Consider the following 60,909-nt stretch of genomic DNA (forward strand, 5'->3'; position numbering starts at 1 on the left):
GATCTGAATGTTCACCTTGATGATATCTAGGTCATTTTCGAAACTGGGTCACGTGCGGTCAAAAACTAGGTCAGGAGGTAACGTGGGTCACGTGCTATCAAAAACTAGGTCAGTAGGTCAAATTATAGGAAAACCTTGTGACCTCTCTAAAGGCCATATTTTTCATGGGATCTGTATGAAAATTGGTCTGAATGTTTATCTTGATGATATCTAGGTCATTTTCGAAACTGGGTCACGTGCGGTCAAAAACTAGGCCAGTAGGTATAAAAATAGAAAAACCTTGTGACCTCTCTAGAGGCCATTTTTTTCATGAGATCTTCATGAAAATTAGTGAGAATGTTCACCTTGATGATATCTAGGTAAAGTTCAAAACAGGATCACGTACCTTTGAAAACTAGGTCAATAGGTCAAATAATAGAAAAACCTTGTGACCTCTCTAGAGACCATATTTTTCAATGGATCTTCATGAAAATTGGTCAGAATTTTTATCTTGAAAATATCTAGGTCAAGTTCAAAACTGGGTCACATGAGCTCAAAAACTAGGTCACTATGTCAAATAATAGAAAAAACGATGTCATACTCAAAACTGGGTCATGTGGGAAGAGGTGAGCGATTCAGGACCATCATGGTCCTCTTGTTGTACATACGATTTGGCATGCCTATTTAAAAGTAATTCAATACACGCGCGTTCATTTTTTTTTTTGGCTACGCACTGGACACCAAAACTTAGTTCAAACGAGAGATTTGTGTAATTTTGAACTTTTATACAGGACATGGTAAGAGATATGTCGGCTCGCGTGCTGTCTGCTGTGCAGATGCGTAGCCCAGCGCCTGTGATTCAGCATGGTCGTTCAGTTTTATTCCTTGTTCGTATATTATAACATCAATCTCCTATCTTTTTCAAGTTATACCAGCAGGTTACGGGCCAAAGATAATTTTTAGATTTTAGTTCTTAACCTTTACCTCGCTAAATTTCTATAATGGGCTGGTCTATCATTCAATTTGGGCAGTACCATTTATTATTTGAAGGGGTCTTCAATGAAAATTTACTGACTGAATAGCGAACAGTTCAGACCAAGATGAGCATGCACTGGTCGCAAAGGCAGAATCAGTTGTCGCCAGCAGGCTAAAGGTTGATTAATATATCTGCTGGCGATTTGAAAGACATACATGATTTGCATACTTGTGAAGGTGTAATATTGGCTCGTCTGATTTTTAAAAAAATCTATGTCACTTGATCGTCGTGTTGATTTAGACTTTTTAGCTCACCTGAGCATGAAGTGCTCAAAGGTGAGCTTTTGTGAGCGCCCTGTGTCCGTTGTCGTCCGTCCATCCGTCGTCGGCGTCAACAATTTGACTGTTAACGTACACTCTAGAGGTCACAATTTTGGCCCAATCTTAATGAAACTTGTTCAGAATGTTACTCTTAATAAAATCTTGGATAAGTTCGATATTGGGTCATCTGGGGTCAAGAACTAGGTCACCAGGTCAAATCAAAGGAAAAGCTTGTTAACACTCTAGATGTCACAATTTTGGCTCAATCTTAATGAAACTTGGTCAGAATGTTACCCTCAATACCATCTTGGAAAATTTTGATACTGGGTCATCTGGGGTCAAAAACTAGGTCACTAGGTCAAATCAAAGGAAAAGCTTGTTAACACTCTAGAGGTCACAATTTTGGTCAGAATGTTACCCTCAATAAAATCTTGGACGCGTTCGATATTGGGTTATCTGGGATCAAAAACCAGTTACCAGGTCAAATTTAAGGAAAAGCTTGTTAACACTCTAGAGATTACAATTTTAGCCTAATCCTAATGAAACTTGATCAGAATGTTACTCTCTATAAAATTTTGGACGAGTTCGATATTGGATCATCTGGGGTCAAAAACTAGGTCACTAGGTCAAATCAAAGGAAAAGCTTCTTAACACTGAAGAGGCCACATTTTTTACTGTTTCTTCATGAAACTTGGTCAGAATGTTAATCTTGATGATCTCAAGGTCCAGCTTGAATCTGGGTCATGTAGGATCAAAAGCTAATCTTGAGTATCTTTAGGTCAAAAATAAATCTGGGTCAGGTGTAGTCAAAAACTAGGTCACCAAATCAAATCAAAGGAAAAGCTTGTTAACACCATATAGGCCACATTTAAGACTGTATCTTAAAGAAACTTAATCAGAATGTGAACGTTGATCATCTTTAGGTCAAGTTCTAATTCAGATCATGTTGGGTCAAAAACTAGGTCACCAAGTCAAATCAAAGGAAAAAAGCTAGTTAACACTCTAGAGGCCACAATTATGGTTATATCTTAATGACACTTGGTCAGGATGTTAATCTTGAGGATTTTTAGGCTAAAAGTAAATCTGGTTCAGGTGGAGTCCAAAACTAGGTCACCAAATCAAATCAAACGAAAAGCTTGTTAACACCATAGAGGCCACATTTAAGACTATATCTTAATGAAACTTAGTCAGAATGTTAAAGTTGATCATCTTTAGATTAAATTCGAACCTGGGTCATGTGGGGTCAAAAACTAGGTCACCAAATCAAATCAAAGGAAAAGCTTGTTAACACCATAGAGGCCATATTTAAGACTGTATCTTAATGAAACTTAATCAGAATGTGAACGTTGATCATCTTTAGGTCAAGTTCTAATCCGGGTAATGTTGGATCAAAAACTAGGTCACTAAGTCAGATCAAAGGAAAAAAGCTAGTTAACACATTAGATGCCACAATTATGATTATATCTTAATGAAACTTAGTCAGATTGCTAATCTTGAGGATCTTTAGGCCAAAAATAAATCTGGGTCAGGTGGAGTCAAAAACTAGGTCACCAAATCAAATCAAACGAAAAGATGGTTAACACCATAGAGGCCACATTTAAGACTGTATTTTAATGAAACTTAATCAGAATGTGAACGTTGATCATCTTTAGGTCAAGTTCTAATCCGGGTCATGTGGGGTCAAAAACTAGGTCACCAAGTCAAATCAAAAGAAAAAATCTAGTTAACACTGTAGATGCCACAATTATGATCATATCTTAACGAAACTTGGTCAGAATGTTAAACTTGATGATTTATAGGTCACATTTAAATCTGGGTCATGTGGGGTCAAAAACTAGGTCACTAGGTGAAATCAAAGGAAAAGCTTGTTAACACTCTTGAGGCCACATTTATGATATATCATGAAACTTAGTCAGATTGTTAATCTTGTTGATCTTTAGGTCATGTTTGAATCTTGGTCATGTGGGGTCAAAAACTAGGTCACCGAGTCAATTCAAAGGAAAAGATTCTTAATACTGTAGAGACTACATTTTTGACTGTAATTTCATGACACTTGGGAAGAATGTTAATCTTGTTGATCTTTAGGTCAAGTTTGAATCTTGGTCATGTGGGGTCAAAAACTAGGTCACCAGGTCAAATCAAAGGAAAAAAGGAAAAAGCTAGTTAACACTGTTGATGCCACAATTGTGATCGTATCTTAACAAAACTTGGTCAGAATGTTAAACTTGATGATTTATAGGTCACATTCAAACCTGGGTCAAATAGGGTCAAAAACTAGGTCACTAGGTGAAATCAAAGGAAAAGCTTGTTAACACTCTTGAGGCCACATTTATGATATATCTTTATGAAACTTAGTCTGATTGTTAATCTTGATGATCATAAGGTCAAGTTTGAATCTTGGTCATGTAGGCTCAAAAACTAGGTCACCAGGTCAAATCAAAAGAAAAGCTAGTTAACACTGTAGAGGCCACATTTATGATCATATCTCATTGAAACTTGGTCAGAATGTTAATCTTGAGTACCTTTAGGATAAAAATAAATCTGGATCAGTTGGAGTTATAAAATAGGTCACCAAGTTAAATCAAAGCAAAAGCTTGTTAACACCACAGAGGCCACATTTATGACTGTATCTTAATGAAACTTAATCAGAATGTGAACGTTGATCATCTTTAGATCAACTTCTAATCCGGGTTATATGGGGTCAAAAACTAGGTCATCAGGTTTAATCAATGGAAAAGCTAGTTAACACTGTAGAGGTCACATTTATGATCATATCTTAATGAAACTCAGTCAGAATGGTAATCTTGATGATCTTTAGGTCAAGTTCAAAATCTGGGTCATGTTGGGTCTAAAACTAGGTCACCAGGTCAAATCAAGGGAAAAGCTATTAACACTTTAGAGGCCACATTTATGACTATATCTTCATGAAACTTAGTCAGAATGTTAATCTTGATAATCTTTAGGTAAAGTTTAAATGTGGGTCATGTGAGATTAAAAACTAGGTCACAAGATTAAATCAAAGGAAAAGCTAGTAAACATTCTAGAGACCTCATTTATGACCATATCTTAATGAAACTTAATCAGAATGTTAATCTTGATAATTTTTAGATGATCAAGTTTAAATCTAGATCAGGTGGGGTAAAAACTAGGTCACCGGGTCAAATCAAAGGAAAAGCTTGTTTACACTCAAGACAAACATTCTGACCAAGTTTCATAAAGATAGGATTACAAATGTGGCATCTAGAGTGCTAACAAAGTAAATGTTGACGGACGACGGACGCCGACGGACGCCGGACAATGACCGGCCACAATAGTTCACCTTAAGCACTTCGTGCTCCGGTGAGCTAAAAAGATAAAATGTTTGTTTGTTTTTGCACAGAGAATGGAGACTCAACTAAAGATCAGCAAGGTGCATCTATTTCTCCTAGGTCTACAGAGGTTGTCATAGCAACGGAGAAAGTTTGCCTTGAAATGTCATCTGGGATTGCGTCTGCTCAAAACGTAAGCTGTCACGTGAATTATTATCGTTTAATGGTCATAATGACCTTGCGTATAACCTGGTTGCAACATTTTTATTATGCACTTGAAATATATCAGTTTTTTGCTATTTTCTATTTTCGGTAATTGTTATCTCAGAAATTTGACAAAGGGTTTGAATATTTGATTAACTTAACAGAAATTAATTTTTCAAACTCTATATTATTAAAATTCTTACACAGAGATAGTGAAAATCACAATCTTGGCAGACACAGTACTTAACATAAATTTCATTTTCTACTGTGTAACATCCATTGATTTGGAGAATGATCAGTAAGTATGGTCTAGTAATTATGTTTCTCACATGTAGGGGGGAAGACATATTGATTTAGTGCTGTCCGTCTGTTGGTCTGTCTATCACAAAGTTTGTCCACGCAACTTCTCTGAAACCACCAGGCAGATTTACAAATGATCATTGCCAAGCCTAGTTGTGCATATCATCAGCATGTTCCGGTTCGGTGATTTTCAGTGGAGTTATAGCCCTTGATTCGTAAAACTTTATGATGTTTTGGCCACTTCTGTTATATTATTGGGCGGATTTCACCAAACCGTACAGGAGTGATCAGTGCCAAACGTTATTATGCATATTGTTAACATGTTCCGGTTCAGTAATTTTCAGTGGAGTTATGGCCGTTGATTTGTTGTAGTTTACCTTGTCCGTGCAACTGCTGTATTGCCAAGCTATAGGCATATTCCGGTTCAGTGATTTTCAGTGAAGTTATGACCCTTGATTTGTCGTATTATACAGTGTTTACACTACTTGCTGTATACCACTGGGGTGAATTTCGTCAAACTTCACAAGACAATAGTGTGAAGCGTAGTTGTGCTTATCATTGGCATGTTCCGGTTAAATGTTTTTCAGTGGAGTTATGAACCTTGATTTGTCAATTTATGATGTCTGTGCTACTTCTCCAGTAAATTTCACCAAACTTCACAGGAGCGATAACTGCCAAGTCTAGTTGTGTATATCGTTGGAATATTGCGATACAGTGATTTTCACTGGAGTTATGGCCCTTAATTTATGGCATTTACAATGTCTGCGTGTAAAGTGGTGGGAGACATATGTTTTTATTTGTGAAAAACAATATCTGGTTTTATTAGCTCACCTGAGCACAAAGTGCTCAGTGTGAGCTATTGTGATCGCTCACCGTCCGGCATCCGTCCGTCCGTCTGTCCACACTTTCCTTTAAACAACATCTCCTCCTAAACCACCAGGCCAATTTTGATGAAACTTCACAGGGATGTTCCATGGATGGTCCCCTTTGAAAATTGTTCAAAGAATTGAATTCCATACTGAACTCTGGTTGCCATGGCAACCGAAAGGAAAAACTTTAAAAATCTTCTTTTCAAAAACCAGAAGCTTAGAGCATAGATATTTGGTGTGAAGCATTGCCTAATGGACCTCTACCAAGATTGTTCAAATCATGACCCCGGGGTCAAAATTGAGCCCACCCCAGGGGTCACTTGATTTTACATAGGAAAATCTTAAAAAATCTTCTTTTCAAAAACCAGAAGCCTAGAGCTTAGATATTTGACATGTAGCATTGCCTAGTGGACCTCTACTAAAGTTGTTCAAATCATGACCTCCGGTTCAAAATTGATCCCGCCCCAGGGGTCGCTTGATTTTACTTATGAAAATCTTCAAAAATTTCTAAAAATAAACCAGAAGGCGTAGAGCTTAGATATTTGACATGTAGCATTGCCTAGTTGACCTCTACAAAATTTGTTTAAATCAGACCCCCAGAGTCAAAATTGACCCCGCCCCAGGGGTCACTTGATTTTACATAGGAAAATCTTAAAAAATCTTTTTCTCAAAAACAAAAAGCCCTAGAGTTTATATATATGGTGTGAAGTATTGCTTAATGGACCTCTACCAAGTTTGTTCAAATCATGACCCCGGGGTTAAAACTGACCCCGCTCCAGGGGTTACTTGATTGTACATAGGAAAATCTTAAAAAATCTTCTTCTCAAAAAGTATAAGCCCTGGAGCTTTGATATTTGACCTGTGGCATTGCCTAGTGGACCTCTACTAAAGTTGTTCAAATCATGACCCCGGGGTCAAAATTGACCCCGCCCCAGGGGTCACTTGATTTTACATATGAAAATCTTCAAAAAAATTTCTAAAAATAAACCAGAAGGCCTAGAGCTTAGTTGTTTGACATGTAGCATTGCCTAGTAGATCTCTACTAAATTTGTTCAAATCATGACCCCGGGGTCAAAATTGACCCCGCACTAGGGGCCACTTGATTTTACATATGAAAATCTTCAAAAAATTTCTAAAAATAAACCAGAAGGCCTAGAGCTTAGATATTTCACATGTAGCATGGCCTAGTGGACCTCTACAACATTTGTTCAAATAATGACCCCCGTGGTTAAAATTGACCCCGCCCCAGGGGTCACTTGATTTTACATATGAAAATCTTCAAAACTTTTCTAAAAATAAACCAGAAGGCCTAGATCTTAGATATTTGACAAGTAGCATTGCCTAGTAGACTTCTACAAAAAAATTTCAAATCATGACCCCTGGGGTTAAATTGGCTCCGCCCCATGGGGTTACTTTATTGTACATACAAAAATCTTTAAAATTTTCTAAAAAAAATACAGAAGGCCTAGAGCTTAGATATTTGACATGTAGCATTGCCTAGTGGACCACTACAAAAATTGTTCAAATCTTGACCCCCCCCCAGGGTCAAATTGACCCAGCCCCAGGGTTACTTGATTGTGCATGGGGTTGCGCACCGGGAATGGAGTTGCTCGTATACATCATAATGTATACACACGCGCAACTCCATTCCCGGGGCGCAACCCCATTCCCGATTATTTTTTTGCCAATCTTTCCCCCAAAAGCAACATTTCATTCAAGTATATGTAATATTCATGACTGTTTTACACGTGTTTGATCGTTAGAAGCGTCACATTCAAGAAAGAAGGCACAAGAGTTAGAAAATTTGCATTGTTCATGATTCCATACTTTTTTTGACAGTTCGAGCCAGCAGAGTTTTCGTGATAACAGAGCTGATTCTTAAATTAATAAGTTGGTATTTCACGCGTATGATCTTTATTCATTTTTGTGTCGAATAGCATTTTGCTTTTTTTGAAAACACTCGTAAATGTGTCAGTATTTACAAAAACAAAAACCCACCTACCTCGATTTTGTATATATTGATGCGCAACACCAGCACCGGACGTCACGCAACCCATTTTAAGTGTATACCCAGTGGGAATTGGAATGCGCGTTTACCATCCGTGTTAACGTGACATATTATGTATATTACTAACTTGAAATCATATCTTTGAATATTTAGAAACAGACTGAAAACATTTTAGAAGGTGAGAAGGAGCAGGAAAAGTCTGGAGAGAATGTATTAAATACAAGCACAAATCTGGAACTAGGTTTCCCTGAGGATGATGAGGAAACAAATAATCCTGAAGGTATCCACAATAGTAAACAACTTACGTCTTGGGCAATGACTACAAAATATAACACTAATTGAAAAAAAATTGCATTACTTGAGATGCGTAATGGCAAGTTTGAACATTTTAAAAGCCTTAAAAACTATTCTCTAGAATAAGCAACTCTTAAGATTGAGTGAACCTGTAAAGATCTATTCATGTGCAGAGAACGCAATATTCTGAATATTTTTAAGTGTGTATGAATGCATTTTCAGTGCATTGAAAATAAAAAATAACAACATGTATTCTTTGTTTGCAGTTGTGTGACATCTGAATAGAATATTGTTTAGATTTAATTTGTAGATAATAAGGATACATGCTATTACAGAATGTCATGATTATTTATTTTCCATAATATGTCGATTTTCAGTTCTTTCTCCGTCACAGCCTAGTGCCAGTGCACAGGCTGCTAGTGGAGGTTATGAAATTCCGGCACGATTATGCACTCTACATAATCTAGTCATACAATATGCCTCACAGGGTCGTTATGAGGTCGCAGTACCTTTATGTAAGCAGGCTTTGGAGGAACTAGAAAAAACAACAGGCCATGATCATCCAGATGTGGCCACTATGGTAAACATTCTTGCTCTTGCGTACAGGTAAGAATGATTTGTAAAAGCAACAGCCAATAAGTGCCCAGTCAGTTTAGAGTTAAAGGAAGCCACATTTCACTATCTATTATTTATAGGTCTTTATCTTGGTTATGCATACTTGTATCCTTATTGTATTGGTCCATAGTTGATGGACTGTTTTGAACTATTTGTGTTCATAGATATTTATCTAGAATTTAAGGAAGTAAAAGGGAATATGTAAACTGATTCACCCAGTTTGGTATGTAAGCATCAATACATTCCTAAGTTTTAAGCATGTGGAAACTGTGTCGGCGTTGGTTAAAGTTTTTATGAAATGGTAGTATCTTGTTTACCGTCAAAGATATTTACTTCAAACTTGAGACACTTTTTTATTATAACAGTCTCTACCTGTAGGCAAGAGTGCATAACTCTGTCAAGTATTTTGGGTGAATTATGGCCATTTTTGGACTTGGAAATTGGTTCAGATTTCGTAGAAGTCCATATTTCGTAAAAACTATTTGACATGTTGCATTGAAACTTTGAACACTTGTTTATTATATTAGTCTCCACCTCTAGGCAACTCTGTTCAGTATTTTGGCTGAATTATGGCCCTTTTTGGACTAAAAAATCAGTTAAATTTTTCATACCAGTCCATATTTTGCCTAACCTGTCATATAGCTTTGAAATTTTGACCATCATGGTCTACATATGTAGGCAAGACTACATAGCTAGGGCAATGACTTTAGCTCAGTTATGGCCCTTAGAATTTAGTTAAATTTCGCATACCATTTCATATTTTGTCTAAACTATGTCTTTGAAATTTTGAACACTTGCTTGCCATCTTGGTCACACATTGTCAGATAGTGCAAGGCTTATCCAAATCCACAAATACATGTACATTGATTGTCTTATCTATTCTTCTCATTTTTTCTGAAAATTCTGGTAATATTTTGACCCTGTACTTCCATTAATTCTTCGAATAGTTGGGCGTGTGTCAACAGCCAATCTTGTTGTTTTAGACACTTACCTGCCATTTGGTTGAGTGAAAATAATTATTCTGGAATGATTTCTCATTATTTTTAATCAACCACTTATCATTTTTGCTTTAATAGTTAAGGCCTAAAAATTCGTTGTTTCCGATAACATGCTCAAAAAATTAGGGTAGGTAGGTCGGAATATCGGAACATTTTAAAAAAAAAAATTATTAGGTGAGACTTTTCGGAAATTATTTTTGTGTAAACGAATACAAATAAGGTGGTTATGCCTTTAGAGCATCAGTAAGTTTATTTTTAACATCACTGACCTTGTTTAAAGTATGACAAGTGCAGTTTAGCAACTTTTTGTTAAAAAGTTCTGCAAGGCCATAAAACATATAGGGTCGGGCCAAAAATTTAGGGTTGATCGGGATACCGGAAACAAACAATTCTTTATGCCTAAAGCAGAAAATATCGTTCAGCATAAAACAATAGAACAGCTTTAGATAGCAAATATTGAAAAGTTTGGATCTCATAAAACGTTTCTTTTGTCAGTATTATCCAGAAAATTTTATTTAGAATTAAAAAACAAGAGGGCCAAGATGGCCCTAGGTCGCTCACTAGAGTAACACACCATAACAGTGTACATGTTTGTCGTAGTGACTCAGATTTTGATACTACATGACCCAGTTTCAAACTCGTCCGAGCTTCCGAGGAGATAAACATTCTGATCAAGTTTCATGAAGATTAGAGCAAAATGTGGCCGCTAGTGTGTAAACAAGATTTTTCTTCGATTTGGCCTAGTGGCCTAGTTTTTTACCCAACCGGACCCAATTTTTTAACCCGTTTGAAATTTCATGGAGACAAATATTCTGACCAATTTTTATTAAGATTGGACCAAAATGTGGTCTAAGTGTAAACAAGCATTTTCTTTGATTTGACCTAGTGACCTAGTTTTTGACCCTACATGACCCAGATTAGAACCCGTCCATGATGTCATGAAAACAAACATTATTTCACAGTTTCGTGAAGATTGGAGCATAAAAGCGGCCTCTAGAGTGTAAACTAGCTTTTTTTACCACATGACCTAGTTTTTGAACTTATATGACGCAGATTCGTCATCAGATACTTCTGACCAAGCTTTATTAAATTTGAATAAAAATTTGTCCCATAGGGTGCCACTAAGCTTTTCTTTGATTTGAACTGGTGACCTAGCTTTTGACCCCACGTAACCCAGATAAAAACTTATCTGAGATTTAATGGAGACAAACATTCTGACCAAGTTTCATGCACATCCGGTGAGAAATGCATCCTCTATTGCACACACACATAGTTTTACTTTGATTTGACTAGATGATCTAGTTTTTGACCCCAGATGACCCATATTCGAACTTTACCTAGATTTTATCAAAACAAACATTCTGATAAATTCTCATGAGTTTCAAGCTTAAATTTTGATTCCATACCTCATGTTTTTTTCGATGTAAATAGGATGTGAAACCAAAATTTGCAGTCCTGTTTGGCGCCATATAACCTATATTGTGTTGGTGCGCCGTAAAACCCAAATAAATAAATAAATCAAACTTAAAATGTTGTCTCTAGAGTGTTAACAAATGGTCCTAGGTCGCTCATCTGATAACAGCTTGATCAAATTTAATGAAAATTCTCTTTCTGCTTAAAATGCGACCCCTTTTGCATAGGCGAGGTTTTCCTTTGATCTGGCCTAGTGACCTAGTTTTTGACCCCAAATAACCCAGATTCAAACTTGCCCTAAATATCATCAAGATAAACATTCTGACCACGTTTCATGTAGATAGGATCATAAGTGTGGCCTCTAGCATGTTAACAAGCTTTTCCTTTGATTTGACCGGGAGACCTTGTTTTTGACCTCACATAACTCAGATTCAAACTTGGCCTAAAGATCATTAAGAAAAACATTCTGACAAAGTTTCATGAGGATAGAATCATAAATTTTGCATCTAGAATGTTAACAAGATTTTCCTTTTATCTGGCCTACTGACCTAGTATTTGAACCTACATGACCCAGTTTCGAACTTTACCTAGAGATCATCAAGACAAATATTCTGACCAAGTTTCATAAAGATTGGGTCATAACTGTGGCCTTTAAACTGTTAACAAGGCAACTGTTAACGCACGACAGACGACGGACGCCGGACAGTGACCGGTCTAAATAGCTCACCTTGAGCACTTAGTGCTCTGGTGAGCTAAAAACATCATGATATAATGCTCTTAGGAATTTCTGGTTTGACTGAAGGGGAGATCAAAGCTCTGGTTTGACTGAAAGGAAGATCAAAGGTCTGGTTTAACTAAGGGGAAGGTCAAAGCTCTGGTTTTATTGAAGGGAAGATCAGAGCTCTGGCTTGACTGAAGGGAAGGTCAAAACTTTGGTTTTAATTTAATCATATTTTATTGCATATGATTTTTATTTCTACATATATACATAACATACATAATAAATAATCATATATTGAAATGAAAAGAACAGCAAATGGGTTGGACTTAAAGTTATGCCAGCATTATAAACAGTTCTCCCCACTTCGTCATTATTACGTAGATTAAACCGATGATAGAAATATTTCCATGATATCTTCAAGTGAAAGATAGATAAAAAGAAACAAAAAGGGAAAACAATATTTAGTAATAGATGAAAAGGAAAAAATTTTATGTGCTGCTCTGTTCCAAACAAAGTTCGACCAATCGACCCCAGTCAACCACACAACCTCAAATGCGTTTTCTCTTTAATAGGAGGACTCCACAGGGAAAAAATGAAATAAATAAATATTAGGTTGGTTTAAATCGACCAGTATTCTTTATATATGTTTATACTTCAATAAATATGGTTGGATTTTCTGCGTCGTTCAAGCTAGTTACACCAAAAAGCAGTATTTCAGAACTTAATGGATGGACGGTGTGAGTGTTACGAAACAGCTGAAGCCTTTCATTTCTGAATATGTTGCATTTAAAAAAGAAGTGCTCTGCATCATCTATTCCTTTGCCACACTGGCAGTTGGGATCTTCTCTTAAATTATTCGAAAAATGGTCGTTATTCAAATTGCTACACATATTTCTCATTCTGGCATGACGAATTGTAAAAAAATCTATCACCGTGTAAGAAAAATGATGGTACCTCGGGTGGTTTAAACAGTTTTATTAGATTTGATTTAAATGACGACAGAGTTGGTGAATCGCGAATATTAATCTCAAGTTCATTCCATAGCGCAAGAGATGACGGAGAATATTTCTGTTCGTCTAGACAGTTACAAAATTGGTATCGTTTCTAAATTTATATCGGGTTGTCTCTCCGACTGAACTTGGAAATAGATCGTTTAAGAACTCCGGCAATAGACCGTGCTTTTACTTATAAATTAATGTCAACTTTTGCATTTTTCTGCGATCTGAAAGTGACGCCCAGCCGATTTCATTTAATAACCCTTCAATTGATACGGAACGCGTGAGACCTGTAACTAGTCTAGCGGCTTCATATTTAAATTTATCTAACGAGTCTTTTTCGTATACAATTGACGCATATTCTGTTAGGGGTTTGACTCTGGTTTGACTGAAGGGCAGATCAAAGCTCTAGTTTTGTGGAAGGAAAGATCAAAGCAGAGAGATCAAAGCTCTGGTTTGACTAAAGGAGGATCAAAGCTCTGGTTTAACTGAAGAGGGGATCGAAAGTCTGGTTTGACTGAAGGGGGTGAGGATCAAAAGTTGGGTTTGACTGAAGGGGGAATCAAAGCTTTAGTTGGACTGAAGGGAGATCAAAGCTTGGTTTGACTGAGGGGAAGATCAAAACTCTGTTAAACGGAAGAGAGGATCAAAGCTCTGGTTTGACTGAATATAAGATCACATTTTATAAACTAATTGTTATTGTTACTTTTCTGTGTTTGTATGAAACTTGCAGAGATCAAAGGAAATATAAAGAAGCGGGTAATCTTTTCAACGATGCTCTCAAAATACGAGGAAAAAACCTCGGACGGGATCACTCGGCAGCGAGCGTTGTGTTACAATTTGTGTCAGTATTTGAGGATTAAGGGCTGTAAAACTGCATTAAGAGTAATACTTGATCATATTTAGCTTCACTACTGCAATGTTTTTGGAAATTTGAAAAACGTTTGTACGTTGGAATTTTCGTTTACAAGCATTGCAAAGGTTAAATAATGTCCTTACTGTTTGTTTTAGTTTCGGAAGGTTTCAAGTATGAATGTAAACAAATTTAATCAAACAATGAAAGGAAAGTTAAATTGATTATAGTGAAGCTTTTTGCTTTTAGGATGCCTGTTGTGGAGCCCATAATTCGCAAATACTTGTCACTCTATAATTATCTTGGGAACTGACCATTTATAGGCGTTTTAGTCCACCACATACGTTTTCCAAGAACTATTTGTTTTCATGAAAAAGAAATAGAAATTTTTCGAATTTCGTTCATTGTTACTGTACAGCAGAATTGCTATACTTGAAAGGTTTTACTGACACCTGTCACTGCCTTTGTAAATACTATTGGTTAGCTTGGAGTGTAGAATTCTTTATGGAAGGCCGGTGGTTTTACCCAGGTCTTGCCCTATGCCTGAAGCAATGCCTGGAGAGGCATCTGCGGTCAGAGTTCCTCGATATCAAAAGCTGAAAAAGTTGCCATATTACCTGCATTTGTGTCAGTTTGACTCTAACCTAACTAGAGGAAGAAAAACATAAAATTTATCAGTTCACAGTAATACGTTATAACGGTATATTGCTACCTAGTTTCATGGAAAATGTGTACTGTAATGGACATCACCTATAAATGTTCTTGTTCTGAACAAACCAACTAAAATATTTCTTTTGGCTTATCTTGATATTACACTATTTCAGAGAACAAGGCAAATATAAGGAAGTGGCCAATTTATTATATGATGCCCTAGGCATACGTGAGAAAACATTAGGACCAGATCATCCGGCTGTGAGTTATATGTCATAAAGTCTATGCGAGAAAGTCTATTTTATGTGATGTGAATAAACATATTTGGCCATACTGATGTGTAATGTAATTTTAGAATAATGCTACACAGCTTGGCATTGACCCTTGTATATTTTGTACTGTTGTAATATCTGTCCCTTGTATGACTCCTGTATAAAGACTGTAAAACCGTTGTCAGATTGTATCAGTAAAGTTTAATACCGACAGACACATAAATTAAAGAAGGTTGCATGCATGTACAATGCGGATATATTTCTGTAGATTTCGATTGATTGATACCTGTTTCGGTTTTGAATCAACCAGGTTCATGATGCCCTCCTTAAATAAGAGAGAATATAATGTTTTGCCCATATCCGTTGGTCTTTGGTTTCCAATCAGCTAGAAAATGATTTGGGCTTCAATAGTCAAACTTCATTTTTGTTTCTTAGCTCCTAAATGCCTTGAAGCATATTTAGTCTTAACATTGTTGCCAACAAGGGACGAACACTAACAAAGTTTGATACTGGTAGGGGACTTCTGTATTGTCACTGCAATACTTGGTCATTTGTTTTGTGACCTACATAATACTACTATTGTTGCAGCAAAAAGAAAATACGTCCATCAACCAACAAAGATGTACCGATACCCATGTTTCTACTTTAAATATGCAGATTGTAAATCTGATGTTTTCCTATGTGTGTTAGGTAGAAGCAGCATTGGAATTATATGTGTGTATAGATAATTGCATCAGTAACTTGCAGTAGTTAATCTGTTTGCTAATACTATTGTTTGCTAATAATATTGTATATATATTTGATCAATTTCAGGTAGCTGCCACATTAAATCATTTAGCCGTGTTTTATGGTAAACGTGGAAAATACAAGGAGGCTGAACCACTTTGTAAACGTGCATTAGAAATTAGAGAAAAGGTGTGTTGTTAGCATTTTAAGGGACTTCTGTGTAAAGTTTTCAGTTGTAGAAACATGTAAATAAGCAGTTACCAAATGTTGTTTTACGTTTGTCATATTAATGGTTTGATAAAAGGAAATTCAAGAAGCCATTCTTCTTTGTATAGTTTTAAGAGTAAATAGATATATACTTGAAAAGATAGGAACCAACAAAGTTTACTTGTTGTCATGGTAACTGAAGTATGTGTCCTTGGCTTTTCAGGTGTTAGGGGAGGATCATCCAGATGTTGCTAAGCAGCTAAACAATTTAGCTCTTCTTTGTCAAAATCAAGGCAAATATGAGGAGGTAAGTGCAATTGTACACTAAGAAAAATATATAATTTTTTATACACAACTACAATATAGTACTGTTGACATTTTCGTAAACGTAAACATTACAAGTGCATTACATTGTCTTATTTTAGTTATTTTGGATGCTGTGTATATTTTATTGAAGCGCAGTTACAAATCCTAGGATTAGTCTTATACGGCTAAGTTAAATTTATTACAAACACTGTCTGGCTAGTTGAATACAGATTTGGATCATCAATCAATGGATCACATATTTTGATCTCTGTGACAGTTTGACTGGATACATAAGTACACAAGTTATTTGATTTTCACCTCTTTACATGTGGATAAATGTTCCTGTCAAAGAAAAGAAAATAATGCTGTTCTCAAATATAAAAAGGACCACATTGATATCACTGGAATAGATTGGAGAACAGTTTCAAACCTGATACATTCAATACTAGATGTATCATTTAGTTGTCAGAAAGCTGGTGTCTCTGAAAATTTGTTGCTAGTTGTAATGTTGTTTAATTATTCGCTGTTGATTGATAATTTCATTTATTTTAATGCCGACATACAGGCTGAGCAGTTCTACCAAAGGGCTTTAGAGATTTATGAATCTAAACTAGGACCCGATGACCCTAAAATAGCTAAAACTAAAAACAACTTGGTAAGAAACAGCTATTGTATGATGTATATATTGCTTTAAATCCACATATATTTACGCATATTTTTACTCTCAAAAGGTAAAGAAAATACAAAACTGATTACAGAATGTTTACCTTGAAACTGGCTCATGATACACTTAGTGCACCAAACGGAAATCTTAACAGCTTAAGTAAGGACTTGAGCAGTGATAGCTACAATTTTAAAAGGTTAAAACTAAAGAAAATGTATAGTTCGAAGAACTTCAGTTTCCTGTATCGACAAAGTGGTGAATATATGTGGTTTAAAAGTGTTAAGTTGTGGTGTGAACTGGCTGAAACTACTCTTTTAGCAGTCTTCTGTTGCCAGACGTTTAGGTTTTTTCTTTTAGCTCACCTGAGCAATGCTTAGGTGAGTTATTGTGATCGCTCAATGTCCGGCGTTTGTCGTCTGTCAACATTTAGCTTGTGTATGCGATAGAGGCTGTATTTTTCAATTGATCTTCATGACGTGTGGTCAGAATGGCAATACTTGATGTAATCTAGGTCAAGGTTGAAAATGGGTCATCTGGGGTCAAAAACTAGGTCACTAGGTCAAATCAAAGAAAACATTATACACCGGATCGTCATGAAATTTGATCACAATGTTTGTCTGGATAAAATCTATGTCAATTTTAAATAGGGGTCATCTGGGGTCAAAAACTAGGTCACCTGGCCAAATCAAAGAAAAACCTTGTGTTCGCAATAGGGGCTGCATTTTAAACTGGATATTCATAAAATTTAGTCAGAATGGTTGCCTTGATGAAATCTAGGTCAAGTTCGAATATGGATCATGTTGGGTCAAAAACTAGGTCACTAGGTCAAATTAGGGAAACACCTTGTGTATGCATTTTACACTAGATCTTCATTAAATTTGATCACAGTGTTCGTCTGGATAAAATCTAGGTCAAGTTTGAATATGGGTTATCTGGATTCAAAAACAAGGTCACCCTGTCAAATAAAAAAAAGCCTTGCATATGTGATAGAGGCTGTATTTTTCAATTGATCTTCATGAAATTTGGTCAGAATAATTGCCTTGATGAAATCTAGGTCAAGTTTGAATATAGGTCATCTTGATTCAAAAACTAGGTCACTCTGTTAAATCAAAGAAAAACCTTGCATATGCGATAGTGGCTGCATTTTTCAATTGATCTTCATGAAATTCAAACAGAATAATTGCCTTGATGAAATCTAGGTCATGTCATTTTACACCGGATCTTGGTGAAATTTGATCACAATGTTTGTCTAGATGAAATCTAGGTCAAGTTCAGACATAGATTATCTGGGGTCAAAAACTAGGTCACCCGGTCAAATCAAACAAAAACCTTGTGTACACGATATGGACTGCATTTTACACTGGATATTCATAAAATTTAGTCAGGATGGTTGCCTTGATGAAATCTAGGTCAAGTTCTAATATGGGTCATGTTGGTTAAAAAAACTAGTTCGCTAGGTTAAATCAAAGAAAATCTTGTATATGCAAAGGGACTGCATTTTACACTGGATCTTCATGAAATTCGATCACAATGTTTGTCCGGAAGAAATCTAGGTCAAGTTAGAATATGGGTCATTTGGGGTTAAAAACTAGGTCACTCAGTCAAATCAAATAAAAACCTTGTGTATGCAATAGTGGCTGCATTTTACACTGGGTATTCATGAAATTTGAAAAACATTTTGAATGCAATAGGGGCTGCATTTTACACTGGATATTCATAAAATTTAGTCAAAATAGTTGCCTTAATGAAATCTAGGTCAAATCTGAATATGTGTAATCTGGGGTCAAAAACTAGGTTGCTAGGTCAAATTAGGGAAAAGCCTTGTGTATGCAACAGGGACTGCATCTTTACACTGGGTCATCTGGAGTCAAAAACTAGATCACCCGGTCAAATAAAAGAAAAAACCCTGCATAGGCGGTAGAGTCTGTATTTTTCAACTGATATTCATGAAATTTGGTCAGAATGATTGCTTTGATAAAATCTAGGTCAGGATTTAATATGGGTTATTTGGGGTTAAAAACTAGGTCACTAGGTCAAATAAAAGAAAAAGCTTATGTATGTAATAGGGACTGCATTTTACACCGGATCTTAATGAAATTTAGTCAGGATGGTTGCCTTGATCAAATCTAGGTCAAGTTCGAATATGGATTATCTGGAGTCAAAAACATGGTCATTCGGTCAAAAAAAAAAAAAAAAAACCTTGTGTACGCAATAGGGGATGCATTTTACAGTGGATATTCATGAAATTTAGTCAGGATGGTTGCCTTGATAAAGTCTTGGTCAAGTTTGAATATGGGTCATCTGAAATCAAAAACTAGGTCGCTAGGTCAAATAAAAAAAAACTTGTGTATGCAATTGGGACTGCATTTTACACTGGATCTTCATGAAATTTGATCACAATGTTTGCCTTGGTGAAATCTAGGTTAAGTTAGAATATGGGTCATTTAGGGTTAAAAACTAGGTCGCTCAGTCAATTCAAATAAAAACCTTGTGTATGCAATAGTGGCTGTATTTTACACTGGATATTCATGAAATTTGATCAGAATGTTTGATCTAGGTCGTGTTCAGATAGGGGTCATCTGGGATAAAAAAAACTAGGTCACCCAGTAAAATCAAAGAAAAACTTTGTGAATGCAATAGGGACTACATTTTAGGCAGTATGTTCATGAAATTTGATTACAATGTTTGCTTTGACGAAATCTAGTTCAAGTTCAGATATGGATTATGTTGGGTCAAAAACTAGGTCGCTAGGTCAAATCAAAGAATAACCTTTTGTATGCAATATTTGCTGCATTTTTCACTGGACCTTCATAAAATTTGGTTTGTTTTGATGAAATCTAGGTCAAGTTCAAATAGTCACCCAGTAAAATCAAAGAAAAACTTTGTGAATGCAAGAGGGGCTACATTTTAGGCATGATGTTAATGAAATTTGATGAAAATGTTTGCTTTGATGAAGTTTAAGTCAAGTTCAAATATGGGTTATGTTGGATCAAAAACTAGGTCACCTGGTCAATTCAAAGAATAACCTTGTGTTTGCAATAGGGGCTGAATTTTTCAGTGGATCTTCATGAAATTTGATCGAAATGTTTGTCTTGACGAAAGTTAGGTTCAGTTTAAATATGGGTCATGTTCGATCAAAAACTAGGTCACCTGGTCAAAGCAAAGAAATACCTTGCCTATGCAAAAGGGGTCGCATTTTAAGCAGAAAGAGGATATTCATTTAATTTGATCAAGCTGTTCTCAGGTGAGCGACCTAGGACCATTTGGTCCTCTGGTTTTGTGTTTCCATTTTGCAGTCACAAATTATGCTAACATGTTGTTTGTTGTACAGTATGTGATCAGGGCTTCTTACCAATTATCGGTAGTAAAGAAAGAGAGAGGCAAATTGCCTTGTGTCATTTTTATATTTTCATTGTTTTTAGCCACAGTTTCTTTATTTGTAAAGGTCACTCTATTTTCTTCGTTTCTAGGTTGCATGATATTATTTACTAGGAAGAAATTTGGAAGAAGTTTTGCCATGCTGTTAGCTTTATATGAACTCTGCTTATGTTATGCTTTTGCTGCAAGAAATGGAGTTAACTGTGAAAATAACCCTAGAAATACTTTTAATTCCAGTAGATTTTGTCACCTCGACCTAGCTGAAATGTAATGTAGTATTTTGTAATTTCTTTTTTCGTTTTCTCCAATTGTATATGCAGGAAGGGATGTAATCCTTTGCATTAAAGAGAATTGTGAAATCACAGTTAGCTCCCTTTGCAGGAAATGAAATGAGCCAGGCTTCCCTGTACATTTTCATGTATATTATGTACATACATATACAGTCAAACCTGTCTATAAATACCACCCTTGGGAGAGCCAAAATGTAGTCTTTATTGGGAGGTGTTTTTTTTCACAGGTTAAAATACACTGTAAATGTTAAAATGGGAAATAAAACATGTGGTCTTTAGAGCAAAATGGTCTCTGTTCAGAGGTGGTCTTTAACACGGGTTTGCCTGTATTTATTCCTATAGGTGTTGTGTAGCTTGTATACCCTCTGATTTATTATACACGAGCATTTAAAATTTACCTGAAACAATTAGAGCCAGATAATTGAAATGTTGCAAAAACTAAAAAAAATTGGTAAGGTGCATCTTTGTTTTGCTTTTTCACTTTGAACTGTTAGGAATGAATTGCTAAATTCACATTGGTTGCATGTCACTTATGGGATTCTGAAACAGATCACGGGTTAAGTTGGGTTTTATCGATGGTTAGAATTTAGCAATTTGTTTGTTTTAGATAATGTTGTTTTCTGCATTTTTAAAAAATGCGAATTTGTGATTGTTTCAGCTTGAGTTGATTTAAATTGATTGGCTAGTATATTGCTAAATGTATAATATAGATCTAGGTACATGAAGTTTTGTAAAAATATAAGAGCTGATTATTACCTCGACTAATTGAACAATAAGGAGGGCTATTGTACTGGCGTACTGGTATTGGCGTCACTGTTGCATTCAGCATAAAGTTTTATGGCAAGCTTTTCAATTTCACTATAAGTTATTAACATCTGTTTTAGCTCACAAGGTGAGCTTTTGCGATCGTCCGTCGTCCGTCCGTTCGTCCACAATTTCTTGTGAACACGATAGAGACCACATTTTGCAATTCATTTTGTCCAAACTTGCACACAACTTGAATTGGCATAAACTCTCGGATCTTTTTAAAAACTGGCTAGATCCCATCATGGATTCAAGAGTAATGTCCCCTTAAAGGGCCAATTTAAAGAGCTAAAATTTGCTATTTTTGGATTGTGAACACGATAGAGACCACATTTTGCAATTGATTTTATTCAGACTTGCACAAAACTTGTATTGACATACTATCTCAGTCCCTTTAAAAAAACTGGCCAGATTTCATCATGGATTCAAGAGTAATGTCCCCTTAAAGGGCCAAAATTGGCTATTTTGGCTTTTGCAGCCATATAGAGACTTCATTTATGGTTTGATTTGATACAGACTTCCAAACTATCTTAACAACAATAGATTTTGGATTCCATGATGAATCCGACAGATCCAGTTATATGTTTCGGAGTTACGGCCCCTGATTGATCCCTGAAAGAGCCGAAATTTATTATTTTTACCTTGTGATCACGATAGAAGTGACATTTTACATTCAAGTTTAACCACATTTACACACAAAAAAGTCACAATAATATCTCGGTTCCTTTTGAAAACTGGCTTGATTTGGTCATTGGCTCTAGAGTTATTGCCTGATTTTCTATATTGGCTCTTTCAGCCAAAATGGAGGTTTCATTTATGCTCTGATTTAATACAAACTTGCACAGAATGTTTATCTTTTGATCTCTAGGCCAAGTTTGAAACTTGGTTATGTGGGGCCATGTTTAAAACTGAGTCACGAGGGGTCAAAAACTAGGTCACCCGGTCAAATGAAAATAAAAGCTTATTAACATTCTTGAGGCCATACTTTTGACCCTATGTTCATGAAATTGGGTCAGAATGATTATTTTGATGATTCCTATGCCAAGTTCAAAACTGGGTCATATGAGGTCAAAATCTAGGTCACCCGCCAAATGAAAGGAAAAGCTTGTTAACACTCTTGAGGCCACAATTATGACCCTATCTTCATGAAACTTGGTCAGGATATTTAATTTGGTGAATCCAAGGCCAAGTTTATCAGGTGAGCGATATAGGGTCATCATGGCCCGCTTGTTATATTGTTTAGAAAGATATAGTATTGATTATCCGTTTTGTTTACTTGGTGGATACTATTAGAGCTAGAATCACACTGCCCCGGATGGGCTTGCAGATGAGTTCCTGATTCACATCCCCGGGTGGCTCCGGATGTGTAAGAAAAAAGGAGGTTTTTTCCAAATAATACAATCGTAACAGAACCTTAATAAACCTTATTAGAACCGTAATATAACCGTAATAGCTCGTATTTTTTTTACCGCAGTGATTGTCGTCCGGTCTGTTTCGATCTTTTAAGAACTGTTACGATCTTTTCAGAACTGTTACGGATTTATTATGGATTCCTTACAAATATATTATCCGTGGCAAAATTTTGAGCATGTTCAAAACTTTGCTCCCTTGCCCTCATACACCAGATGACTTACGAATGAGTTAGGAGTTCTACGGATGCGTTATGGATGATATCCGAAACTCATCCGCAGACCCATCCGGGGCAGTGTGATTCTAGCTTTAAAAGTAAAACTACGATACCAGGGGGTCGAACGCGTTTGGGTACGTTGATATTTTAAGTGGGAGCAAAAGGCAGATATAGGCGAAAGTGAAAGCAGGTTAGTACATACTTTACCTATTTTATGTCAAGTTTGCTAATTTAAAGAATATCATGTAACGACTACATTGGAGAGTATGTTACAAGTTATAACAACGCGCGATGAAGCGTGTTAAAAAATGCACAAGTTGTTGCGTTTGCAAACAACAAGTGGAGACGACATCTGAAATCATGAAATATTACCGTTAAATGACGCATAGAGATTATAATTTAGTAAAAAAGAATGTTGCAAACAAGTTATATGGCAAAATGAATTACAAAATTGTGACACTTACTTGTGGATTATATCACGAAAATGCATTCACAAAATGTAAATACGTTTATTTGGTTACATGACCTAACTGTACGCAGAAAATATGGTTTATTGAGGCAGATTAATTGTCAATAAGCTGTAGGAATAACTAACAAATAATTTCCATTTCAACCCAGGGAAGTGCCTACGCCTTTGGTATCTTGAACAATAAAATGGGTCATATCGCCAAGGTGACTATGTCTTAGACTAGCTGACAAACGATGTAGATTGTCCTTTGTTCAAACGTATAGCTGGTGAGACCAAATGTATCGTATATATAATTTTCCTCTGGCTACTTTGCCTAAATTATTCGTGTAGCAATGATTCGTAAACGATTTAAATTATGAGCTAGATAATTTTAGGGATCAGGCAAAAATCATTCAATGTTTCAACTATCAACCTTCAACTAAAAAGCAGCAGCTTAAACTCCTATAGGCTGGAGATATTATAGTTGCCTGGTCTTTTTGTCGAAGTTCCCTTCAGACAATGTCTTTGAACAAGAACATACGAGTCCTATCGCATAGATGTTCAGCCCATGCTCTCTTAATTAAAGCTGCAACTCAATAAGATTGCCCTGACTCCTGGATGCTCAGCGCCTATTTGCTATCACTTATAGCATTCAACTACCATATAGGTATAACCCTGATGTCTTGGCTGTACTCCGCCAATAACGCTGAACCTCGTATATAAGCTGGAACTCTCCTACTTACTCAGTAGATCACCAATTCCTATGTCTTTGCCTCAGCTCAGCCTATATTTGCTATCGTCAGTAGCATACTACTGCCCTTAAGGTAAAACTCCTATGCGCGGACCCTATAGCTCGAAACCTTGTTGAAATTCTGCAACTTTTCTTTAGTCTATGAACTTCAAACGTCTTCTTTTTAATAATTTATCCGCCCTGACAGTGTAGTTGCAATAACTTCCTCATCAAGGTACTGGGATAAATTATTAATTGAATCCTCGGTGTGTCTTCTTCTATCGCTGGATACAGAATGATCTCTCTCAGTCAGTCAGTGTTTAAGTTTAATAACGGTCCATCCGCCCTTTCAGGCACAGTGAAGCATAGAAATGCCACGTAGAGTACAGACAGCAGAATGATCTCTCTATCATCCATCTACCTATTTATACCTTAGCAGACGTGAGCTTTGATTGGTGCTATTTATAGAACTTGCTTCTGATTGGTCCAACTTTATACATAGTATTTTACAACGAGTACTTGCGCTATCAAATATCTGGTTCCCTTTAACTATTGTATATGACATAATGTGTGATGCTGGGATCCAGCTATCCGCATAATGTACCCAGCTCAGCCACGAATGACCCAAATCCTATTATTAGCAGAAATTCAACAATAATTATAGCAATACTAGCATGAAAAGGGAGTCAAACACTATCTGTGCTTATGTATTACGTTATCAATATATCAGATATACAAATTATTCCGACATACTAGACTCAAATTACATATCTGAAAATATAAAAAATCGCTACATAATGTTTATGTAGTTTATATGTATTAACAATGTTATGAAATAGGTTTAAAATAGTAGACACTCTAAAATCTATATGGCAAAAAAAAAAAAAAAGGATAAGTGTGCACTCACACTAAAAAGTGACATTTTTTAACAAATACCATTTCTGCATTACATTTAATTATACAGAGTACCTATTAATACTGATTTTTTATCGGGTTGAATAAAATGCGAGACTCTGTCGAGCATATTATCAGTTTTATTCAACAAGTTTTAAAAATTCAATGTGGAAAGTCACAAATGTAATATTCTTTTTATCACATGTTAGTTTTTTCCAGCCAGAAAAAAGTATTTTTTCTTTTGCTATTTAAAAAGAAGTTAATTTTACCAACGTTTCATATACTTTAAACGACGCCGACGTGAAATGTTTATCATTTAAGTGTATTATCAATTTTTATGCTCCCCACCCTCGAAGAATGTGGGGTATATTGTTTTGCAGATGTCTGTCGGTCGGTCGGTCCGTATGTACACAATCGGTTTCTGGATGATTCCTTAAGAACGCTTGAGCATAGGATCATGAAAGTTGATAGGAAGATTGGTCATGACCAGCAGATGACTCTTCCTGATTTTGAGATAAAGATAAAGGTCACAGTGGCCCGGAACAATTAAACGGTTTCTGCATGATAACTCAAGAACGCTTGGGCATAGATCATAAAAGTTGATAGGTAGGTTGGTCATGACTAGCAAATGACCCATATTGATTTTGAGGACAATGTGTCAAAGGTCAAGGTCACAGTAACCCGGAACAGTTAAACAGTTTCCGGATGATAACTTGAGAATGCTTGGGCTTAGGACAACAAAATTAAATAGGGAGGTTTAATAGGGAGGTAGAACACGACCAGCAAATGACCACTATTGATTTTAGGTCAGTAGGTCAAAGGTCAAGGTCATAGTAACCCGGAACAGGTAAACCGTTACCAGATGATAACTTGAGAATGCTTGGGCTTAGGACAACAAAATTAAATAGAGAGGTTGAATTTTACCCGCAGATGACACCTCAATATATGTTTGTAAATCCCATGAGTCTCAACAGGTATATATTCTCAATATGAAAAAATAACCCCGGTAGTGCCAAATGCATTCGTACACCACATTGCGATTGGCTGCTTAATGCATCGATGACTATTAAAATAAGGTCACGTGCTTCCAGTTAAGCATTACATGATGGAAAATATAAAAAGCGTAGATTACCCGACCAAAATAGATCCAAATTGATGGGGTTTTTTATAAACATTTCGTTGGCGAGAAAGAGAAAGTTGTAAATTTACACTCAGTAACTTTTTATATACGACAGAGTTCCTCCTTGTAGAAACGGCATTGCACAGCGGAAACATTTATCTACTCGATGCACAGCTGAAATAACCGCAATTATGCTGAAATGATATAATTATTTTGAAAAAATACTGACCTCGTATCTTGTTTAAGTGCTTATATCTGCCATTTTCTGTCAACTATCCTTTTGCTCTGGCTTAAAATGTCAACGTACCCAAACTCGTTAGACTCCCTGGATACGGATACGACTGCTCGACTTCTATCCCGACTATACGAAGTATATGGAGAGCTATCCTACTCGTCTCGGCGTCTGCTTCCACATTGGTTAAAGTTTTAATGCACTTTCACTTTAACTCTGTTATTACTAGATTTTCTTCGAACTTCAAATAGTTATTCCTCATCATCATCCACACCATATGACTTATGGTCATAACTCTTGCACTAATATTTTATTGATTATCCCCCTTTTTACTTAGAATTTCAGATTAAAGTTTTGATACACTTTCTCTCTATCTGTGTTATTATCCCCCGCTGAAGGCGGATGGATATAGCTTTGGCGTTGTCTGGCCATCCGATTGTCCGTCTTAAATTTTCATAGAGTGGTGACTATAGGAACAATAGGTAACTGTACTTTTCCTTGATGTCATTCATTCCATAAGCTTTTATGTGCTTATTTTTACCTGGCTAAAGGAACGATAGAGAGAACTTTAATACATGTACCCATATGTAGGAACATCCGTCCGTCCGTCCGTCAGTCGGAAATCATATCTTTGTAGAGTATTTAAGTAAACATGGTAGAAATGTTACCTGCTGAAGGGAAATGCCGCCATGCAAATTTCGGTCAGATTGCATGAGTAAGTCAAGAGTTATGGCCCTTTGTACATACATTATATAGTGTTTTATTCCAATTTCTATCTCGGACATGGTTCAAAGTGTTTTAATAAAACATGGTAGAAATTTTAATAGAGATAGGTTGAGAAAGACAAGATTCATGACCCTTTGCAAATGTACATAATTATGTAATATATATACTATTCGATTTTTTGTTCGTCCGGAGTCATATCTTAGAATTGGTTTGTAGGATTTCAATAAGACGTTGCAGAAATGTTAACTGCAGCGCTATAAAAATGCGGCTCTGCAAGCTTTTGTTTGATTGCTTGAAGAAGACAAGATTTATGACCCTTTGTATTTATATATATATAGTAGTACAGAAATAGTCCTTTTCCTGTCCGTCCGCAGTCATATCTTAGATATGGTTTAATGGACTGCTTGAGGAAAACGAGATTTATGGCCCTGTGTACTTACATATTTTTACATAAATGGTGCTTTTATTCTCTCTTCTTTCCATCCGAAGTCTCATCTCAGACATGAATGTAAGGCTTTCAATAAAACATCACAGTAATGTTAGATGTAATTGGGAAATGTGGCTCTGCAAGATTCAGTGAAATTGCTTCAGGAACACATGAGTTATGGCCCGTAGTACTTACATAATGCTTACCATATAGGTCATTTCTTTGCAAATTTAAGTTTTTAAGATCTATTTTTGCTGTTGGATATTGCGACCAAGCTCAGTACATAATGTAGCTTTCTTGGAAACTGTTGTACGGTATGCGTTTGGTCACTGAGGTCAGGGTCAATGTCACTGTTATAAAAAATAGAAAAATTGTTTCTGGTCAATAACTTCAGTAACGAACAGGGTATTGCGCCCAAACTTGAAATTTAGGAAGTTTGCACGGAGAGTATTGTTTTAGATGTATTTTGGGTTGCTTAGGTCAAGGTTAAGAACATTTTTACAAAAATTAGGAAAGTGGTTTTTATGATAACTTCAGTCAGGAATGAGATAAGCAGATCAAACATTTGTGATCGATCATCGTCCGGTGTAATGAAGTATTTCGACCTCCATAGAATAATAACCCCCCCCCCCCCCGTCATTATTCTATGGAAAAGGTGACCCCCCCGGTCATAGTATTATGACCTCCAGATCATAGTACTATGACTCCCCCACGTGAAGTAAACTGAACCTCACGAAGAATATTGACTCCCATAAAAAAACGACCCCCGGTCATTTGGTCAAATTTAGTGATAACTCATGTATCTAAGGCCTAATTGCTGCATTTTATGCCCCCACTAGGGGGAGGGGGGCATATAGATTTGCCCTTGTCCGTCCGTCCTTCCGTTTGACCATTAGCCCCAGATAAGATCACTTGACACAGAAATCAGAGCATTCCGCAACGGGAAAAGTGAGTCACAAATACAAAAATTCACAATACGTTCACAAAACACACCAGTGTCAATAATCCCTGCAAACTCCGGTATGAAGTAATTCTTCAGAAGAAAACTGCAGGTTAAGAACATTTTTACAAAAATTAGGAAAGTGGTTTTTATGATAACTTCATTTGTGATCGCTCATCGTCCGGTGTAATGAAGTATTTCGACCCCCATAGAATATTGACTCCCATAAAAAAACGACCCCCGGTCATTTGGTCAAATTTAGTGATAACTCATGTATCTAATGCCTAATTGATGCATTTTATGCCCCCACTCGGGGGAGGGGGGCATATAGATTTGCCCTTGTCCGTCCGTCCGTCCTTCCGTTTGACCATTAGCCCCAGATACCATCACTTGACACAGAAATCAGAGCATTCCGCAACGGGAAAAGGGATTCTATTTCTAGACGCTGTATCTTGGTGTATACATATTTTTCAGGAAAATAACAATTCACAATACGTGCACAAAACACACCAGTGTCAATAATCCCTGCAAACGTCGGTATGAAGTAATTCTTCAGAAGAAAACTGCACAAGAAACTGCTAGCATAGAACTAAGTATTAATAGAAGTTGCAATACTTACTAAGTTAGCAGTGGCAGTAAAGTACGGTAGCGGCAACAATAGAAAGTAGTAGTAGTAGTAGTAGTAGTGGCAGTGGTAGTGGCAGTTGCAGTAGCAGCAGCAGCAGCAGCAGAGGAATAAGTGACAGCAACAACAGCAGCAGGAGAAGAAGAGGTAGATGTACAAGACGTATTAGTGGAAGCAGGTATAGTAGTATCAGTAGTAGCAGTTGTAGTAGTAGCAGTAGTAGAAGTAGTAGTAGTAGTAGTAGAAGAAGAAGAAGAAGTACATGTAGTAATAGCAATAGAAGTAGCGGCACCAGTAGTAGTAGTACAATCAAAATGTTAACTATTGGCAATGGAGGGTATTAGAGCTGTAGATCTAGTAAAATTGTCCGTTAGGTTTGGTGGGGATCACTTTTTAATAGATATTATCGTCGAAAGTCTTTTTAGGAGCCGGTGTTTTACACGGAAAGAGTAACTTTTTTAAATAGAATAATGTCCGGGAATCGATATTGTATGAGAGTTCGAATGTAGTAATTTCGGCAGTGAGTATTTTACATGGAAGGAGTCACTTTTTCTATAGAATAATAACCGGGGTTGTTATTCTATGAGATTCGAAGGGAGTCATCTTTAGGGAGTCAGTATTTTACTTGGAGGGGTCAGTTTTTCTATAGAATAATGACCGGGGGGTCGTTATTCTATAGAGTTTTCAAAAGGAGTCAGTTTTTTTATAAGGGGAGTCAATATTTTACAGGAAAGGAGTCACATTTTCTATAGAATAATGACCGGGGGGTCGTTATTCTATGGGGGTCGAAATGCTTCATTACACCGGCCGTCGTCCGTCCACAGTTTCCTTTAAACAATAACTCTTCCTAAACCATCAAGCCAATTTTGATGAAACTTCACAGGGATATTCCTTGGTTGGTCTTCTTTAAACTTTATTTAAAAAATTGAATTCCATATAGAACTCTGGTTGCCATTGCAACCGAAAGGAAAATCTTTAAAAATCTTCTTGTCCAAACCCACAGGTCTTTAGGGCTTTTATATTTGATACGTAGCATCATCTAGTAGTCCTCTACCAAGATTGTTCAAATTATTCCCCTAGGGTTAAATATGGCCCGCCCTGGGGGTCAAATTGTTTACATAGACTTATGTAGGGAAAACTTTGAAAATCTTCTTGTCAAAAACCACAAGGCAAAGAGCTTCAATATTTGGCATGTGACATCATCTAATGGTCCTCTATAAAGACTGTTCAAATTATGCCCCTGGGGTGAAAAGACGCCCCGTCCCGGGGGTCCAAATTTTTACAAAGACCTATATAGGAAAAAACTTCTTGTCTGAAACAAAAAGACCTAGGCCTTTGATATTTGGTATGTAGCATTGCCTTTTGGTTCTCTACCAAAAGTGTTCAAATTATCCCCTAGGGTGAAAAGAGGCCCCGCCCCGGGGGTCTCAAATTTTACATAGACTTAAATAGGATTTTTTTAAAGATCTTCTTGTCTGAAACCACAAGACCTAGGCCTGCCTTGTGGTTCTCTACCAAGATTGTTCAAATTATGCCCCTTGGGTGAAAAGAGGCCCCGCCCCGGGGGTCCCAAGTTTTACATAGACTTATATAGGAAGAAAAATCTTCTTGCATGAAACTGCAAGGCCTAGGCTTTTGACTTTTGGTATGTTGCATCACTTTGTGGTCCTTTACCAAGATTGTTCAAATTATGCCTCTGGGGTAAAAAGAGGCCCTGCCCTGAGGGTTCCAAGTTTTACATAGGCTTACATAAGATACAGCCTTAAAATTTGGAAGACATGTACAGTTTTGCACACCGATCTTAAAACTGATTTTCAGTGACCTTGAATATGACCTCCTGACCTACTTTCTTGTTTTTTAAGATACAGCTTTGAAATTTTGACGACATGTATAGTTTTGCATGCCGACCTTTAAACAGACTTTCAGTGACCATCAACATGACCTACTGACCTACTTTCTTGTTTTTTAAGATACAGCAAAAGGATTTGAACCACCTGTAATATTTTCTTTACAGATTGCAAACGTAATTTTGCATAATCTTTACCTTGACCCACTCTCCTAATTTTCTTGTTTTTAAAGCTTTAGCTAAGAAATTTGTTCAAGCAAACAACTCTACTCAGGTGAGCGATATAGGGCCATCATGGCCCTCTTGTTTCATTTTGTATTTGTAAAAATTATAAAACATTTTATTAAGATATGTTATGACCCAACTGTTCTGAGACACACCGCATGTCTAGTGTTCAATCCTTTTACTGTTGGACGCTACGCTTTTCTCTTTGATTGTGTCAGAAGGAGAGCGGGAGGAGGGACTCTTTAATAGGCAGTTTTAAATTCAACCGGTAATGAACTGTTTTGATTTCTGTCTACTGACCTGTTTCGTTGGGCCCTTATGGGTGTTTCTCTTGATGCTCTGTCTTCTGCAAAGGAATCTAATAGATACGTTTAGTTCTTAAGGTTTGCTGTTTATAAAGTAACAAAAGCTTTTTTATGATTTACATTCCATGCCTTCTGTTGCCATTGCGTGTGATAAGGATTCACCTGGCGAGGAAGGCTTTTATTTACACTGTAAAAGTGAGGTAAGGTGTGCACCATAAACCGGTTTAAGTTCCCCATTGGTGTTTTTGCCTCTGACCGTTCCAAGGCGGTGCCCACTGTGTTCCTTTATTGTTCGTTTTGTTCTTGTGTGTTTGCTTTGTATGTGCGTTTGTGTGAGTGTCTGTGTATTGGTCGTGTGCGCGCGTCCGCACACTGTGAGTTGCAATTTGTGGAGGTTGCGTTTTAAGAACGTGGCATTCCCAGTTGGACATTTAGCCTTGTTTTTTTAAACTGTTATGTATATAACAAGTTTGCTGTTTAAATCTGTTTTTTTTTTATTTTACAGAAAGAAGCTAGGCGTAGGCGAAAGTTGAGATCTGCAAAGCAAAAATAACAACTTGAGGGTAAGAATCCGGAACGTATCCAAAATGATTCGGATGCTGCGGAAAAGGGCAATTGCGAGGCTCAAGAGGATCGCCAGTCACCCATGTCTGAAAGTTTAGTTTGTTTTGAAATGGCTCCATTTAGACCCTTGCTTGAATACAGACCTTTAATCGACTTCTCATGAACCACTTGATGGATGTTCATCAAACTTGATATGCAGCATCCTTGTATGGGCCTATCTGAACTGGGTGCAGATGGTTCTGCTTGACCCCTTTTAGTGTTCGTCATAATTAGAATAGAAAAAAAAAACACTTTTAAAATTCTTCTCATGATTCACTTGATTGAACTGCCTTAAGTTTAGTCTGTAGGATTCTTGTTTGGACCTCTCACAGGTTCGTTCAAATGATTCTGCTTGGTCCCGTTTAGGGACCGCCAGAGCTACAGATAGTATCTTTGCTAAACTTGATCTGTAAACATGACAAATTATATACCATTGAAGAGATGATTTAAACAAAAACTTGAAAATAAAGAATTTTAACCGTGTTTTTGTTGTATGTAAGAACGCTACTTAAAAAAAATGTCAAGTACGTCTTTTTATGCTCTACTGAAAAAAAGACGTCATTGGTCATGTTTGAAGATATACAGCAGCAAAATGGAGAGTAATCGTGAACTGAAAGAAATACCAGTCTGTCAGAAATATTGTCAACTTTAATTTGTGAAAATTTCATAATTTCATAACAGTCCGTTGAAAATCGGTAGATGGCGCATTCTATCTTAAGCGGAGCTATATTTTTATCCATAAACATTGAAGGACTCCATGATTTCCAAACAACACACTTGTAAATTGTATTATTTTAGATGGCAAGGAACACTAACGGGATCTTGTAAACATACCAGCCTGTGTAGGAGGTTTTCCCAAACGGCAGGAAATAAGAAATGGAGCGGTATCCACGCTGTCCCACAGGTTGGGAAAACACGCCCGGCACAAGCAGACATCTTGCCTATACCAGGTTACCATTGCAAAATTTGCAAAGATAATCGCACATTTTAGTTTATGACTTCATAATGCAAGCATTTAGCTTGTCTTTTCCCTATAACTGTATTTTAAGAAGCGATATTTCTGCGATCATTTTTTTGTGAAAAAAAGACTGAACCAGTAGACTAAATAAATGCATTTTCTTGACAAATAAATGCGCTATTTGTTTGTTGTTTTTTATACAAAAGCGATTTTTTGTGAACAAAAAAACCCAACCTTCTACGCAGAAACGATGTTCACATTCTGTGATCAAACTCAATATTCTTGTAACAAAAGGGATATTTTAGGAACTAAAATGAATTCATTAAGATGTGAATAAAATCAGTATTTTTAAAGATATAGCAACAAAAATATTACATCATATTGTGTGAAAGAAAGAATTTTACGTTCTATTAAGAAAATAAAATTAATTTTCTACAACCAAGTCGATATATTTGTCAACAAAAACATTTTTGACTGGAGCAGTATATTTTAAATAAAAACTAGAGGTGCTTTTGAAAAAAGCGCATGTCTCCCACAACTGCCTAATCATCTGAATAGTAAGTCTGTCTTTATATACTGTTTACGTGTAAAGAGTAAGCGGCCTATTAGTAATTCTGATGTTGGAGTAACCGGTCTATCGGTAATAATGTTCAAGGGTCATAATTCTGAAGTGCCTGAGCCGATTTGGCTAGTTATCGAACTTGGCCGAGGACTTATTGGCAAACACATTTTGTTCAAGTTTGGTGAAGTTCAAATGAGAAATGTTCGACTTTAGAGTGTCGGCAAGATCTGTGACAGAATGACACACACACACACACACACACGCACACACACCGAGGAGTAAATCAATATGTCTCCCACACCACTGTGTGGTGGGATACATAGTTCGCGTATTCTATATACATACAAATGCGTTACGTTTGTAAATAAAACCTTTTTCCTGCAAAAACAATAAAACAACAAAAACAAAATAAATCTAAACAATCAATAAAACACAATGTTTTGTAAATAAAACATTCTTTTAATAAATAAAGCGATATAGCTTGCAAACAAAAAGAAAACATTTTACCACAGTGACTGTTCTTGTACTATAAATATTGGTTCTCAATCATATTGTGTTTCAAAAAAGTTTTCTGTCTAAATAATAATAAAAAGAAATAGACCACATTATACTTATGAATAATTATAAATACACGCAGTTGAAATAAAATGATATTCAAACATAGCCAAAAGTAGTTGTACTATCCCGTTTATTCGCCAGCAGGTGTAACATAATATTAAATAGGCAGTTTAATTTGGATGTAACGCTGATTTTCTTATATGACACCGGCAATTTAAGGTAACCAGTGTTCCCGGATTCTGACTTGTTGTCGTCATTACCACAAATCTATCGGTTATTTAGGACAAATAACTCGCCTTGCCCAATCTGCTCCACCTACAGAGCTAGTAATTCGCGTTACAAGAGTCAGGTGTATTGTAAATGGCAAGGGACATCTATACATTTTTTGAGTAAACTTCCGTATATGATAGGCCGAGGGCTCCATCCGCCAGGTGCCCCTTTAGACAATATTACAGATGTGGGCGGGCACCTGGGTGATCCTTCGGTGTATTTTGCCGTATTCCTCCACTGCAGGAAGGTAAACTTTTTAGTTGTGACATTAAACTGACAAAATAAAGTATTACTCCGACAATTCACAATAAAAAAAAAACGTTCAGATTGAATGTGGTAATGACTTCCAACAGGGTTATATTTTGACTGATGTAAACTTCTAACAAAAGCGATGTTTTTGTGAACTAAAACTGAAACAAAAGCGACGGAAGTTCTCGTAATAAATGTTACAAATTTTCAAACAAAATGTCTTTTCTTTTCAAGACCTACCACAACCTAGGGACCTGCTTTCAGTCCCACCCACATATTCATCTACAGACTTATAAAGTCAATCTCTTTTCAGTATAGTTTTAAAAACATAGATAAATAGTAATTACCTATCTTATACCGTAGACACAAATGTGACATAAACTTAACTAAATATATCAAGTACTTGCAGTCTGCTACATAAAAATTCTGAAAGATGTTATGGTATTAAATATATTATCTTTGCCTAATATATATGTGACTATCAGTTTGAAAACACATACTCGTGTATAATTACCATCGTGGAAACACAAAAGAATACAAGAATTCGGTTATTCTGTGGTGAAAGATGAACAAACAAAAGCAACACTTGTATGAAATAAAGCAAAAATATTTTGCAAGAAAGCCAAACGTTTTCCAGCAATGGAAACCATTTGCAAAAAAAAATGGTAAATGTCATGTAAATGCCTTCAAGTTTGCAGAAAATCCGTTTACCCTAAAGTAACATGAAAACAGTCTTTTGAATCAATGATTATGATAATAAAGTCATATGATTAAACATAGAGCAGATCTGACTGAAATTAATATTGAATTAAAGACGATAGTACATAATGCCACACTGAAACGTTTAAAAGTTCAATGCTCATTGCCTCTTTGGCTGTATCCGATAGAATTTTTTTCTTCTGCCGAGTCTGTATTTGACCTGATCCTAGCTTGGTCTGATGGTGCTCACACCAATATAATGTTACAGAACAGTTAAAGACAGAAATATTTGTCCAGTATCAACATTGTCAAACACGATTTTCTCTTTAAATTCTAGTGTGTTTTTTTTTTCAATTTCATGTTTTCTTGCAATTAATAACATTTTGATAATATCTAGCTGTTTCCAGACACTGAAACCATATCCAGGATCCCTTCCTTCGTTAAATGAGAGCTCGCCAGAATGGAAAGATTATAGGTCTAATGTATGGCAGAGGTATTTTTATCGGCTGTATCCTTCTAAGAGATCCGATATGGTATATCTATAATGACATCGTTCCAAATAAAGAAACTATTTGCAGTAACTCTATGTCATGAAATAACTCTGTGAGAACAATGTCAAATAATAAATTATTTAATCACGGCGCATTTGAAATTTGTGTTTTCTTGAAATAGAGTTTGAACAGAAGTCAGGCAGTCAAACAAAAACCGCTGCCGCGCAATCATTGAAAAGTTTATAAGTCTGAGGTATGGCTGACATTGCTTTTTCTGCTGTATCTACCAAGAGATCCTAGATGTACACTCTCTTCTGGTGCATCTATATTAACATCATTCTTATTGGGTCTGAACTTGTGATAACTAACTACGCTTTCCTCTCGCACGTCATTCATCTCCCGTGCTAGCGCTTTCATTTTGTGCTTAATTTTTTTGGTTGTGATGAAAAGCTCAGCTTTTTGCACCTGTCGCTCCTTCAAACCTAACTCACCAATTACAGACGTTAGTTTTGACTCTATGTTTACACTTTTAGACGCCATTTTGTGCATAATAATTGGATATGTCTTCGACTATTCATCTAACTTTCTCGCTTCCTCTTCAATCATAGTGTCGATTAGTTTCTGTTGTTCGAATAACTGCTGCTTCCTATGCACAAAGGAAATTAAAGAGACTCAGAAACATTATCAGCACAAATTGTTAATATATACTTATGGTGGCATATTTCTGCCACGAGATAGCTAGGTAGCTATCGCGATAATTAAAAGAATTATCGTGATAAAGCGAAGTTTTCTGAAAAGATTATCTCAATAAATGAAAGTTTTCTGCAAATATTATTGCAATAATTTACATTATTATCTCGATACTTCTTGCGTAAGTGCCCACAACTGCCGTTTATTAGCTAGAAAAAGAAATATTGATATTTCGAACTTTTCTGAAAAGTTTCCTGGAAATATTTTTGAATATAATTATTATCTCGATATATATAATTTTTTTTTGCATTTAGTGCCCAGATCTGCCATTTTGATATCTATAAATGGCACCCTATTGAATCGATGGAACACTGTTGAACCCCTGTAATTAAACACTGAACTTACCACCGTCATGCAGTAGATACTGTAGTCTGACTGATTGATTTCATCGTGTTCTATTTATAGCTATCTAGCAGCTGTGACGTTGCAGTTACGGAATTTTGCGCTTAAAAGTTTTCAGAAAACAATAAAAATATCTGGAAAAAATAAGTTATTGCGATAATATTGTCAGAAAATTGCACAACTTTCCTGGAAAGTTTAGAATATTATCGTGAAAGCTACCAAGCATCTCGTGGCAGTTTCGAGCATTAACGCGAAATTTTCCGCTAAAATATTTTCACAAAATATTTATTGCGGATTTTTCTTTTTCAGAAAAATAAACCACACATTTCCCGAAATGTTTACATAATTATCGCGATAGCTACCTAGCTATCTCGTGGCAGAAATATGCCACCATAATATATAATAAACTGTTTAACTACTAGACAAAATTAATTATGATTTGTACTGGGAACAGCCTTGACGGATTGGGGAACCAAGTGTAGACAGACTGAAAGGAGGACAAAAACAACCATATTGTCCCAAAAGAACCGTTTTAGACCAGATAGAGGTCAGTGATAATATAAAATGCTTTTAATAACTAGTACCATCTGAAGATAATTTTGGCCAATCATACACACAGAAATATTAAGGGCAGTCCAATACTCTACTCTAAAGCGAAAGTAGTGTCATTCATTTTTAATCACATGATTGGTGTTAGTTCAGACTACCATTGCTTGACAGATTATTATGGTCAGTCACGTTCACCAAAAGTTAATGAAAACTTAGATTCTTTCATATATTTAGAGTGAAACAAACGGGATGGATCAAAGTATAAGTATTACTTTGCCACATATCTTAATCATTATTTGACCAATGCTGAAGATTTGGCATGGAACTAGAAAATCCGTACGAAATTCTGGCAATAATTCTAAACAGAATATTAAAGGTTATTTCATATAATTTATGACACAAGCGCCGTTCTGGAACCTTTTATCAGATAGTAGTTTATAATGACACCAGTAATCACTACTTCCCGTCTAACTAGGACAGTTAGTGACACAATGTATATAGCCAACAAATAACCAACAACCTTCGTGTTGAAGTATTAAGAATTTGCGGATTATAATAAAAAAAGCATCTTCTGCATTAAAATCGGAAAATTCTGAACATTTTTACAAGAAGCATTTAAATCGAAAGTTGTGGATTATTTTGTAACTATATCACAGACACGTAAGTGGCAGGGGGCAGTTTCGTATTGTGAATAAATTAGGTCGATGCATTTTAAAGGCATTTATATTCAACTGGATATTTATGATGTTCATAGAATTAAGGATTCCTGTGGACGAGTAATTGTTGTGTAAAATAAATAAATGCTGGAATCGATTTTACTAGACGGCGGTGTAACATTAAATATTGACCCCGTTGAAAATTGACCCCATTGATCAAAATTTAATGTTGAAATCTTGGCGGGGTCAATTCTCAACGTTGAAAAAGGACCTTTTGATCAAAATTTAATGTTGAAATGTTGGCGGGTCAATTCTCAACGTTGAAAAAGGACTTTTTGATCAAAATTTAATGTTGAAATATTGACGGTGTCAATTCTCAACGTTGAAAAGGACCCATGGGGTCTATTTTCAACGGGGTCAGTGTTTAAAGTTACACCTGATCTAATTTTTACCTGAGGTAACCGAAGGCAGACGAAATGGAAACGGTCATACATCCATCTAGATTCAGCTTAAATTTGAGGGAAAAGTAAACGGTTATGAAACACTTTTCTTACCACCATTATTTTCGTCTGGTCACATGCTTTAAAAAATACACATATGTTTCAGGTCAGTAATTCGCAGATAATACGGTAGAGGTTGCGCAAGGTGTGCATTTTTTGTCATTTTTTGCCTCAAAATTTAGTGTCCTGAAACCGGAGTTTTACTCGTTTTTATCGTAGAAAAAAACGGAAGCGGCAGGTTAAAAACGTCACACGATAAAGTGCTAAGTATATGCAATACACCCGCTCTACACTTTCCTGATATTTCTCAAATTGGTTTTTTTATGATTTTTTTGCACTGGTATCAACGCAAATTTGTGGAAGTTTCCAATTTACTTGTCACTTGCAAACCTCACGGTCAGGACAGTCATAAAACGGGTTTGTTACAATTTTAGCATGTTTTTTTTAAAATGCACTTTTTACCATCAATGCGCTTTAAAAGTAAGACAGAGCATTGTTGGTTTTAAAACATGCTGTAATTGTAACAAAACTCGTTTTATGATCGTCACCTATGCTCAGTACGTGCTTTTATTATGCTAAAAATATTGGCTAACAGTTGGCAGAGGCGTAGGAGATGGTGGGATGGGATCCTGACCCCAAGTGTCTTTAGACAATTTATATAAAGATTTTCAAATAAGATAAACATCGGTCAAATCAATCACCGCAGATAAGTCAACACGGCTGATATGTCTAGTTGTGACATATTCTTTGTCTTCTTCTGCATGAGTAGTATTGGGGTCTCTTTGTGTCTAAACAAACGGGCGCCATCTTGGATGACCTAGTTACTACAATTAGTAACTCATTTGCATATAAGAATTCATAGTAAGTGCGCGTGTGCGGTGGCCATTTTGAATTCTAATGACGTATTTATGAAAATGCTGAGGAATGTCTTGTATACTTATCTAGGGCGTGTTCGCGCACATCGAGGTTCAGCCCTACAGGTCACAATAGCCTAAATAGTTTTCCCTACATATTCTATATAAAACTGACTTTTTTCAAAGAGCTAGCAAACATAGCTAGACCCATTTCAGAGAACAAATCCTTTCCTCATTTTAAAGAGTTATGATAAAACTGATATAAAATGAAGAGAAAAGTAGGGGTCATGTATCTTCTAAGAGAGATTTCTCTGGTCACATTACTGTAAACTGACATCAAAATCACACTTCTGTGACCCAGAAGTACTAGTCATACTAAAAATGAAATAACATTTTTGATAAGTTTTATCAGTAATCAAATGTTGATACTGGTTTATGTTGTATCGACAAGTATCATGCATGACAGGTATCTTGCCATTTTTTGTGGTTGTGTTTACACGTCGCATTTTAGTACAAAGACAGTGTTTGTCATAAAATGTAAGACAATTGACTTAGTACTGATAAGACAATATCACCTTTCAGATTATTTAGTATTCAATTATAGAAAGAATTAAGAATTTTTAAAACCTTTTTTGACTTCTAGCAGATATACATGTAGTCAATTTGGTCAGGTTCGCGCCATTTTTCGTCGGAACAGGTATTGTATTCAAGCGGTCTTAAAATAAAATTTAGCCTGGTGACCCATACATTTTAAGCCATTTTTATGCTCACAATACAATTATTTATATACAGGAAAAACAGGAAAAAATTCCATGAAAGAGTTTTTTTTCAAAATTTAAAAATATATTCATCTTTATGGGTATTTTTCATTGAAAAAAGTTCACAAAAGTGAATATGAAACAAAATTATTTTTTCATTTGTACCCATTATTGTGAGGATACAGTATTACAAATATGACTATGATATCAAATAAGTATAAAATAAAATCTGTAATAAGAATAAACCTTATCGTGCTGTCCTGATGTATATTTTGGTCGGTATTTATAAAAAAGCAGAAAATTATGAAAATGTTGAAAAATCGCTGGCAGTTTCAGCAATAGTGGGTGTGTTCAAAACAATTTTTCACAAAAACAAACCTGGTGACCCATTGTTTTTATTTGTTCATTGTTTTCAGTACAAATTTTCCTATCATATATGTGAATTCGAAAAAAATCTATGAAAGGAAAAACATTATAGGAATTCTCTTTAAGTGAAAAATTAGTATTCAAATACTTGACAGCCATTACGCGACTGGACCAGATGGCTCACACGCTGGTTCCTTTTAGTTTAGTTAGGCCCGGAGATAACACGAAAACAAAGCTATACGCATGCGTTATAAAGAACCTCTAGTATAAAAATCATTCGAAAGAAAATGTATAATATAATTACGTACTGCTGACCAGTCATTAAAACTATACGAGAATACCTATTTATAAAATGAAATTAAAAGACAAACTATTACCCACTCAACGGATGTAAACCCGTCGATATCTCACGCTAAAATGAACCAACACTTGTACGCGACTCTTAATCCCTTTAGAATACAGATTAATACCGTCGTTTCTAAACATAAAATAGCCAATCAGAAGGCAGGAAAACGAACCAGTAAAACATCTCCAATAAAGTCGTTTTGACCAATGAAAACGTCGAAATTTTAACCAATCAACGCTCAATATTATTAACGAATGACATCGCGAATTCAGAAAGCGAATCGTATATAAGAGAGTGCACAGCCGTCATCCATTGGAATTCATACCGGTGACACGGAAAACTTTACCGTTAACACTTTCACCGGCGCAGACGAATTTTGCGGGGATACAGAATTTCAATCACGCGTTCTCTTCTGCAAATGACAACGGTAAGTCTGAATACTGATCAGAGAATAAACTATTTTGACAGGCTTAAACCCGTTCTATAACGTACAAATACGATGATTTTACATAGCGCGATTTATGAGCGCATTAATATAATGATTACAATTTCTTTAATAAACCCGATACGAAATACAACAGAAATAATTAACTAAATTATTCATACAACTTACCATGCCGGATAAATTCGTCTAATGAATCAATGGTTGAATAGAAATATCGTTTCACTACCAACAGCCAATCGGAATGTATTATTTTGACAAGCGGTAACGTTTTTCCAATACAGGTTAAGACGCGTATCGCTTTACGTCTACTCCACGCTATTGCGTACATATATATTGATTTTAAAGAGCGCCGTTAACGCTTCATACATAATTATAGAAATGATAAAAGCAAAATGTCTTTAATAAACCCGATACGAAAATGAAATACAAGCACCTAATTTAATCGTTCATACAGCATAAACCATTGTGTGCGCTTTACTAGATCCTTTAATCGAATGATATTTACCTGTAGAACTTCAGTATATAACACATCACTACCATCAGCCAATCGGAATGCAGTATTTTGACAAGCGGTAACGTTTTCCCAATACAGGTTGAGACACGTATTGCTTTATGTCTACTCCACGCTATAGTGTACATATATATTGATTTTAAACAGCGCGTTAACGCTTTATACATAATTATAGAAATGATTATAGCAAAATGTCTTTAATAAACCCGATACCAAAATGAAACAAAATACCCAATTTAATCGTTCATACAGCATAAACCGTGATATGCGCTGTACCTGAGATCCTTTAACCGAATGATATTTACCTGTAGAACTGGAGTATATAACACTTCGCTACCTACAACCAATCAGGAAGCAGAATTTTGACAAGCGATAGCGCGTAGTTTAACATTTGTCCGCATTATTGAGCGCGTTTTAGAATTTCAGTGTATAGCTTTATAAATACTAACGGAATTAAAAAGCTTGGTTATAGAGTTTATTTATTTCCTCTAACGGTTTTTAATGTAATAATAGAAAGGAATGTTTACTTTTCTTTAATACATAGATGAATAACTATTGACACGGCAGTCAATTAAGCACGATGGTTGTCTTACCTTACCTATCTGTTAAAAAACGTTAAGTACAATATTTTTCTATTATGCTTAGAACGGTTTTAGCAGTGTTTGGTATCAAATGAAAGGTTTTGACGAGTACTATTGACAAAATGATTTGTTTTATCACATATCCAAAATGGCAGTGAATGAATTTACAGGGCGAAGTATAATAAATAGAGCCAAAGCAACGTTCTGATTAGTTAGTATAACTTATAGCATTGCTTTGATTTGCTAGCGATACGGCGCATTTTGATTGGTTTAATTCTCAAAGGAAGGCTAGCTTACGTGTTAAAACTTGTCATTTTTGCGATATTTTGGTTCAAAGCTGTTCGAAACTGGTATGTTATTTTATCAATTAGTGAAACGATGTTGAAGAAATAAAATACAATAAAGGAATATGTTGTTTTATTTGTGTGCACCACCACACCTACCGACGCTTCATCTTTTCCGTTAAATCAAATTCGAATGTATAGGTTATAAATAACAAAGACATATTGTTCTTTTAATTTTTTATTGCCAAAGCTTGTATTACTAAAACAGGCTACATGTATCAACTAAAATAAGACACAATAAATTCATCATTCGACTTCTTGCGATACACATCAAACGGTTTTAAAATGTCCTTCATTGTTTGTCCGGAACATCGGTTCATAATGTAATATACGCAATACAGCCCGCATATGTTTGAATCCGTATCCTGTATTTGACTGAAGTTCATCCAATAACGCTTCTTTAACGCTTGCTCAAAATGAACTTTGTAGTGCCCTGGTCTATTACCTAGTGAATCGAAAAATTCGTCGGGCCCTCTTTTTGGAAAATAAAAGACCACCCAATGTTTTCCTGATCCCTGGCTCGTGTCTGTATTCGAAATGACGTATTGTCCTCTACGTATTTGAAGTTGGTCCGCGGCGCATATTGTCACAGGATACTCTTTTAACATTTCCTCGAGTTCGTAGTTATTCATTTTAAAATGTATAGGTGTTCCAATCTATAGTATCTTGGGTCATGCTTTCGCGATATTTCTTACGTCTTGGGCTGTCTAAATCACGACTCAAAGGTGTGTCCATTTTATCCCTATGTTACTTCAGATCACTATGCTTTCGTGACTGTCTTATTTCCGACCTAGCAATATCAACCGCTTGGGCTACGGGTGTCACAAGTTTTACTACGGGGAGATCTTCCGCGTTTTGTTCTTGTTCCATTGCTTCTCTTTCTCGTTCCTCTTTTAATTCGGCCATTTTTCTTCGATATGCACCGCTTCCTACAAAGTAACGGCCCATATGATCAGGCCGTACGTATCCGTCCCTCAGGTCTTTGAAATGTTGTATCCATTTTTCAGGGTCCGGTTTATCCGGGACCCATTTTCCTTGTTTATAATCGTACACTTCTATGGTACCCATTTTGACACGGTGAAAGTTAAAGCACGCCAATCCTTCTTACAAGGTTTATTCATCATCATCCGATTCTTGATCGTCATCACTTTCTTTATTATCCTCCACTGAATATTCTTCTTTGCTTTTATGATCGGGCCACAACTCAACAAAAAGGTCTTTTCTAAGGGCAATGGCTTGTCGAATAGATTCTTTGACAGTCATCCCGTGCTGACTTTTAAGTTTCTTAGCCGACTGTATAATCTGCTGCTGAGTAGGGTCGTTTTGTAGCTCATAAAAGTCGATTAGAAATCGGGCATAATTTTGTCTCAGTTTCTTTATTAGTTCAGGCAGCACGTCATTAGCGGTGTGACGGTAAGCTTCTTCAAAAGAGAGCCCTTGTTCCGTATAATTGTTAACTTTAGCTCTGAATTGTTCTTTAATAGATTGTCTGAGAGGATCCTGAAAACGCTTATGCCATATCTCACGGCGTGATCGCTCTTCTATAATCTCAACTTTTCTACGTTTACCGGGAGGTCCCTTGATCAAAGATCGTTTCTTTACAAAGCTTGTGTCATTATTTCTATTTTCTGTTTCATCATCACTATCATCATCATGGTCATCATAATCCTCCTCCTCATCTTCATCCTTGTCATCATTTTTGTCCGATAAGTATCCTTCTCCATTGAAATAGTCTTCTTGTTTATATTCATCATCCGTTCGTTTTCTCTTTTCTGGATTGTTCGCCTCGAAAATGTTATCGCGTAAACGGTGTTGTTCTGGGGTGCTCGATTTTAAGTCTATTACCAAATAACCGTGCGGTCTTGATGTCGCTCGTTCAAACCGTTTCATAAAGATGTTACTAGACGAAGGGTAAATTCTTCTCGCCAATGTAGCAATTTGTTGTCTGTCAATATGATTATTAAACAGCACCAGATACTGCGTATTCAAAGCGATATCTCTACAAGCTTTACCTTGAGGGAACAAATTTTGGGTGAGATATACGACAGATATGTTCCTGTGGTGACTGCCCTTGGTAAAGAGATCAGCAATTCTTTGATCGCATTTAGCTTCAGTCATCAAGTCGTCAAAGACCAGCAGGTTCCTTTGATTGACATTTATATATTGGGAATCGTTTAGGTAGTCTGGAATACCGTGTACAAATTCGATCCCGGGAATTTCACGCCAAAGTTCATCATACAATGGTTGCCATTGTCCAAAACACCATATGATACGCTGAGGCTGAGGTCTTACAAGACTTGATGATAACAGTTGTCTTGTCCATTCAGTTTTTCCGCTACCACTAGGTGCTGAAACCACCACAGAAAATGGATGTTGAAATGTCATCTCTCTTGAAGTGTTCAGTATTTGTAATGATGGTGAATAATTCCCAGTGTGGTCATCACTCCAATGCTTATTACGTTGATGTCTCAGCATGGCGTCGCGCCTAGAGAATGACTGGTGACATAGAGGACACTTATTCATTTGTGAAGCAGATGTAAAAATATTTTTCATACAACAAGACACTGCTTTGTGTTCTTACAAATTTTAAATGTCATTCTTACGCTTTTAAGACATATTTTGCTGTCAGAATTATTGTCAGTAATGGTGGTGGTGTGGTACTAGTTGTGGTGGTGAAGGTGGTGGTGGTGGTGGTGGTGGAGGTGTGGTGGTGGTGGTGGAGGTTGAGGTGGTGGTTGTGGTGGTGAAGTTGGTGGTGGTGGTGGTGTTGGAGGTGGTGGTGGTGGCGTGGTGGTGATGATGGTGGTGTGGTGGTGGTGGTGGAGGTGGTAGAGGTGGTGGAAGTGGTAGTGGTGGTGGAAGTGGTAGTGGTGGTGGTGTGGTACTGGTGGTGGTGGTGAAGGTGGTGGTGGTGGAGGTGTGGTGGTGGTAGTGGTGGAGGTTGAGGTGGTGGTGGTAATGGTGGTGGTGGTGGTGGTGGAGGTGGTGGTGGTGGTGTGGTGGTGTTGGAGGTGGTGGTGGTGGAGGTGGTGGTAGAGGTGGTGGTGGTGGTGTGGTGGAGGTGGTGGTGGTGGTGTGGTGGTGGTGGTGGTGGAGGTGGTGGTTGTGTGGTGGTGGTGGTGGTGGAGGTGGTGGTGGTGGTGGTGGGTGGAGGTTGAGGTGGGTGGTGGTGGTGGTGGTGGTAGAGGTTGAGGTGGTGGTGGTGGTGGTGGAGGTGGAGGTGGTGGTGGTGGTGGTGCAATGATTGTTGTTATTTTTATAGTATTTCTAGTGTTTATGTCAATATTCTGAATGTTTTGTGCTTCAATTATGACTGAGTCGATTTAAGGAAGACGTTGTATGATCGATTTCCGCTGCTTAAGGTAAAGTTGTATTCCGATGATACTTGTGTGATGAAGTGTGATCTATGAAACGTCTCAATATGCGCCAGGATTTCACTATCTCTGTTGCAGACAGTAATTTAAACGTTTTGCTGTATCTCGAACTGTTTCATATAGTGGCAGGCAGTCTGGTTTTAATTCACTTTAATTTCATAATCTACGTATGTAGCTGAATTCGTAGTCGCAAAGGCTAAAGCGAAAGGCAAGGAGAATATAACGATAAGTATATTCGTGCATATGATGATTGCTTTTTGTCGTTTGATGATGACATTTGACTGGCGAGAGTTTTCCATACTGTAAGCTTTGACTAACTAAAGCGTGTTTTAATATACACGTTTCGAAGGGCCTCGTTTTCAAAGCAAGGCTTATGTAAAAAGGGAGTGATTTCATTGTGGTATGAATTCTAAAGTAAGAATGATTTATCTGACTCGAGCGCGTTCTGAATTCGAAAAGTCATTCGTAAATAATATTGAGCGTTGATTGGTTAAAATTTCGACGTTTTCATTGGTCAAAACGACTTTATTGGAGATGGTTCGTTTTCCTGCCTTCTGATTGGCTATTTTATGTTTAGAAACGACGGTATTAATCTGTATTCTAAAGGGATAAAGAGTCGCGTACAAGTGTTGGTTCATTTTAGCGTGAGATATCGACGGGTTTACATCCGTTGAGTGGGTAATAGTTTGTCTTTTAATTTCATTTTATAAATAGGTATTCTCGTATAGTTTTAATGACTGGTCAGCAGTACGTAATTATATTATACATTTTCTTTCGAATGATTTTTATACTAGAGGTTCTTTATAACGCATGCGTATAGCTTTGTTTTCGTGTTATCTCCGGGCCTAACTAAACTAAAAGGAACCAGCGTGTGAGCCATCTGGCCTAGTCGCGTAATGGCTGTCAAGTATTTGAATACTAATTTTTCACTTAAAGAGAATTCCTATAATGTTTTTCCTTTCATAGATTTTTTTCGAATTCACATATATGATAGGAAAATTTGTACTGAAAACAATGAACAAATAAAACAATGGGTCACCAGGTTTGTTTTTGTGAAAAATTGTTTTGAACACACCCACTATTGCTGAAACTGCCAGCGATTTTTCAACATTTTCATAATTTTCTGCTTTTTTATAAATACCGACCAAAATATACATCAGGACAGCACGATAAGGTTTATTCTTATTACAGATTTTATTATATACTTATTTGATATCATAGTCATATTTGTAATACTGTATCCTCACAATAATGGGTACAAATGAAAAAATAATTTTGTTTCATATTCACTTTTGTGAACTTTTTTTCAATGAAAAATACCCATAAAGATGAATATATTTTTAAATTTTGAAAAAAACTCTTTGATGGTATTTTTTCCTGTTTTTCCTGTATATAAATAATTGTATTGTGAGCATAAAAATGGCTTAAAATGTATGGGTCACCAGACTAAATTTTATGTTTAGACCGCTTGAATACAATACCTGTTCCGACGAAAAATGGCGCGAACCTGACCAAATTGACTACATGTATATCTGGTAGAAGTCAAAAAAGGTTTTTAAAATTCTTAATTCTTTCTATAATTGAATACTAAATAATCTGAAAGGTGATATTGTCTTATCAGTACTAAGTCAATTGTCTTACATTATATGACAAACACTGTCTTTGTACTAAAATGCGACGTGTAAACACAACCACAAAAAATGGCAAGATACCTGTCATGCATGATACTTGTCAATACAACATAAACCAGTATCAACATTTGATTACTGATAAAACTTATCAAAAATGTTATTTCATTTTTAGTATGACTAGTACTTCCGGGTCACAGAAGTGTGATTTTGATGTCAGTTTACAGTAATGTGACCAGAGAAATCTCTCTTAGAAGATACATGGCCCATACTTTTCTCTTCATTTTATATCAGTTTTATCATAACTCTTTAAAATGAGGAAAGGATTTGTTCTCTGAAATGGGTCTAGCTATGTTTGCTAGCTCTTTGAAAAAAGTCAGTTTTATATAGAATATGTAGGGAAAACTATTTAGGCTATTGTGACCTGTAGGGCTGACCCTCGATGTGCGCGAACACGCCCTAGATAAGTATACAAGACATTCCTAAGCATTTTCATAAATACGTCATTAGAATTCAAAATGGCCGCCGCACACGCGCACTTATTATGAATTCTTATATGCAAATGAGTTACTAATTATAGTAACTAGGTCATCCAAGATGGCGCCCGTTTGTTTAGACACAAAGAGACCCCAATACTACTCATGCAGAAGAAGACAAAGAATATGTCACAACTAGACATATCAGCCGTGTTGACTTATCTGCAGTGATTGATTTGACCAATGTTTATCTTATTTAAAAATCTTTATATAAATTGTCTAAAGACACTTGGGGTCAGGATCCCATCCCACCATCTCCTACGCCTCTGCCAACTGTTAGCCAATATTTTTTAGCATAATAAAAGCACGTACTGAGCATAGGTGACGATCATAAAACGAGTTTTGTTACAATTACAGCATGTTTTAAAACCAACAATGCTCTGTCTTACTTTTAAAGCGCATTGGTGGTAAAAAGTGCATTTTAAAAAAACATGCTAAAATTGTAACAAACCCCGTTTTATGACTGTCCTGACCGTGAGGTTTGCAAGTGACAAGTAAATTGGAAACTTCCACAAATTTGCGTTGATACCAGTGCAAAAAAAATCATAAAAAACCAATTTGAGAAATATCAGGAAAGTGTAGAGCGGGTGTATTGCATATACTTAGCACTTTAACGTGTGACGTTTTTAACCTGCCGCTTCCGTTTTTTTCTACGATAAAAACGAGTAAAACTCCGGTTTCAGGACACTAAATTTTGAGGCAAAAAATGACCAAAAATGCACACCTTGCGCAACCTCTACCGTATTATCTGCGAATTACTGACCTAAAACATATGTGTATTTTTTAAAGTATGTGACCAGACGAAAATAATGGTGGTAAGAAAAGTGTTTCATAACCGTTTACTTTTCCCTCAAATTTAAGCTGAATCTAGATGGATGTATGACCGTTTCCATTTCGTCTGCCTTCGGTTACCTCAGGTAAAATTTAGATCAGGTGTAACTTTAAACACTGACCCCGTTGAAAATAGACCCCATGGGTCCTTTTCAACGTTGAGAATTGACACCGTCAATATTTCAACATTAAATTTTGATCAAAAGGTCCTTTTTCAACGTTGAGAATTGACCCGCCAACATTTCAACATTAAATTTTGATCAAAATGTCCTTTTTCAACGTTGAGAATTGACCCCGCCAAGATTTCAACATTAAATTTTGATCAATGGGGTCAATTTTCAACGGGGTCAATATTTAATGTTATACCGGCCGTCTAGTAAAATCGATTCCAGCATTTATTTATTTTAAACAACAATTACTCGTCAACAGGAATCCTTAATTCTATGAACATCATAAATATCCAGTTGAATATAAATGCCTTTAAAATGCATCGACCTAATTTATTCACAATACGAAACTGCCCCCTGCCACTTACGTGTCTGTGATATAGTTACAAAATAATCCACAACTTTCGATTTAAATGCTTCTTGTAAAAATGTTCAGATTTCCGATTTTAATGCAGAAGATGCTTTTTTTTATTATAATCCGCAAATTCTTAATACTTCAACACGAAGGTTGTTGGTTATTTGTTGGCTATATACATTGTGTCACGCTGTCCTAGTTAGACGGGAAGTAGTGATTACTGGTGTCATTATAAACTGCTATCTGATAAAAGGTTCCAGAACGGCGCCTGTGTCATAAATTATATGAAATAACCTTTAATATTCTGTTTAGAATTATTGCCAGAATTTCGTACGGATTTTCTAGTTCCATGCCAAATCTTCAGCATTGGTCAAATAATGATTAAGATATGTGGCAAAGTAATACTTATACTTTGATCCATCCCGTTTGTTTCAATCTAAATATATGAAAGAATCTAAGTTTTCATTAACTTTTGGTGAACGTGACTGACCATAATAATCTGTCAAGCAATGGTAGTCTGAACTGACACCAATCATGTGATTAAAAATGAATGACACTACTTTCGCTTTAGAGTAGAGTATTGCACTGCCCTTAATATTTCTGTGTGTATGATTGGCCAAAATTATCTTCAGATGGTACTAGTTATTAAAAGCATTTTATATTATCACTGACCTCTATCTGGTCTAAAACGGTTCTTTTGGGACAATATGGTTGTTTTTGTCCTCCTTTCAGTCTGTCTACACTTGGTTCCCCAATCCGTCAAGGCTGTTCCCAGTACAAATCACAATTAATTTTGTCTAGTAGTTAAACAGTTTATTATACAGCTTGAAAAGTAAATCAGCATGATAAAAATGTGTAAAGTAAGATTTGTTAAGTCATTTAATACAGATATGTTGAGGCGTTTAAGCTGAATACTTTCTATTGTATTGAATTTTCAACTTTTGAAAATAAACAAGCATTTCTGCTTTTAATGAATCTAGGTCAATCTTTAATCATTATTTGTAGAATGCAAACTCGAAAACTGTAATGTAAAAAGAAACAAACAACTTCTAAATATATTGCAACATACATACTATTAAGTCTACAAGTAGACTACCCCTATTAATTATGTGAAAAATGCCATTTTCTACAAAAAATGTATATGAATAAAGGCAATTTTTCATGGAATGTTGTACATTTGTCTGAACAGACACAGTTGAAAAATCCAAAACTTGATCATGGGTAGTCTGTTAGTGAATAGTATGGACATTTCTTGTTGTCTGTTAGATCACACTAAAATAATATAATGATCTGTTAAACTGGAACAAACTATCTTCACACCCTTTAGTTGTCAAGATAACAAGAAACATGGTAAGGGTTGGCTGATGGGGAGAATGGAGGCCACATGTATCAATAGATGACCAGGTAAGCGTCCCAGAACGCGAAAGTTTTGGTCAGGGAAAATTGAAGTTTGGTCAGTGAAAAGTCAGGGAATTTTATTTTCTCTGCTTTGTGGAACCCTGGATAAAATACTGCAAACCGAGCGAAATAAAGGCAAAAACAGTATGATCAATTGTTGGTGTCAGACAGAACATCTTATCATCAAAAATTGGTGTCAGTAAGAACTTTCCCTGGGAATCATGTGGTGTCAGACAGAACATTTTTGGTCTACCCATCCGACTTTAACACCTCGTATTGTCGAAAGAAATGGAGATTTCGACGGGATATTTGGAAGACAAAGAGAGAGAATGTTGGACGTTTTATAGAGGGTAATGCCAAGCTTGTTGCTTCAGAAATGGGAAAAAATCCTCGGTTCAATATCCAAAACAATGAAAATCTGGCCGTGGATTAGCCATCTGTATGATTATTTAGTGGTCTTTTTAATTCAGAAAGCATTCCTTTAGATGCCTCTTTCTATCCTTGAAACATGGTAGGAATCTGGTTTTTATTGATTCACACTGTGTATCACACGTTATCTGGTGGTGTCGCGCTATCACGTTATAGAGTGTGAGTATAGGTATCGCACAGTATTATCATGGTGTTTTTATTTTTAGCAATATGGAAATACAGTCAGTATCACTTTCGGTTTAATTAAAACTAGAATGTGTCTGTAGGACACAAGATGTGCTCCCCCCCCCCCCCCCCCCCCCCACTGGTACATTTGTCACAAATAAGGGGCAATAATTCAATTGCTTGCAGTCTAAATGGGGTATAGCATCAACAAACATTTTATGAAAAGGATTCATTATTCTAGGCCCTATACTTTTTGAGCTAAGAGCATCACAAACAAAAAATCCACTATTTTGGCTATTTCAAACGCCAAAACTCTGTAATAAGCACTAAGATTCTCAAGATGAATGCCAAGTGTGCAAGGTCACATCACGATAAAGACTGCAGCAAGGTTTCCTGAATTTACATCTAATACTTTTTGAGCTAGGCACATAATTAGGTGAAAAAGTGCATATTTTTACTATTTCAGGGGACATAACTTTAAAAACTGGGGGTAGAGTCAGCCAAAAAATTAGCGGTGTGCAAGTTTATATCATGATAAAGACTTATGCATGTTTTCAAACATTTATATTAAATACTTTTTGAGCTAGGTGAGTCACAAGGTGAAAATGTACATTTTTGACTATTTCAGGGGCCATAACTCTAAAAATAGTAGGCGGACCCAAATGAAAAATAGGAGGTGCGCAAGTTCATATCATGATTAAGACTCATGCAAGGTTTCATGAATCTATATCAAATACTTTTTGAGCTAGGCATGTCACAAGGTGAAAATGTGCATTTTTGACTATTTCAGGGGCATAACTAAAAATAGGAGGCAAACCCAAATGAAACATAGGAGGTGAGCAAGTTCATATCATGATTAAGACTCGTGCAAGGTTTCATGAATCTATATCAAATACTTTTTGTGCTAGGCATGTCACAAGGTGAAAATGTGCATTTTTGACTATTTCAGGGGCCGTAACTCTGAAAATAGGGGGCGGACCCAGATGAAAAATAAAAGGTGCGCAAGTTCATAATATGATTAAGACTCATGCAAGGTTTCATGAATCTATATCAAATACTTTTTGAGCTAGGCGTGTCACAAGGTGAAAATGTGCATTTTTGACTATTTCAGGGGCCATAACTCTGAAAATAGGGGGCGGAGCCAGATGAAAAATGGGAGGTGCGCAAGTTCATATCATGATTAAGACTCACGCAAGGTTTCATGAATCTATATCAAATACTTTTTGAGCTAGGCGTGTCACAAGGTAAAAATGTGCATTTTTGACTATTTCAGGGGCCATAACTCTGAAAATAGGGGGCGGAGCCAGACGAAAAATAGAAGGTGCGCAAGTTCTTATCATGATAAAGACTCAAGCAAGGTTTCATCAATTTATATCAAACACTTTTCGAACTAGGCGCGTCACGAACTTCGGAACCTTAGATCAAAGGTTTTTGTCCTGAAACAAAAAAGGTATCGCTATTTTTCACTTTTACAGCACTTCTGCCGGAAAGTTTGAAAACATTTTTTTCCAAAAAGATAGAATGTTTAAGACAGCACATAAAAAATTTTGCTTTCAACATCTATCACCTCTTATTTCTCAATATTAGGTACCTATTTCTCATATTTTCTTTTAAACCTTCCTTTTGTTTCTAAAAATTTGTAGCCTATAACAATATCTTGGGTATCACATAATGCTTACACTAACAAGGAAAACAAAGCTGAAAATAACAAGAAAGGTCATAGTTTAATTTAGATATGCCTTTATAGTAAGTTCCAAACAAAAAATAGCCAAATGGAAAAAAAATGTGTAGGCCTATACAATTTAGAATTTTGTCATACATGACATACAAAATTCTTTACAACAAACTTAAATCATTTAACGCAATGCCTTCAATAGTAATCGCAGTGATCAGGGTATCAATTAATCTCAACTTAGAACCCAAAAATTACTTTCTCTTCTCTAGCTCAATAATGCTATATATCTTATTTACACTGGATTTTATATTATTCTTTATCTACAGGCGTAATTATTGCTTTACTCAATATGTGGACGCTTGCGCACTTTACCAGAAAATGTGTATTTGATGTGGAATTCTTTCCCGACATCCTCTGGCAAGTCCTCGTCAAAACGCCATAGTGTTCTTGTGTTTCCTTCTTCATCTCTGTACCTTGCTTTGTATACCAATCTGCCTTTGTGATGGCTTGCCTGCAAAACTTTGTCAAGTTCCTAGCTATCCATGTTGGCCTCACTTCCTGGGCTGTGTGAATCTGTTGCCATATTATCCTGGGAAATATTTTCCTGTCTGTCTTCATCTTCTTCAGTTTGCAGCTCCACTACATTCTGACCTCTTAACGCCTCTGTGATGTTTGTTGGTCTCAGTGCTGGGTTGAAGTAGGGTTTAAATCTGTTTGCATGGACCACACTCTTGATAGTTTTGTATTTTTCTGAGTCGATAATTGACTTCACTGAGTTTTTTTCAGCTATGTAGAATGGTCCAGTCCAACGCTGCGTCAATTTCGGTGATAATCCTGGCTCTGTCCTTGGATTATACCGCCATACATTGTCGTGGACATTAAAGTTGGAAGTCTTAGCCTTCTTGTCGTAGTATTTCTTATTTTCTCTCACCAGCTCTCTGCACACTGTCTGATTCTTTATGATGTGTCTAAGGTGTTGCTCGTGTGTTGTACCTGCAGTTGTCGTGGGTATGAGGGCTGTGTCCAGAGGTAGTCTGCATTCTCTCCCAAACATTATGTAGTATGGTGAGTAGCCTGTGGAATCAACTGCTGGACTGACTCTGTAACTCATCATGATGCTGGATAGAAGCTGAGCCCAATTTGTCTGTTTCTTGTTGCAGTACACCCTGAGCTTTTGCAGAATCACGGAGTTCATCCTTTCAGCAGATGAATTTGTTGCAGGATGGTAACTACTGGTGTTGATCTTGCTGATTTTGAAAATACTACAAAATTCTTTCATCAGCTTGGACATAAAATTGGCTCCTCTGTCTGTCAAAATTAAAGTTGGACAGCCGTATCGACATATGATTTCATCATACAACTTCTAGGCAACAGTTTTGGCTTCCATGTCTACTAAGGGAAATGCTTCGCACAACTTGGAAAACGAGTCAACAATAAGGAGTACATATTTGTAGCCTTCATCTGTTTTCGGCAGTGGTCCTAAAATATCCATATGAAGTCTGACATAAAGTGTGCAGAATCAGTAGATGGTACATCAATGCAAATAATGGGAAAAGTAACTATTCCTATGACTATTTGTAGACTAATTTTGACTGTGGTGCCTAAAACAAAACCCAAATTCTAACTGACTTCTTCTTTCAACTTTCCCTCCAAACTCTGCAACATTTTCATTCACGCCCACTTCATACTTCAACCAATCACATCTAACATACCTCATACTTCAACCAATCAAATCACACATGCATACATTAAAACCTGACCAGTACTTGTCTACTCCAGTGGCTTATTACTTTCTGATACTAATTAACACATTCTAATTAAATTATTACCATATCAAATTCTGTCTGGAGTATCTTTTGAAGTAGTAGACCAAATCAAATACACATATGTTTAGCTATAATTATTTCTAGATAAGTAATAAACTGAAGAAAGGTATGGGTACTCTGATGAAATAATGAATTAATGTTATTTTAATGATTTACATAATAAAAATATATCTAAAATCTAGAGAACTGGTCACAGTTTCACTATTGTGCAAACACCATGTTGAGATACTAAAAAAAAGTAGTGCCTAATTATTTTCAAATCATAGGTATGAGTAGAAAAGCTTTGAAAGGCTTGCAAATGTCCATATATTTCTCACAAATAGAAGTATTGATAATATTTCAGTCAGAAGTATTACGAAAAATTATGACTTTATTTATGAGCATCTACTATTTCTATATAAAAGAAAATTTTGGGATCAAGGAAATGTAACTTTTTTGAATATGTACAAGAGTCCATTGTACATTCAACAGTAATCTGGATTGCTAGAACATGATCCATTACACTCTCTATTAAAAATTGGACATTCTGATAACGTGTACAAGTATTGACTGGGACTCAAACACAGGTAAGGCAAGCACTTTACCACTGTGCTAGAACAGTAGTTACTAAAGGTAGGTAGTGTATGGCACCCCTATTCTTACCTGACTACATTACGTGAACTGGAACAATTTGTGAGAATAACATCATGTTCGGTTTAATCTATTGTTATTTATTATATAGGAGGTGGTTAATGTGCAGCCAAGTATGACTTTGTTACAGAGTCAGTAATGGATGTAACTGGGGCAGACACTGCCGCAGTAGTTGGCATTGGAGAAGCTGGTCTGGATACTACTTTTAATTTATTGAAAAGGAACATAATCTGTTATTTTGGCTTCTTAGAACTTTTTCAAATATTAAAGATACCAGTAATCAATATTTCTGTGCTTGATTTATGCATAGATACAAGAAAGAAGAAAATTTCAGATCTTCTTTTTAAATAATATTGAGAGCTATTCTATCAAATATTATATCTTTAGACTCTTTTATTAATGTCTAGCATGTAAAGGTTATTTCAAGGTATTGAACTGAAACTTAACACATGGCTCCTTTGTAATAAAGAATGCTAAAATAAGTTGGATAACGTTTGGATGAATGTTATACGATTTATGTTCTTCTTTTCCATCTTTCTCTGAAGAGCAATTCTTTATAACAGATGTACAATTCATGCAATGTGCTCCTTTCATCAGGCATATACAGCCATACCAAAAAAAGTTCAAAAAATTTGCAAGCCTTCAAATGAAGCTATGAAGTTAGAAATTACAAAAATGTTTGCCTAAAATTTTGTTGAAAGTTTGCATGAAACTTACTGTATCTTAATAAAACTTCACATAATGCATCTTAATAATCAGGTTTACTGAGAAAAAAAAACATATTTACTGTATATAACTTTTGCCTTCATTAACATTTAAGGCATAAAAAATTAAGTGAATTTTTTTTTATCAATTCACACCTCAGTAACAGCTTAATATAGGCCTGACTATAGTAATAGAACCACCATGGGAGCCATCTGGACTAGTCGCATAATGGCTGCTAGGTATCTGAACACTAATTTTTCCCTTGGCATGGCCAGGGATCGAGGTCTAAATTAAAGCTGGTTTCTGTTTAAATTTCATTGTGGGTGTATTTTTGACATTTTGGTAGAAAAAAAGGGGAGAGGAGGTTGCATTTTGTGAAGTGAAACTCATTTTTAGTATGAGTGGTACTTCCAGGTCACAGCAGTGTGATTTTGTTGTGATTTTACAGTAATCAAATGTGACAAGAGAAATCTCTCTTAGAAAATTCATGACCCCTACTTTCCTCTTTATTTTATGTCAGTTTTATCATAACTCTTTAAAATGAAGTAAGGATTTGTTCTCTAAAATGGGTCTAGCTATGTTTGGTACTCATTAAAATTCCCTGTTTATGCTATTGTGACCTATAATGGATTAAAGCTTCAAACTTTTCTGCTAAATCATGAAACATACTAAAAGAACAAAATTATGTAACTTTTGTGTTTAGATTTAATATTTGTATGTCTGAATTGATAGACAGATCTAAATGTTACAGTGATGTCTTAAACTAAACTTTCAGTTTATGGTTAATTTGGTCAACATGGAATGCATGCATTTATGTACGTTTGGTGTAAAATATCACAGTATTTACTGGTATTATGTTTAACTACCTGTTCATTCTTTGCATTTTTTTTATTATATTTGGAAAAATATAATTTTTTAATTATTTTTTATATTTGGAAAAATATAAAAAAAAATTTAATTCACACCTTAGTAAAAGTTTTATATAATGGAACAAAGCTTCAAACTTTACTGCTAAATTATGTAACTTTTGTGTTTAATCTTTGGATGTCTGAATTGATAGACAGATCTAAATGTTACGGTAATGTCTTATTTGGTCAACATGGAATGCATGCATTTGTGTACATTTGGTGTAAAACATCACAGTATTTATTATGTTTAACTACCTGTTTATTCTTTGCATTTTTTTATTATATTTTGATAGAAAGCACTATGTTCAATGCCTATGTTTTCAGGCAAACAGTACGGACCACTCAACCATTACCTATTACATGTACAGACAAATCAGACAACAGGTACATGTTATCTTATTTACTGTTATATCTTTTTCAAAAAAAATATATGAAGATTAACACCAGATAAAAGAGCTACAGTTTCAGAAACAGAAAATACAACCTTTTACTAATCTTCAAGAAAATTGCTACAAATTCAACAGAACTCTTTTTTTTAATACTTCGCTATATTTTTAATGACCATAATTGGTGCAATGACTGTTTTCAAAATATTTCTGTTGTAACTTTGACTTTCAGAAATAAGCAATGTAGATTATCTATGTTCTTAGGTTCCGTCAAGTACTATAGAAACTTTCTATATACTACCAACAACATTCAAATAAAAACAAGTGTGAAACTTTTAAAACAGATATAAGAAGTTACAAATACTCAGATGACCTAAGAGTCTGAATTTCAAGGGCAATCAATGAAATCCCCAACTAGTTAAAACTTAGTTTTGATAAAACCAAAAATACATTGGAACAACAGCTTTACAAAATAATAATAAAAAAAAAACTCTGGAAAAAATATGAGATAAAAAGAATATAAGCAAACAGAAAAACTAATTAATTGCACATTGAGTCTGTTTGTCTGATTAATTACAATCATATTGATCATACTGTGTTGCTGAAAGTGAAATCCCAAGATTTTTCTACAGTTGCTGAAAACAGTGCCGTACAGATGAAATGTCAGCAGTCACTAGTTTATGAAGTCGTCTGTTTAAAGGCTTTTTACATGTGCTGCAGAATAAGTTTAATGCAAGTAACTGAATCATCTATGTTCAACTCTGTTTGTTCCTTCCTGTCACTTTCCATATATATATCTTATGTTTCCGATCAGATGTTTTTGTTGTTACAGTTAAACTGATGTGATCTGCACACCTGTCACTAGACGCTGGATACTAACATGCCAACTTCAATGACTGATAACAACCTGTAATATTTATATACTTTACATCAGTAGGTGCAATGTACTTACAGTATGTAGGTGCATTTTCTTCAGATTAGAATTAAAATCAAACTCTGGCTGAAAACTGTCAACGCTTATCAGGATACAGCCTTCTGTCTGCTATAAAAATGCTAGGTTAAAACAATGTGAAAATCTGCCTTGGACAGTTAGTACTGTACAGTCAGGCAAATGCATGTTAAAGATAAAAGCACAGTTATGTGTGTAAAGGTTCTCAGATGTTGACAGGGACATCCCATTTAACCAGAGATGTATTTATCAACAAGCTTCAGAGTCCTTCCAACACGAGTCATAGTAAGGAAAACTTTTACACATTTTCTAAGACTCCAGAAATGTTCATGTTCCTATGAACTAGAGTAAACACAAGTTTCGTCTTGATAAAGGTATTTAAAGTTTGTTTCATTAAGTTGACTGACAGAAAAAACACTCGTCAGAAGGGTAAACTTCTAACACTGTCTAAAACAACAGACAAAGCATAAGGACTAGAACACCTTGTAACAACTTCAGCTTCCTCCTCCTGTGTAAACACTTGTCTTTGGCTATGTAACTTAAGAGAGACTGCAAAAAGTTCTGTAACACCGAGTTGTGCGAGAAGAGTTCACAACTATGAGACAAAATCTCGTATCTGATTTACTGGATTAAAATGCTACTAACTGAAGAACTCCTCTGTTTGGCCACTGTGAACTGGTATACCCACAAGGGTAACCACAATGTTCCACTGTATGGAAACAAGTAAGAGAATGTCACACTGTTTTGTGGTGAGATACTGTCACGCCATGTACATAGAACTAATATATCATGTCAGTTGTGTATCGTTATGATTTTTTTCAGATAATTTCCTACACGAGATTGTTTTGGAGTCTTTTTGACATGGTCAAGTCCTAACCATGGCCTAGCTTGCATACTGCCACCTGAAATACATGGATAAAATAATTTATTGATCTGAGTAAGAGTATTATTATAAATAATAACTGATAAACATTTCCAGCCACAATTAACAATCAAATAGTTAATAACAATTATTCATTACCAGTAAATATGGTTGTATTATGTACTGTGAAATCATTTAATTTCGTCGGCACGAAATTTCATGGTTTCGGCCAAAACAGCTGTTTCGAGGGTACGTGCATTCGTGGATTTTCAATTTTTGAATTTTTTTTCATAACGCATACCTATGTTTATCGCTGATGGAGCTTCCATAAACTACACGAAAGCTGTGCAGGTCAGCATAACTACGGATTTGATTGGACGGCTATGGTGTTTTTTTTTGGTGACATTCTCTCATTGTTGTACACTTTACATTATCGTGGGCACAATTTGTTCATTGGGACTTAATTTCGTGGTTGAGCTGAACCACAAAATCCACAAAAATTAATCCCCCATGAATAATAATGATTTCACAGTATTATTTATTTCTTATTAATCTATATCAACTATCTGTGTGTTTTTAACTGGATTTATAATCTCACAGAAAGCTCTCGACCTTAATATAACTTTTAAGCCTTAAAGGTGATTGTAGACCCATAGGTAAATCTCTACTGGCATCTGGTAGAACCATCAACTTTTACCTTGCAGAAAATGGTCTGGTCTGCAACTTGCTTGTTTACAATACCTTTTTCAAATTCTTTGTCTGGAACATCCAACTCTTCTGTATCCTGTCTTTTACTGATGAAAAGTTTTCATTCTGAAACCAACAGTTCATAAAAAATTTCTTCATTACCTTGAACTACTTTTGTAACAAGTATACATAATTTGAGCCGTGCCATGGGAAAACCAACATAGTGGCTTTGCGACCAGCATGGATCCAGACCAGTCTGCACATCCGCGCAGTCTGGTCAGGATCCATGCTGTTCGCTAACGGTTTCTCTAATTGCAATAGGCTTTGAAAGCTATGACATAATATGTTGTTTATCTTGGGACCCCCGCAGGTTTTAAAAAATTACACAATCAGCAAAACACATTATAATGCATGAAATGTAAAGAAAATTTAATCGCTTTTAGTGAAAGATGAAATCTACCTTACACTCTGTAAGAACATTTTTAGGGGAGAAAATAAATGCAGTTGTTGTAAAGTTGGATTTTTACAACATAATGTTACATAATACATAGTTTTAGTATTGCATAATATTATCTAACAATCTAATATTTTATCATAAATGTTTGTATTTACAAATAGTATGGTATTTTAAGATTTGAAAGCATAGACATTTAACTAGTCTATCAAGGGCATTCAGCTAGTCTATTAAAGACTGCTGATTTATCTATGTA

At 35.9% G+C, this 60,909-nt stretch overlaps 2 protein-coding genes across 2 annotated transcripts; one reads left to right on the top strand and one right to left on the bottom strand.

The window, feature by feature from the left end:
* Positions 1-770: 770 nt before the first annotated feature.
* LOC128551362 (kinesin light chain-like) lies at positions 771-32,002 on the top strand (the record flags this gene model as incomplete). Its single annotated transcript, XM_053532210.1, has 9 exons — positions 771-870; positions 4,655-4,776; positions 8,118-8,244; positions 8,636-8,864; positions 14,678-14,765; positions 15,590-15,691; positions 15,933-16,016; positions 16,581-16,670; positions 31,802-32,002. Coding segments are annotated over 9 exons (990 nt in total), but the record flags the coding sequence as incomplete, so codon positions are not given.
* A 21,776-nt stretch (positions 32,003-53,778) lies between these two features.
* Positions 53,779-54,441, bottom strand: LOC128551363 (uncharacterized). The gene has a single exon (XM_053532211.1). The coding sequence runs from the start codon at positions 54,439-54,441 to the stop codon at positions 53,779-53,781; it is 663 nt and encodes a 220-aa protein (XP_053388186.1).
* Positions 54,442-60,909: the final 6,468 nt, after the last annotated feature.

The sequence above is a fragment of the Mercenaria mercenaria genome, unplaced genomic scaffold (assembly GCF_021730395.1).
Source record: "Mercenaria mercenaria strain notata unplaced genomic scaffold, MADL_Memer_1 contig_1018, whole genome shotgun sequence".
NCBI lineage: Eukaryota > Metazoa > Mollusca > Bivalvia > Venerida > Veneridae > Mercenaria > Mercenaria mercenaria.

Excerpts from the sequence above, each read along its gene's own strand:
- LOC128551363 (XM_053532211.1), bottom strand. The coding sequence starts at position 54,441 with ATGAACTCCGTGATTCTGCAAAAGCTCAGGGTGTACTGCAACAAGAAA.